The sequence below is a fragment of the Gymnogyps californianus genome, chromosome 1 (genome assembly GCF_018139145.2).
Source record: "Gymnogyps californianus isolate 813 chromosome 1, ASM1813914v2, whole genome shotgun sequence".
NCBI lineage: Eukaryota > Metazoa > Chordata > Aves > Accipitriformes > Cathartidae > Gymnogyps > Gymnogyps californianus.
In genome coordinates this window covers 134868038-134940126 of record NC_059471.1, presented here as the reverse complement: position 1 = coordinate 134940126, position 72089 = coordinate 134868038, and the positions used below count along the sequence as shown (strand labels likewise).

The 72089-nt window shown below is 42.8% G+C and overlaps 2 protein-coding genes across 2 annotated transcripts in view; one reads left to right on the top strand and one right to left on the bottom strand.

Moving 5' to 3' along the window:
* Positions 1-1340, bottom strand: part of LOC127016252 (uncharacterized) — a 2053-nt gene extending 713 nt beyond the window's left edge. Inside the window, 1 exon segment of the mRNA XM_050896672.1 lies at positions 1259-1340. Coding sequence (XP_050752629.1) covers positions 1259-1340 — 82 coding nt within the window.
* A 25500-nt stretch (positions 1341-26840) lies between these two features.
* Positions 26841-58592, top strand: LOC127024655 (ovostatin-like). Its single transcript, XM_050909255.1, has 36 exons — positions 26841-26859; positions 26982-27054; positions 28673-28856; positions 29553-29709; positions 30580-30632; positions 31706-31726; positions 32487-32655; positions 33893-33977; positions 34672-34789; positions 35478-35598; positions 35827-35936; positions 36970-37128; positions 37924-38151; positions 38367-38424; positions 39477-39622; positions 40019-40168; positions 40809-40979; positions 41569-41701; positions 43068-43155; positions 43878-44106; positions 44700-44826; positions 46077-46198; positions 46866-46917; positions 47218-47301; positions 48288-48464; positions 48778-48859; positions 49753-49909; positions 50382-50456; positions 51759-51924; positions 52545-52765; positions 53211-53426; positions 53567-53691; positions 53883-53973; positions 56075-56146; positions 57444-57546; positions 58540-58592. The coding sequence occupies exons 1-36, from the start codon at positions 26841-26843 to the stop codon at positions 58590-58592; spliced, it is 4395 nt and encodes a 1464-aa protein (XP_050765212.1).
* The last annotated feature ends 13497 nt before the right edge of the window (positions 58593-72089 follow it).

The window sequence follows — 72089 nt, the reverse complement described above, 5'->3', positions numbered from 1 at the left end:
CCGCGGAAGAAGGGCTCAGGCTCAGGCCCTCTCCTTTGCAGGCTCCGGCCCTTTGCTCACCTGGGCAGAGGGAGCAAGGGCTCTCCCTGGGTGGCGGGGACCAATAGGAAAGGACTTCCTCTGTGACCTCACCTCTCTGCTTGTGACATCATCCCCGCTGGCTCCGCCCTTTGTGGCTGAGCTCAGGGGGCAGCTCTGCTCCCCAGCTCTGCTCCCGCTTTCCATGGCAGAGGCTTTCCCAGCACTTGGCACAGGGGGAGCTGCTACAAGGCCGAGCGCTCTCCTCTCCTCTGTGCTCTCCTCCCTGGCCCTGCCCTACGACAGCTCTCCCTTCAGCCCTTGCCTCTCCCTTCCGACCCAAACCCACATTGCCACTCTTGGGGAGAGGACCTCCTTCCCCATGTCACGAGATCCCAGAGCCACAGGCTGCCCAGACATGGGTCCCGTTGGGTCCTGCCTGTCAAGGCCTATCACCCCAGAAGGGTTGTTAGTAGAGACGTATTAAGCAGCGACAGAACTTGGAGTTTGAACGTTTCGGTGCCAGCATCCATTCTCCCCTCCTCCATTCCAGTCTTGCCCCTTAGCAGGGAAAAATACCCAGTATTTGTGCCCGGTGTGTGAGAGAGAAATGCAGGGACTCCCCATGTGAGTTAAGTTTCAGCAAGTCTTTGACATTGTGTCTGAGAAGTTACACTTATGTGATACAAATTTTCAAAGCTCTGTGATGAAGGATGTTTAAAACCAGACCTTTAGGTAAAGGGAACACTACCTTTTCCTCTCAGAAGATTTCAGCCTTCGTTTTGTTCTTATTTCCTTTGATTTCCATGTGAGCTTCCTCATTTTTGTCTTTGTATGTAGACCTTCATGTCACAAGGTTATTAGGTACATGGCTTAAACTCCTCTGGAGTCCTAGTTGGGCAGCAAGTAAGAAGGTACCGTGATTTATTATTACTATTTTTACTCTTAGAGTTATTCCCATGTGAAAGACTCTCTCAAAGTGTGAAATATTTTCAGTCCTTGTAGCATTTCAAGGTATAATGGTGTATTTGGGAAAAGATTAGCTTTTCTAATGGATTAAGCTGTGATACTATTATTTCATTCCTTTGTCTTATGATCATTCTTTCCAGCAGAACTTTTTTGCAGAAATGAGAAAAGGATATCAAGCCCTCACAACAGAATTAGTCCTGCTCAAATGTTCCAGTTTTCTGGATGCGCAGCTTGTGCTCTTCCTAGTGTTTTCCATCGTATATCTGCTTACACTTGCCAGAAACGTCACCATTATGGTAATAATAAGGATTGACTGTACTCTTCCATTTATTTCTTTCCTTCTGTTCCTTCATTGTCATAGATCTGTTATTAATTAGTCATTGTCCCTAGTGTGTTGGCAAATTTCTTAAAAGAAATCAAGAGCATTTCATTTATTGCTTGTCTTATGCAGGTGTTTTTCTTCATTGGTTCTTCATGCTCAGTTTGTTTCCTTCTAGTAGCAATGGGTTATGATTGCTGCTTTGCAATATATAAGCCTTCAAACTCATTCTCATGAACCCCAAAGCCTGTACTCAATTCCCTCTACTGAAGGGAAGAACAAGTTTTTCCTAAGTGCTTTTCTCATCTTGTTGTTGTTGCTGTGCATTTTGAATATGTCTCCATGATATATTTGAGGCCCAAATCCAGATCTATCTTGGATGAAGACAGTTTTCTTTCTGTTACTTACACTGTAATGACTCCCTTGTTAAACTCCGTAGATTATGATCTGAACAAACAAGAACATGCAGCTGGCCCTTAGGAAGACCCTTGGCAGAAAATAGCTTACTGAAAGCACATTCAGGGCGCAGTTGGAAAGCTAGTTTAACCCCTTAAGAACTCCTGACCCAATCCAGCAGCTGACAGCATCATGGAAAGAAAAGGCTGTGATATCAACTGCATCATGGGACAATCTTGCCTATTTATTTAGTGTGTTCTGCGAATTAAGTGCTCCTCAGGAATCGTTCTCATGCAAGGAAACCTTCAGTGAACAGAGGCTGGTAGAAACATGACTTCAGAAACACATGCAGCATAGCAGCATTTGCAACTCTGCTTCCTAGGCATCTGCTTGAACACACTCTTAGTTTTCTTTCCACCGGGCCATTTTTGTCCCATCTAGAATGTAGTGTTTCTAGGATGTCCACCTCCTTGTGGTTGTTTTTAGGAAGTAATTAGGAGGATGCCAATATCATCAGGCCTGCAACAGGCATCAGTATGGTGATACCAGTATGCTTGATCTGTCTGTCTCAGATGTTCTCCTGCTAACCACTGAAAGCATCCTGCTCTCTCCAAATCTTCCTGACTAAAGGAAGACCTCCTTCCCCATGTCACGGGATCCCAGAGCCACAGGCTGCCCAGACATGGGTCCCATCGGGTTTCAAATAGCTCCATGGGTGGAGACTCCACAACCTCTCTGGGCAACTCCCCTGAGCCTTTTCTTCTCTGAGCTAAACAGCCCCAGCTCTCTCAGCAATTCGTTCCAATGAAAGCCTACATTTTCCCAAGCCTTCCTCTTCCAATGCCTCCTTCCCTTCCCCTTCCCCTTCCCTCTCCTCCCCTGTTGGGCAGGGGACGGTGGAGAGCAACCCAGGCAGAAGGAATCCCAAACCATCCCCGACGCCTGCTGTGGTTAACAAAAACTCAGGTACCTGAGCTGTGACTGCCTGGGGCAGGTGTGTCTGGGCAAGGCTGCAGAGGGGAAATGCCTTGAGAACATCTCAAGGACTGCAGAATATTCCTGTCTGCAGTACTGTGTCTCCTGTACATCACCCCAGAGGCAATGCAGGCAACGTGCTTTGCCTGGATTTGTATCCTGGGGTCTCTTCAAATGCCTTCCATCAAGATAAATGTTTTAGAGACATTTACTTTTGATTTCTGCACATTTGGCCTTCTGGGCTTTTTGTAGGAATATGGGTAGTTTTTCAGATGGCACAGAGGAGTCATTTCTTTCTTTTTCTACTATTTTTTTACTAAAAATTCGTTCCAACGTATCATTTAGGTACTGTGGAAGTCCACTACCTCCTCACATTGCCCAAAGTGGGTTTCACACTTTCAACTCAAATAGTAAAGCCAGGTCTTCCCCTTGGCCCCATCTTCCATGTCTTTTCAAATTTTCCACTGTTTGATCTTTCTTACACTCCCTGATTCAGGGACACCTTTGTAAGTGTACGCGGCAGCCTGATGAGATGCAGAGGCTGTGCCTGTCAAAGAGTGGCAGCTGGACTTGCTTTCCTTTTTTCCAGGTTAGCTCTAGCAGAGGTACAGAGGAGATATAGATCGTGCTGCTTCATATAAGAGCAATATCTCCTGGACCCAAAGCTATGCCTTTCCTAGTGTTCTGGGAATAGTTGTGGAGTTTTGGAACCAGTCTCTGGGATGATGGAAAGATGAATATCCTCCGTGCATGAGGTCATTTCAGAAATACAGTGTTTTCAAATGCCTGTACCACTACCAGGAATGCACTCAATTTTATATTTGGCTTCTGGTATTAATAGTAAATTCTTCTTGCTTTCCAATTTCCCCAGAGTTCTTACCATTGATATAATCTGATTTTTAATGCCTCAGTCTGTGTAAGCAGTCACAGATCCAAATTAATATCTATGAACCCTGCTACTGTTGTGGCATTGTTCCTTACATGTACTCCGCGAATCGAGGCTCCTGATATTCATGGTCTTCTCTCAAACAGCAGGAAAGGAAAAGAATAAATACTTGGGTGTCAGTATTTTACAAATCCATTGGATTCAGTTTTCCTTGCTTTCTTTAGCATACAGGAAACTAGAAATCTACCTTTAAAGTTAATAGCCAATATTCCCAATGTCATATGATTCAAACAGCTTGGGTAAATACTAAATACTGTAGGAGACTTCATATGCAAATACTTTTATGAAGCCACAACAGAAATTAAAATTCTGTTCTTGAGTAGTTCTGCTCATAAAGGTCACCTGTCTATTAAAGGTATCACTAATTTCTAGTTGTTGGGAAGATAAGGGTCTGCAACTTAGCTTTTGCCCCATCTCTCATGGAACTGAGTCCATTTGTTCATCAAAAGGTAGCTTCTTCAGAGTAAGTAGAAAGCACAATAGGGAGACAGTGCTACTTCTCTGTATAAGGAAGCTGGGACCCAACCACCCAGTCTGGGAGAGTGAAATCCCTTCAAATCTGGGGCACAGGGCTGAAGATTTCCCATTTTGCTAATCATTCTGAAAAAAACCCATGCCTTAAAAATCTGCTTGCAGAGACCTCATGGGGAGAGAGCATTAAGGGTGTTCTGAAATAATAACGGGACAACGGCGCCCACAGGCGATAATTTTGAGGAACAAACCTTGTCACAGTTCATGCTTGCAAAGCACCCTTACCTGTTTGTGGCACGACGACAGGACAAAACAGCCTCAAGTTGCGCCAGGGGAGGTTTAGATCGGATATTAGGAAAAATTTCTTCACTGAAAGGGTTGTCAAGCATTGGAACAGGCTGCCCAAGGAAGTGGTTGAGTCACCATCCCTGGATGTATTTAAAAGAGATGTAGATGTGGTGCTTAGGGACGTGGTTTAGTGGTGGACTTGGCAGTGTTAGGTTTACAGTTGGACTCGATCTTAAAGGTCTTTTCCAACCTAAATGGATTCTATGACTCTATGATTCTATGACCAGAAAGTGGCAGCAGGTCAGCACTGAGACTCTCCAGGGTCCCTTCTTTTCCCTTGAGATTCCCAGTTGTTTCGCTGTCCTACAAAGGTAAACTTTACAGATGTCTGTGCTACAGGCAGTTATAAGCAGGACACAGGGAAAAAGAAAATGCTTACCTTAAAAGTTCAATTCCTATTTCATCTTTCATACGCTCTTGGTGTTATCTAAATAAGAATTTTGCACTGATTAGCTATGGAGTAATGTACATTGGTTTAGAAGGCAGCACATGAGATTTCATACTGCATTCAGTTTCTGTTTAATAACATTCTAGTAACAAACTTTAGTATCCTAAACTTACCATATTATTATACTATATTATAGTGTAATTTTAGAATAATTAAGAAATGCTAAATATAGGATGCATTTTTAAGTATAAAATCCTGCTGGTTTAATTGCTATGTCACAAGAAGTGTATTTTCTAGTAAACACTACTTTTCAAGTATGTTGCACATTTGCTCAGAGGTCCTCTATATAAGAGCTTTCTATAGTTGGCATCCAAAGCAATGAAAAGCTATCCATGTGTGCCCTATATATTTTTCTGAGGCAAATACTGCATTAAACTACAGATCATTGTAACAGAAATCTTGAGTTCAGAATGAATGGCATCTGAATGAAAATATGTATGAAGATGCGTCTGAATAAAGAACAGAACAAGAGATAAAGACATGGCATGCCTTAATTGGTGCAGAAGGTTGTCATTCAAATAACCAGAGATCAAGGACTGCAGCAATTTAAAGCCATAAAGATAAGGTGACAAAGAGTTGAAAAACAGGATTGCAGCCATAAAGTATTCAAGTAGGAAAATAAAGAACACTGATACTCAGCAATTTTTCCTCAGACTTGCAAGGGGCAAGAGAGGATAGTCAGACAAAAGATCTCAGTAAATCTCTACTCATGGAAGATGCAAAAGGTACAACCAAAGTTCAGTTAATAATAATTAATGATGATTGCCCGTCAAGAAGAACCTCTAGAGACATGATGAGCACTCAGCAGCTGCTGACAGCTCTCCTCTGTGGCACTATTATTCCTTCCCAGATTACTTGGACAAACATGTCTTGGCACTTGTGAATATGAGAGAATGATTAAGTGAAATCCACGGCAGAAGGAGCATGACTGAAATCAGTTTTGCTTAAAATAAAAATCACCTTCCCTTTCCAGAATGATTCACATTAAACCTTCCTACAAAAACCATCGTAGAGAACATGACATTTTTTTTCACATCTAGGAAACTAGGCACAAAGCATAAAAATTTAAAGCACAACTCCTATCCCATAAGTTTCTCCTGTTTTCTTTGATTTTTCCATTTTATCCTACACCACTACAAGGACTTCCATTTTAAAAAGCTACTTGCCAATATGCACATTTATAAATTAAAATGGATTTTCTCTGGAAGAGAACGGAGGATAACCTAGTACTTCCATCTTTACTCTCTTCATTTTACCCATTTTCTCCTTCATGTCTCTGTGCCTCAGTGCCCAAAATTCCATGCACCAGCAAGCTTCAGAAAGATATGAAGTCAAGGAAAACCAAATGTAAATAACAGGAAAAATCTCCTAGAAGCAAAGGTTTACTTGACTATGCAATTGTCTTCTGTATGGAAATAGTGCAAGACCCAGCCTTAAAGGCACTGCAAAGTATTGAAAACTGTAGGAGAATAAATTCCCTCATCTATTCCAGCTGTGGGGGAAGAAAGGGAAGGACACCAGATAATATTGTGCATTTCGTTGTTACTTTCTATAATTTCTTCTGTCTGAGAAAAAACATGGCCTCAGACTGTGTGTTGCCTTCCTCCTACATAGAGCTATGCAGATGATGTGTCTAATAGTTCAGGGGACAAAATGTAGATCCTGCAATGGGATCATGATACCGTCCCACCAAAATATCAAGTCACCTGGAATCAGTAGTTACATTTAACAGACTTCTTCTTCAAAACAGGTGCTCTTAAGTCACCTGTGTTGGAAAAAACTCCCCACTGCATAACTCAAGAGTCAAGAGTTGGAAAGTGGACACACATATAAAAAGGTGCTTAATCTCAACAATCAAATTTCCACTGGGGACTCACACCTGAAGGCTGCCGTTCCGTGACCAGTTTATGCCAATAAAAGCAGTTGCCACTGCCCCTTTTGTGCCACCGCAAACATTTACAAAGCTACAAAACGAACTGGGTTCTCTACTGGTGAACTGATCCAACCTAGAACTAGCCTACAAGACTTCATTCTACCTCAGATATTACTCCATCTGGCTAACTGCAGGGCTTATGCAAATACACATGATGGCACAGGAGGAGGACATGGGGTCAGTTCTGGCCACAGTGTTCACAGAAATTCTGTGTAACTTGCTACCGTAGGTTTCATTTCACTAGAAATGCTTTGATTCTTGAGGGCTACAATAATGTGATAGAAGAGTAAAATTTATGTCTGGGGCACAGCAGACATTCAGCTATGCAGACACAGCTGAAACAAGCGGCCACAAAAGAACAATGTACTATTATAAAGCAAACCACTGAACAAAGATGGATGCATATTTGGAAGTATAAATTCAGACTTTCAAGAAAAATAGTCAGAATACTCAAGGAACAACAAAGCATCATTTCCTTTGGGCTAATATCTTTTCTCTCCCTTCCAGAGCTACCTGCTCTCTATAAGTCTGGCTTCTGTTTCAGTACTGAGCACACCTGTGCCTGGTGTATATGCAGAATGGTCTTACAGCAAAGTTCTGAATTGTAAACGGCACAATCCTATTGCAGATCCCAGAAAGCACACAGTATTTGGGGACAGAAATAAGAAAGTTCATTAATCTTTTGGAGGCTTTCACTGTCTCCCTGAAAACTGAAAGTTCATTGGAGAGCACATGCCTATGTGCTATGTGCTGTGCCTATGCGCACAGAAACACACTGACTTGAACACTTGCAGCAGAAAGGGAATTTTGCATCAAGTCCAAATGAGCTTTTTCCACCCCTGAAAACAAGGTTAAAAACTGTTAGCATTTGACCTCTACTGTTTTTTATTTTGTTTTGTTTAAAACCATGATTCCAGCTAATTCTAGTTGGTATAAAACATACACTATCAGGTACATATATGCACATGTCGCTTTTTTTCAGCTGAAAATGAAAAGAGCAGCATCAAAGCCCAGAATCAGCCTCTAAAATTCAGAGGCAATGTGACTTGGTCACCTTTCCAAATTACTCAACCCACAGTAATACTGCAAGACAGGCCCATTTGATTTCTGCGGCACCCAAGTGCCTCTGATACTCCTTCCAGTTCAGCTCAGACTGCAAACCTAGCCTACATCATTGGCAGCACTCAGTGTTTGACTGCCAAGAAAGGCCTGGAGCAATCCAGGACAGGACAAGCCCAGCCCTGCCTCAACATTTCCTGACAACAGCTGCTTCAGATGGGTGCAGTACATGCATGTGCCCTGCCAAGATTTTCACAAGTACATTCAGAAAGCTAGACACCAAGGACAGCAGTTTCTGGAATACTGAAATGACTCAGAAACCCAACTCCAATTGCAAAGAAATCCATGTCACTTACTTACAAATTTCCTTGCTAAAAGTCTGCCAGAATCTTAAAACTGAGGCAGTTGCTAGATAATTATCGTATATGCTTACTCACCTCTTTAAATGAACGGTCTGATTTTCAAATAAGAAGAATACTCAGAGCTTGGGAATTTGGAAAATAATGTTTTCCTTTTGTCTTAGGGGCAGGGGAGGAAGGGAGAAGGTCAATAATGGTAGACAAAAGTCAATATTAATGAACTTTTCCATCCACTTAGCACCAAGACAACAACTCCAGTTAGTCTGATCTCAAAAAGTGCCTGGCACATGCTGCTCCTGCAAGTTGCATTATTGTTCTTACAGTGGCTTGGCCCTAGGATAAAAACAAGCAGTCTCTGTCTTCAGAATAATCTTTTCATCCTGAAAGATGAGCAAAGGAAAAAGAGGTTTCTTAGGTGATGTTTCTAGTTCTAACAGACAAATAGTACCTCATCTCTTCAACCTTGTTATGCCCTTCCTCCTCCAGTCAGATTTTGCCATTGTTTCAGAAACTGATGACAATTTGTGCTGTTGGCCAAGAGGACATCTGAAATTCCTTACACTGAAATTTTGTAAAAAACCCTGGTCTTCTAATTAATCTCATGTGGTACAGAGTAGCTCCAAGGAAATAGAAAGGTTTTGAGCCTCTATTTCTGCTCCCTCCTTCACTTCCACGCATGGATAGATGATTTTACTTCAAACTAGCTATTTTCAGAATGGTGTTTGAATGCACAAAAAGTTAGGATGTGCTGGATAAGTGTTGCTAATGAGCATGCCTTACAGAGATACCAGCCTGCATCTAACACTTTGATTCCTGCCTGAACAAGACTAGTTTGACTCCAGAATGCCTTCAGAAGAGCAGCCTATAATCATCAGGCTTGAGAAACTAAAAGCCAACTAAAACGCAAATTTTTCTTAAATCTTAGCTCCCAACTTCAAATCATGTTGTGACTCAGTTCCATCAGTCACTCAGGGAGGAGACTATATCTCTAGGATCAAAATATACTAGCACAAGAGGTATCACATATACGAGCCTGGTACAGAAACCCTGTTATTCCATTTCCTGGATCTCAGCAATTACTCAAACCCAAAGAGTGGATGACCTTTGGAGGTCCCTTCCAGCCCAAACTATTCTATGATTCCATGATTCTGTCAATGTCCCCCAACAGTCAAATCCCAGTTCCAATGGGTCAGGAGCAATTTACAGCAGGAAAACTGCTCCTACACCAAGAAAGAAGTTAAGATGAGGATGTGCAGCTGCTGGCCTGCTGCAGGTTGTTTACCTACAGCACTACAGTTTCCACAAACTTATGGGAAAGGTGGGACTCAGTTGCCAATACTACCTCCCTCTTTTAAAGAAAAAAGGAGATTGCCACTTTCAAAATCTAATTTAATACAGTGCATGTTTTGAGAAGGAGTAAAAGCACATGAAATGACAAAACTACTGGACCCACGTCTTACCCTCTGCAGGTCATGCTCATTCAGAGCCAGCAGCTGAATACTGGAGCACCTATCTGTACTGGAGAATCACATATTCCCAACTACACTTCTCCTGCCATGTAAACACAAGTGCAGCTCAGACTACAAGCTCTGGACAGTAAGCATCGTTCAAGCTTCAATTTGGATCCTCCTAAAGGGCAAGCAGCAGAACAGTGGAACAGCCTTCTTTGTCAGATGCTAGTGCTTTGCGACAGTGACAAAGGCAACTCAGACGATTACTGTTGCACATTTCAAAGCAGACAATCAAGTACGCCAAATGCAGAAAAAACCAAACCCACCAGTGCCACAGGTGTTGAAAAGTATAAAGCAGATCTACAATCAGCAGAAATAGACAGCATACAGAGCAGATCTCTTTCACTTATTTATAAAACACTAACAGTTTTATATAACTGGCTATTTTAATTAAAATTTAAAACAGGAGAGAGATTTGCAAACCCAACACCAGATCAATGAGCTGGGTGTTTGAAAAGTGTACTTCCTTTCCACCAGTATCACAGCGCTCAGCATGTGGCCTATACCCCTGCTGCAGTTACTCTGTAGTTCACAGATCCTTATGTATCTGCATAAACACAAAACACAAAAAAAAGTTGCTTGCTTTTTCATCCAACTCTTTATGCAAGAGAATACTTTAACAATATGTCCAGCAGACCACGAAGTCCTACAGCATAAGAAAATAACAAGTAGAAACATGGTTAAATGAAATGGTGGCAGAAGGAAAATAAAATGTGATGTTGAAGAGTCCTCATCACGCACCAGAGCTCTGCATGGAAAAAAAGAGCACAGTGCATCCCAGTGAACTTTACCACTCAAGCATCACTATTAGATAAAAAGAGTGATTTTCAGTCTGTAAGGTTTTAATGCTGAGGATTGGTCGTCTTTTCTGCTCAGGGAAACACCTACCAGGCAACTCCCCAACCTACTAAGAAGCATTGGGCTCAGAACTGGGCCACCCCTGTGCGACTTGGAGATTGCCTTGCTGACGTTTGCCTTTCGCTCTCAGAGGACAATGCTACAGTCTGGCAATAATGCAGTGCATTAAGAACTGTCTGATACAGCTTATTTTCTGAATACAAACTCAGCAGAAACAATTTCCCATGTTTCTCCTACCTTTCAATTCCATTTTAGAGAGACACCGGCTGAAAAGCAAAAAACTTTTTTGTGGTTCTATTCCAAGCCTAGCTTGTCTAAAGCTGCAAGTGAAGAGCTCAACCAGTGCCACATGTGTTGAAAAGAGATACAGTGACTTGGTGTATAAACATCAGAGCTCAGCTAACCAAGATGCAAGTTCTCCTTCTCCAGCAGGATGAAGAGATCAAACTCCAGAACAGAACTCAGTATCATTAAGTCCCTTGGAAACCATCTTTGCAGCATCTTTTTGCTGCATGTGAAACAGATTACAGATGCAGCTTTTACCCAAAACACACTTTGAATCAGCCTTAAGAAATCACATCAGAATCCAAGCTGGCTGAAATGCAGAAGTCAAGAGCATGTTTTAGCAACTGCAGAGAGCTGGTGAGTTGGAAGGAGAATTTTCCATCTTCCCTCAAAATGCTGCAAGTAAGAAAGGCTGTGCTGTAAATCTTTAGAGAAACTAATTGGCCTGGTTATTACATTTGCCCTTTCATGGGACCAAAAGCATATTATGAAGGCACATAGTGATATAGTTTACTTCACTGCTCACTCCTCCTGAGGAGAAGTGCATCCCACAGCAATTCAGCAGTACAGAGGAACACCACAGAGTAGCTCATGACAAGCTGCAAGTTCAACATTCAACTGAAATTTCAAAGCAGACTGAGCAAAGGCTGCTGCATTATTCCATCTCCTCTGAGACACACCACTGTCTGAACTCCTAACTCAGCAAGAGAAGAGGGACACCACCTGCAAGAGACAAAAACTAACATTCAAGGACCGTGCAAGAAGGTTTAATAAAAAAGCACCACAACAAAACACATCATGTAAATTCCAAGTAAACATCAGCCTGAAAAAACTCATTTGCTGGGAGAAATCTCCACCTGTGAAAAGTGAAACCAGAGGAACTGTCCTCCTCCAGAAAGGACCAAACGTCCTTTTAAGCAGGCCCAACAGTACAGAGCAAAGCTTCAGGAAGAAACGTACACATGGAAATATTAATTGCCTGATTCCACTAAAGTTTATTAATTTCAGTAGCCTGCAGTAGAAACAAGTTTACACATCAATTTTGTTTTTTCTAATAATGACATGCTTTTAACCTGCCAGCAGAGTTTAGTGCAGGACTATGAATTAATGATCGGCTGCATTTGCCTGAGAGTAGCTGACATCTGCGATGTCTTGTGAGAGCCTGAATATGCTGCCAGAGATATTTAAGAGAAAGTGCATCAAATAATGAGAAAAATGTGTAAATTATCTGAGGGGTGACACTTCCTACCCCACTCACATCTTTAGAAATTTTGGTCTGCTTAGTTCTCAAACCTGGCCTTTATCGCTGAAATGCTCCCTAGCTCCCTCCCTAGCGTAGATTAAACCAAATTTTACTTAATCCTTGCTTCAGTGCCTTGTATCATAAGTTTACAGAGCGTTTTCATGTTGGGCATGACACTCTGCTTGCCCACTGATGCTGGAAAGGTGCATAGTAACTTTGCTAGCAGCACCTCTGGCTTTTCATGCTGGCTTGGCTAGCGGAGGCACAAGAGCTATTTTAGATCTCCTCACAGCAGGGAAATGCATTTGAAGTCACAGTGTGATGCTTCCACTCCACCGGCTGGTGCCCACCCTGCAAGCCCCCTTCTTGGCTCTCTTCAGCAACCCAGCCACCCCCGGTCACCTTGCAAAATCCGGTGTCCTCAAATTTTCAGTGGTCCCACTGAAGAGTCTCCTGCAGAGGCCGACAACACAGCACAGTCAGTGCAAGGAGAAGAAGAAGGAAAGCCAACAAGGAGATGCTCGGCAGCATGAGACACGCGGTCGTCATCGCCAAAGCCCAGCAAGGGGACTAGGCTTGCCTCGTTGCACTGCTGCGCTGACCGCAGAGCTTTCCAGGTGTGCTTTTGCTAGGATCCTCAGGACACTGGTGCCCCACCATGAGAGCTGCTTCCCCCTCCTGCATGAGCCTCACCTCATCATGCCAGGGCCTGGTGGTGCAGGGGGAAGGTGGCAGGGCACAGCTCAGGGACATGCCAGCTCCAGAAGGTCTCATCCCCTCAGCCATGCCGAGGACCAGGGCACATGGGGCACAGACCACCCCCCAGCAGCACTGCCCCCCTGGCCTGGCCCCACCGTGTCCCTGCCCACCAGCCCAGTCCTGGGTGCTTCCCCACAGCAGCAGTCATGGCAGCTGCCTAGGGGCCCCTGGGGAGTCTGCCTGGCCGCTCACCCAGGCCCTCCATCGGCCTCTGTCCCCTCAGCTCTCCTCAGTCGGCAAGGGCCAGACAGGGAGGACCAGCGTGTCAAGTCTGGTGGCTCCCTGCAGCCCAACAGCTCCCTTTGGGGGCAATAAGTAACAGAGACGTAGATAAATTACAGAGACTACTGACTCCATGTACTGCTACGGTAAAACACACGCTTCTCCCCTCTTCTGTCCAAAGAGCTTTGCCTGCTGCCTGGAAAGCCAGAGACTCCCAGGAACAGGGTAGGGAGGTTGCAGGTGTCATGGTCTTGCTGAGGAGGTCCTCAGGTGGCTCCTGGTCTCCCTGAGACACCAGTTGCCCAATGCCCGCTCCAGCCTGCCTACAGGAGATGTGGGTCATCCCCACTAACGTGCTGCCAGTCCCTCTCCTCTGTCTCCTCAGCACACTTCCCTGTCTCTCTCCTTATCAGCTGTTGTCTGCATTTGTCAGTATTTGCCCTGCTCTATTTGACGCAGGAACATCTATCTAGTGACAGCTTTGCATTTAGTTTCCCTTTGCTTCCTGATTGCTGGTCCATGTGCCTCGCACCACACCCATACCTGCCACTCCCAATTCTTGGCAGTCCCAGGACGGCCAGGGACGTCATTTGAAGAGCTGTGCATGGTTGCTCCTTAATTACTGGTAATCATCCCCAGATTATGAAAACTGTAATCATTGTTTATAATGATACAATTCCTGCACATCTTGTAAGGGTGGTTTGGCACTGTTGTCCAAGAGACCCGGGGGAAGATACTACGGCTGCAGAATCATCTCCATGCCAGCTCTGCTTTAGACAGTGATTGGAGGGCCTCATTCCCCTCTATGCAGGAGAGTCCTGAGCTATGTGGCAGGACTCGTTCTTGTGTTCCCTCAGGAACCAATGTTTTTATTTCCTCCTATGCAGCCTGAACAAGGGTCAGAAAGGCTGCCACACAACCGTGTAATCCAGGATTATAATGAATATACATCTGGTGTGCACAGTAGCATGGAGAAAGCATGTAGTGGCCGGTGTCACTGCGGTGATAAGGGTTTATTCCTTCAGTTTCAGGATGTCCTTTTACTATCGGACTCTTGCCAGAGGGGCTCTGAATTCAATAGTCTCCTTTTCCACGTCAGCACCAGTCCCCAGGCAGACTGGTTGTAGACTGGAAGGTGACATAGCCCAGTTCTAGGGATCTTCAGGTTTTCTTTCAGCTGTCGGTGGCCCAAAGTGTTTGCTTTCAGCACTGATCAAACTGTACTCACTGCTTCGAGAGAGAGATGATTTGTTCCTATCGGATTCAGGCACACTGAAAATTAGAGCAGTTACTAATCTAACAAAGTGAAGGGTTTCGGTCTTGTTTATACAATTAAAAGCACTTCTACTAAAAATAAAGACGCATTCAATGAAATGCAGGCTTGGGCCACACCTAGACTTATTCTCTTATTCTAGCTGTTGCTGCAAATGTCTTTCTGAGGTGTTTCTCGGCTACAAAAAGGTAAAGCTCCTACCTAGTGGTACGCTGCCTCTAGAGAGGTGGCTTTCAGCATAAGGCCTCCCCATGTTTAGTTATGCAGTTACATGTGAGGTTCTCTAGGAACACGGAATACAAAATATATTTCAAAGCATTTCTTTGCTAATTTAAGCAACCTTTTTTTGCATTGTGGCCTTATTTTTAGCAACTCCGCAGCTAGGAGTGCTAATAAATTCCTAAGATTTACACTGGTGAATAGAGAGAGCCTGGGACACTGGAGCTTCTGCTCATCTTTTTTTCCTCTTAGGAAAGGACCTGAATTACGAGTTTACACAGAAGTGGTTTTCAAATACTGTAACATGCTTTTAAGTTCTGTTCATGTCTTTGGCATCCTGTCTACTGAAATGTCTTGCCTAATCAGGCAGTAGACAGAACCCTCGGCTTGTGCTTGAATCTTTAAATGTACCTTACAATGGACACATTGCAGAAGATTCCTAGGGAGGGCAGAATTTGGCAGCCCAACAGAGGTGAAATTGCTGCAGCTCCTTGCCCCCAGGTGCCACCGGTAGCGAGGCTGAGCATGTTATTCCCAGTGGGCACACGCACACAAAGGCACATATACACCACAGATACACATACATACGTGGCTGCCACGCAGATCTACACAGTCACACAGAGCACTCCCATGAACACAAACGAACGGCATCAACAGCCCCCCTCCTTTCTTCCTCCCTGGCTGAGCAGGATAGAGGTCCATTAATGTCAAATGTATATGCGTATGTATATGTACAATGTGGATCCCATCAGCAGCTGGGCTCTTGCAAACCAAAATATTATCAGGTCAGGTAAAACAGATAGATGATCCTCTCCATGGCTTGAATGTGCTATATAAAGACAGATAAAATTCCAAAATTAACTTTGGGACTTAAAATTCACTTCTGATCCAGTTCTGGCCTTTGGTTCCAGATCTCACCAGCAGAAAGTAGCTTCTTGTTCTTGGAAGAGTGAAAACATCCAGCTTCCAGCATCAGATGAGTTTCAGTGTTGGGCTGCTGTTGTTACCTGGTGAAGGGAGCTACTCATCAAGTTCTTGCTGCTGTCGTGAATCAGCTGTGGTGCAGCCCAGTGCTCCTCTAACATCAGGTCCCAACTACAGGCTGACTGAGAAAGAACATTCTGGTAATTAAAGCATGGAAATGGGAATCTGCTTTACACTTTATATTTGACCCACTTTGATCAAGGTCCAGACTCTTGACTGCACCGTGTTTCACCTTCCCCGTCTATAGGCTGAATTTTTCCTTTTAGACCACAAACTTAGGATGACCTATATTACACTTCAGAGCTTGCATGTCTTATCTAAGCATTTCCCACTGAGGTCATTGGTTAGTTGCTGTTGGTCACTACGCCACAAGCAGACCCGCAGAGTTGAAATTACTCCGTATGAACTGCAGGTTTTCGGGTTAGCAACAGGAAAGAGTGACTCCACTGAGGGACGTAAATAGATTTCCCCCCACTGCTGCAGAGAAAACTAACCTTCCTGAATATCACACATCGTGCTCCCATATTTCCTGCTGTAGCCAAAGGGCATTCGGAAGGAGACAACAGAGACAGTATCTCTGTTGCTAAACGCGTCCTCTTTAGGGAGGGATCTCTGATCAGACCACGTGATGCTAAATGTCCTGTGCCTACCAACTTAGGGCTCTAGAACAGATTGGAGCAGCTGAACTGCACAGTATTAGGCCCAGGTCTTCTCTGTCAATGCAGAGGTAACATGAGGGCTTTGCTGCAGTCCACAAGGTTAAGCGTCACATGTCCTGAGATGCACAATGGAGGCATGTGGGGGTGACTGCAAGTGCAAAGCCTGCCGACAAAGCCAAAAGGGGACCTACCATACTCTGGTCCGACCCGTCACGACTATCAGTAGTGCTCCTTGCCATGAATTATCTCCAGAACTGTACCTAGGTTTCTTCCTGGAAGGAACTGGTTGGTTCATTCCAAAATAGTTCCCTGTGGTGAATTGACATCCATGCAGAGTGGGAAAACTAGGAAGCAGGACCTGAGAGCCAAGTGATCTGATAGTGCAGACGATACACCCGGAAGATGAGGTGTTAGCTAAAGGGGCAAGTGATGACCATGTGAGCTGTCCCGGTGGCAGTGGTGTTGTGTGAAGGTACACGGGGGTGGACAGGTTGTAAAACCCTCTCAGGGCTTCGTAGCATCTAAAGTCTTTCTCCTGGAAAATGCAAGTTCTTCAAGGGGATGACCTGCAGGGTGATCTTATTGGTTGGAAAAAGTGAGGTGGACACACAAAGTGATTTGAGCTGCGGAGTCTTCGGTCCCTGGTCCCCGCAAGAGTGACTGGCTCTTCCGGCAGAATGAGGAGGGATGCAAAAGCCTTGTTTTTGCTGCCTGAAGAGTCACTCTTGAAGGCTTCTCCAGCATCCTGTTGCTTACAGAGTAGCTCATTGAGTGCTGCCCCATGCAAAATTACAGTGGGTAGCACAGCAGCTGCATGGGGCAGTTGTTTCATACCACCAGAAAGAAGTTTTCAGAAGCCCGTAAGCCTTTGTTAGATGAAATAACACACCCAAAAAATGTCTTGCACTAAACGGAAGTCTTGGAGTTGCGAGGCATGTGTTGGAGCCATTACTCACACCGTGTTGCTCAAAAGACTGGGAAAATCATGTCTTAAAATACAAAGAGGCATGACATCACTTTATACAATATCACGTATGTCTTTGAACTACTGATTCTCCTGAACCACTGGCAGCCCATAAGACCATATTAACTAGTTCTCAGCTTATCCATGAGATCATCTAGTCTTTGTAGTGTTTTCAACTAGAAGGTTCATGATTGAGATGCCTGGTTACCTGCACGTGGTAGTCCACTTGTCTTTATGATTGTTTGGTGGTGGTTCATTGGACCATGCAGCTGGGGAACTGTTCCTCTTAGGCACTTGTTCAGGCTTGATTCTAGCTGATGCTGTAGAGTGAGCAGTGGGAGTCTGTCCTGGCTCATGGACCGACTACAACTTCAACCGGAGCATACCTTGTGAAATGTCTATTGGCAAGGATCATCCCGATCATCCCAGAGAAGGAAAAGCAGCAATGTGTTTAGGTCTCAAGCCTGGCTTTCCTGTGATTGCAAAATATTCATTTGACTTACAGAGTTTGGAGGTTTCCAAGAGGGTGAAGCAAGGGGATTCCATGAAATGAGAGGTTGTTGAGTGGACTAGTCTGGGGGCTGGTGTATTGTTCTCTTTTTAAAAAAGAAACTAGATATGAAACCCAAATGAACTTCTTTAACCATAGGGACTAGGAGGTTATTTAGAATCTGAATCTGGAGGAAATTGATTCTGATTCATATTCTTTGTAACAGAATCCAAAATTTGAGATGCTGACATTTCAGAAAGGAAGCTCTCAAATATGTTTCTTTACTTTAACTCAATTAACGTTTGCCTTTTTTAAAGCCCCATGCGTCAGTCTGCCTATCTCCACCTAAAGCAGCAGAACAATATGAATAAGGGAACAAGGAAAATAGTGAAGACAGGAAAACTTTTCTACTGAAGGAAAAATTATTTTTACCCTTTAAAAGGCTCCCTGACACACGTTTTTGTCCTTAGTGATCAAGCGAAATACGTGTTCATGGTCCCTTATGGCAAAGGTTTGTAATAACCAAATCTTAAGTTAAATTGATATGTCATTGGTTCAAGATTTTGTGCTAATTCAGAAAGGCAGGAATATAATTACTGCATCAGAATTACATTGTCCATAGATCGTTGGGTATTTTATTTTTTGAGAAATGAAATTTTGATATCAAATGGTTCATTTAAATACAGTAATATTTAATACTTATTAGATTAACTAAAACAATAGGGAATCATAGCTATTGTTTGCACTGCTCCTGCACTCTTCTTGACCTCATCTTCTATACTTCTCATTACATGTCCCTGCGGATTCTCTGGCAGGGTTCCTATTCCTGTTGTTTCTGAAGAAAGATTGATTATTAGTTTTGATTGTCTTTGCTAGTCTTTTTTAAACTCTTTTTTTGGCCTGCCTTGCTATGTTTATGTCCTCTTATTTTCATCATTTAGATACAGCAGGGGTTTTTCAAGGATGTCTGTATACATTACACTTTATAGATCAAGAAAAATGGACGGTATTTCAAGTGTTTCATGCCATATGTGGTTGTAATACTTTACTTTTCATAGGCGGGGCTAAAATATGTTCCAGAAAGACGATGCTGACAGCTTACTAGTGAATTTGCTGTCAGTCTATCTGTAACAAAGATCTTGCAGGGACCGAACAGTGTGCTGTTTACTCTTCTCAATATAACAGTGTTACAATGCTTAATATTACCTGATCTTTATTATTACAGAAAATCAGCAACATCAGAAAAATGTTCCATCCATTCAAGATGAAATGATACAGCATAGTCTACCAACCGCACTACGAGCTACCTGTTGCCAGCAAACATTCTGAGAAATACCATCAGTTGCAAACCTAAAAGCTTGCAGATGGGGATATGCCTTGGAAGAGTGGAAGGCTGTGTAGGCAAATTCATCCAAAGTATCCAAACTCTGAGACGTATACAATACTATTCAGAGATATGTTGGCTTTTTAAAACAAAATGCTTTGTCAGAGTGGGTTTGATAAATGTGTTGTGGGCAACCATTTCTTAGATTACAATAGAATTTCCTGAGATCACAGGCTAGCAAATAGCCTGGGACCGTTGATGAGGGTATTTGCGTAAGTGAAATGGAAGCTGGGACTCTAGCCCCACATCTACCAGCATCATCTCCATACCAGCTCTGCTTTGGACACTGGTTGGAGGGCCTCATTCCCCTCTATGCAGGAGAGTCCTGAGCTATGTGGCAGGACTCGTTCTTGTGTTCCCTCAGGAACCAATGTTTTTATTTCCTCCTATGCAGCCTGAACAAGGGTCAGAAAGGCTGCCACACAACCGTGTAATCCAGGATTATAATGAATATACATCTGGTGTGCACAGTAGCATGGAGAAAGCACGTAGTGGCCGGTGTCACTGCGGTGATAAGGGTTTATTCCTTCAGTTTCAGGATGTCCTTTTACTATCGGACTCTTGCCAGAGGGGCTCTGAATTCAATAGTCTCCTTTTCCACGTCAGCACCAGTCCCCAGGCAGACTGGTTGTGGACTGGAAGGTGACATAGCCCAGTTCTAGGGATCTTCAGGTTTTCTTTCAGCTGTCGGTGGCCCAAAGTGTTTGCTTTCAGCACTGATCAAACTGTACTCACTGCTTCGAGAGAGAGATGATTTGTTCCTATCGGATTCAGGCACACTGAAAATTAGAGCAGTTACTAATCTAACAAAGTGAAGGGTTTCGGTCTTGTTTATACAATTAAAAGCACTTCTACTAAAAATAAAGACGCATTCAATGAAATGCAGGCTTGGGCCACACCTAGACTTATTCTCTTATTCTAGCTGTTGCTGCAAATGTCTTTCTGAGGTGTTTCTCGGCTACAAAAAGGTAAAGCTCCTACCTAGTGGTACGCTGCCTCTAGAGAGGTGGCTTTCAGCATAAGGCCTCCCCATGTTTAGTTATGCAGTTACATGTGAGGTTCCCTAGGAACACGGAATACAAAATATATTTCAAAGCATTTCTTTGCTAATTTAAGCAACCTTTTTTTGCATTGTGGCCTTATTTTTAGCAACTCCGCAGCTAGGAGTGCTAATAAATTCCTAAGATTTACACTGGTGAATAGAGAGAGCCTGGGACACTGGAGCTTCTGCTCATCTTTTTTTCCTCTTAGGAAAGGACCTGAATTACGAGTTTACACAGAAGTGGTTTTCAAATACTGTAACATGCTTTTAAGTTCTGTTCATGTCTTTGGCATCCTGTCTACTGAAATGTCTTGCCTAATCAGGCAGTAGACAGAACCCTCGGCTTGTGCTTGAATCTTTAAATGTACCTTACAATGGACACATTGCAGAAGATTCCTAGGGAGGGCAGAATTTGGCAGCCCAACAGAGGTGAAATTGCTGCAGCTCCTTGCCCCCAGGTGCCACCGGTAGCGAGGCTGAGCATGTTATTCCCAGTGGGCACACGCACACAAAGGCACATATACACCACAGATACACATACATACGTGGCTGCCACGCAGATCTACACAGTCACACAGAGCACTCCCATGAACACAAACGAACGGCATCAACAGCCCCCTCCTTTCTTCCTCCCTGGCTGAGCAGGATAGAGGTCCATTAATGTCAAATGTATATGCGTATGTATATGTACAATGTGGATCCCATCAGCAGCTGGGCTCTTGCAAACCAAAATATTATCAGGTCAGGTAAAACAGATAGATGATCCTCTCCATGGCTTGAATGTGCTATATAAAGACAGATAAAATTCCAAAATTAACTTTGGGACTTAAAATTCACTTCTGATCCAGTTCTGGCCTTTGGTTCCAGATCTCACCAGCAGAAAGTAGCTTCTTGTTCTTGGAAGAGTGAAAACATCCAGCTTCCAGCATCAGATGAGTTTCAGTGTTGGGCTGCTGTTGTTACCTGGTGAAGGGAGCTACTCATCAAGTTCTTGCTGCTGTCGTGAATCAGCTGTGGTGCAGCCCAGTGCTCCTCTAACATCAGGTCCCAACTACAGGCTGACTGAGAAAGAACATTCTGGTAATTAAAGCATGGAAATGGGAATCTGCTTTACACTTTATATTTGACCCACTTTGATCAAGGTCCAGACTCTTGACTGCACCGTGTTTCACCTTCCCCGTCTATAGGCTGAATTTTTCCTTTTAGACCACAAACTTAGGATGACCTATATTACACTTCAGAGCTTGCATGTCTTATCTAAGCATTTCCCACTGAGGTCATTGGTTAGTTGCTGTTGGTCACTACGCCACAAGCAGACCCGCAGAGTTGAAATTACTCCGTATGAACTGCAGGTTTTCGGGTTAGCAACAGGAAAGAGTGACTCCACTGAGGGACGTAAATAGATTTCCCCCACTGCTGCAGAGAAAACTAACCTTCCTGAATATCACACATCGTGCTCCCATATTTCCTGCTGTAGCCAAAGGGCATTCGGAAGGAGACAACAGAGACAGTATCTCTGTTGCTAAACGCGTCCTCTTTAGGGAGGGATCTCTGATCAGACCACGTGATGCTAAATGTCCTGTGCCTACCAACTTAGGGCTCTAGAACAGATTGGAGCAGCTGAACTGCACAGTATTAGGCCCAGGTCTTCTCTGTCAATGCAGAGGTAACATGAGGGCTTTGCTGCAGTCCACAAGGTTAAGCGTCACATGTCCTGAGATGCACAATGGAGGCATGTGGGGGTGACTGCAAGTGCAAAGCCTGCCGACAAAGCCAAAAGGGGACCTACCATACTCTGGTCCGACCCGTCACGACTATCAGTAGTGCTCCTTGCCATGAATTATCTCCAGAACTGTACCTAGGTTTCTTCCTGGAAGGAACTGGTTGGTTCATTCCAAAATAGTTCCCTGTGGTGAATTGACATCCATGCAGAGTGGGAAAACTAGGAAGCAGGACCTGAGAGCCAAGTGATCTGATAGTGCAGACGATACACCCGGAAGATGAGGTGTTAGCTAAAGGGGCAAGTGATGACCATGTGAGCTGTCCCGGTGGCAGTGGTGTTGTGTGAAGGTACACGGGGGTGGACAGGTTGTAAAACCCTCTCAGGGCTTCGTAGCATCTAAAGTCTTTCTCCTGGAAAATGCAAGTTCTTCAAGGGGATGACCTGCAGGGTGATCTTATTGGTTGGAAAAAGTGAGGTGGACACACAAAGTGATTTGAGCTGCGGAGTCTTCGGTCCCTGGTCCCCGCAAGAGTGACTGGCTCTTCCGGCAGAATGAGGAGGGATGCAAAAGCCTTGTTTTTGCTGCCTGAAGAGTCACTCTTGAAGGCTTCTCCAGCATCCTGTTGCTTACAGAGTAGCTCATTGAGTGCTGCCCCATGCAAAATTACAGTGGGTAGCACAGCAGCTGCATGGGGCAGTTGTTTCATACCACCAGAAAGAAGTTTTCAGAAGCCCGTAAGCCTTTGTTAGATGAAATAACACACCCAAAAAATGTCTTGCACTAAACGGAAGTCTTGGAGTTGCGAGGCATGTGTTGGAGCCATTACTCACACCGCGTTGCTCAAAAGACTGGGAAAATCATGTCTTAAAATACAAAGAGGCATGACATCACTTTATACGAGATCATAAAAATGTTCCATCCATTCAAGATGAAATGATACAGCATAGTCTACCAACCGCACTACGAGCTACCTGTTGCCAGCAAACATTCTGAGAAATACCATCAGTTGCAAACCTAAAAGCTTGCAGATGGGGATATGCCTTGGAAGAGTGGAAGGCTGTGTAGGCAAATTCATCCAAAGTATCCAAACTCTGAGACGTATACAATACTATTCAGAGATATGTTGGCTTTTTAAAACAAAATGCTTTGTCAGAGTGGGTTTGATAAATGTGTTGTGGGCAACCATTTCTTAGATTACAATAGAATTTCCTGAGATCACAGGCTAGCAAATAGCCTGGGACCGTTGATGAGGGTATTTGCGTAAGTGAAATGGAAGCTGGGACTCTAGCCCCACATCTACCTGTTTTAGAGAAAGAAACCAGGCAATAAAACAGGTATTGTACTGTGGGGTGGATTGTTTGTACTTCATCTGAGGTGAAGTCATGACTTAGAAAGTACTCTCAGTCCTTAAGTGTTATGCAAATATAAAGTGGAGCCCTAGAAGAGAAACAAGTAATTATATATTACTCATTCTTCTGGAAAATCCAAGGCTTCACTGCTGAAAGCTGCTCACTGAACTTCCTGCTATTTCTCTGACACAAAGGAAAACAGGCATGACATAGATCTGTATTGACCGAGAATTTGAATGTCTCAACTCCACTTTCAGACTTTGCTGTGTTCTGCATGGCAAATGGACATTCTTTGATGTGTTTATTTTTTAATTTGTGAGTACATCTAGTGTATAGATTCTGCACATACAGTTGTACTGGGCAGTTTGGGACAGCATAGGGACATCTGAGATGCTCTACGCAAGCTAGCTGGGGTATCGGAGGTGGGCTAGTCACAACCTCATAGAATTCTCTGTTGTGAGTGCAGTGTACATGCAAAACACTGAATTTAACTGCTCCCAGAAAGTGAGTGGGATCAGCGTTAGCTGGGAAACTTTACGTGGCCCTGCTGTGTATGTGTGCCCAGTGTAAAAGAGAAGAAGAGGACAGGTGCATTTGATGTGATAAAATGGATTGGCAAATTCAGCTTTATTTGCAAGAAAACTAACTTGTGAAAAACAGACGTTTCCAGTGCAACTGCAACAATCATCCCTCTGAGTCATCTAGAGAAAGGATGGAGAAAAAAATACATGTATATATAAAATGTCTTCATAAGAGAGAGCAAATGCAGTAACTTTCTGAAGTCTGGACTGAATGAGTTGAAGACATCTTGATTCTCTGCCATCCAAAGAGCACGCAACATAACTCTACTTTGAAAACCAAGTATATATGTGATACTTAAGTCTGTATTTGCGTTGGTTTGGTCTTGAAGTGCATTTGGCACTGTTCCTCATTTCATAAATTTTCTAGCCAAACTATGATCTCCAATTACGTCTTTCCTTATGCCAATACAAAGCAGGGCCAGTCTAAGGTCAACAGATGGGCTTATATGACATCCAGTATCAAGGTACCTTCTGTGTGTCTGTCTTGTAACAGCTGCTTAGTGTGAGGTTCATTATCTCCCCCATGTTAAATCCTGATCTTCGTCCTTCCAGATGATTAATCCCCTCCTGCTCCTAGCTTCTTAATCATACAATACAAAACTTCCTCTTTTTCCCTCCTACCAAAGACAACTGGAATGATTTCCTCATTGTACTGTGGTCTTCTTAAGAATTATCCCTGACATGGTAGTGATGTGCATAAAGATCTGAGCTTACTTTTTTTATCACAACATTGCTACAATACAAAGAGGTCCTCTGGGATCAGTAATTTCACTAAGGTAATGAATTCAATAGCTTGTTTCCACAGAAACATGTGCTCTTGAATTGATCTGAACATAATGTCTTCTAAGATTTCAGTTTTTCAAATGCTTTATCTTTTTCTTTTCCATGTCTGCGTATCAACAAGAAAGCCCTGCCCTCTTACATTCATGATAAAAGCATGCTGCACCTAAAGGATGAGCTTCTGGAGCAATTTGCACCAGGGCCCTGGAATTGATTGCTATTTCCTTTTCCCTCCTTAATTCTTTTTTGCCTATTACTTAGTACCTGTTTAAAGTAAGACATAGGGTCTGAGGCATTTCAAAGCTGCAAATACAAACATGTCTGCAACATATTCTTAGCTGTCTTCTGCCCGCATTACAACTAATGCAGCAGCTTTCTTCATCATGTGACTGCCCTGTTGGCACACTACGCACCTGCCACGCAGCATTGTCACTTTAATGTCAGGTCATTCTGGGAAGCTTTGTGCAATATTTCTCACTAGTAACTCAGTGGGAACAGACAGTAGCTCCAGCAGCACCTGGGGCAGTTTTCTTTGTGTCCTAACTTGGTCATCAGAAAGCTTCTGGGAAAGATGAGTAGGTAAGCTGGTTACGCATGGGTAGTTTAGGGTATCACCTATGCTGATGGAAATAATAATAATCCCTGTACGGCTAAATCATTAGCAAGAATGTATTACATCATGAGAAGTGAAATTGATAGAATCTGGCTTTCAACAGTCCCACATCCATTTGTACCACATCACTGTAATAGTCCTCATTTCCTTCTCATACTCTTTACCACTGAAATAACGTCAGGCCCACTCTGCATTGCCTAACACCTTTTTCAGTGCCCCAAGCTTCCTTTCATGTCCCTAATTACTCCTACAGTATACTCAGCTTCCTCTTCCCATTCAACATCTGTTTGGCTGAGGAAGAGGAAGAGGAAGGGAAATCGCCTGTTACTTCCCCTAGGTTGCAGTTACAGACATGTTGATTGGCTACCTTATTTTGTTTTGTTTTGTTTTATTTTGTTTTTCTTTTCCTATATAAGAGTGTGAATGCACTCCCCCACTACTACAGATTATTTAGTTTCCTGTATTCAGGCTGTATTACCAAGAGTGTATCCAACACATCAAGGAAATTGATTCTTCCCTTCTATTCAGCAGTTGTGAGACCACAGATGAAGTTCTGTGTCCAGATTTGGCTCCCCAGTACAAGAAAGGCCTTGACAGACTGGAGGGAGTCCAGTGGAAGGTCACTGGGATGGTCAGTGGCTGTAACAAACCTACAGAAAGAAACTGAGACAGTCTCATTTATTCAGCCTGGAGAAGCAAAGGCTAAGAGGGGACATAATTGCAGTCTTCCACTGCGTAAAGTGGGATTATAGAGAAGGCAGAGACAGATTCTTCTCAGGGGTGCAAAGTGAAAGGACAAGAAGCAATGGACACAAGTTACAGTACGGGAAATTCTAATTTAAGGAAAAAAATCTTCACAACATGGATGGTTAAGCATGGGAGCAGATGTCCAGAGATGATGTGGACTCTCCATCCTTGGAGATATTCAAAACGTGACTGGACAAGCTTTGAAGCTAGCCCTGCTTAAAAGGAGAGATTGGACCACATAATATCAGGAGGTCCCTTCCTATCTAAATTATTTTATGATTTTATATCTTGATTATTCTGAAACTTCTCCTCAGTTAGATTTACTAAAAATTCACTAAGAGTCTTACAAGTTGTTTCATGGGGGGAGCAGGAATAGGGGGAAAAAGCAGACTGACAGACAGATGAGTGAACAAATAAGGTAATGCTATCAGATTCCTTTCCCTAGAGATATGCTTGTCCTGACCACTGGCAAAAATGGTAGACAACTAGCCAACACCATTCCTTGCTGAATGTTACTGTGTGCAGTAAGAAATCCAGATTACGATTAGGAGTTTCCTGTTGTGCCATACTGAATGCAGCTATAGTCTGATGCTGTATTATTACTGCCCAGGCCCCTGTGCAGGTATACAATAGCACTGTGTTATGATTACTTCTGTTTTGTGAGATGTATTTACAGGAGATCTTCACAGAACAAGGAAATACTTAAGCAGTGGCAAATACTAACAGGTTGAAACATTAAGGAACCTTCAGCCAATGACAAGATAATCAGAGAGGCAGGCTTCAATAAAACATTCAGATGGGCAGGAACCGGTTTGTCTTGCAATACCTCATAAAGCTATGTGAAATATGACAGCTTTCCTAAGCTGTTGTTTGAGAGTTCACGGAGTGTGAGAACAGACAGCAGAGAGGAAGATGAATCCATGCAAATTTTATGTAGATACCTTTTGTTAGAATATGATTGAAGCTGTGGAGGAGGAGCACCATCTCAGGGCAGTTTAAAAGCCAGAAGACAGGCTGTCCACTTGACATCAATCTCTCCTCTTTCTTCTTCACGGACAGAGATGTGGTCAAGGATTCTTCTGAGTATTCTGTCCTTGAACTGGATTGCCACAGTGTCTTCTGAACCGTAAGAGATCATGCATTCTGTGTTTTTATGATAACATATTTTATTATATTCCCCACCAGTTTATTTCATCTGGGACACTGCTATATAATAAACTGGCTGTTTGAGACCTAGGTTCTGAAATGTGTCTGAAATGGAAGTAGATGCCATTGAAGGATGATTTGGAATGATGCTTTCCATCACAAAACTGCTATGAAATCTGATTTGAATGACAGAAACCTAGAACTGGAGTAGATGAATTCTGAAGTGCATGGGTAAAGTGGGGAGGAGATTCAAGACTAGACTAGCAAGTAATACTAATGATCAGGATTGATATGCATCAACAGTACAGAGAGAGCATGGTATATGAGGAGGTGCTACAGGCCAGATAATGGCTAGTACTAGGGACTATGCTGAATGGCAATCCTAGTATCAGTAGGAGTACAAGAATGAATATTAGTATTATACCTGCTGTGCTGTCATAGCTTACACAGCACTGTCAATGTCCATGGCTTTATACAAACAGAAGATTTCAGCGACAACTTTAAAAAATACACCAACATTAGAGCTTAAATCTCCTTCTCAAAAGTTCTAAAGGAAAACACTGTGAAAGTCAGAGGGTTTAGCTTTCTCAGATACACTGTTGGTTTTAATCATTCTACTTTTGGTCTTTGAATATTGTGCAGTCTGAACTGGGCAAGTGAAAATAACAATAAAGGCAACATGAGCAAGAAAAACTGTGGGAGGAAAAAAGGGAAAGGATCAGATTACCAAGAAAAGATGGTACGATTCATGTTGTGCTGCAGAACCAATTCATCAATTCTGTCATACATTATTTGGAAAGACCAGTTTAGGCAGCAGAGAACCGGCAGCCAGCAACAGAACCTTAGCCAAATATAGCAAATCTGAAGGAATGTTTTTCAGAGGAAGAATTTGGGGAAGGAAGGCTGCCCTAATATAGAGAGCACTATAACTAAAAAAGCCCAATGGAAGAAAGAAGCAAAGGAAGCAACACGGGGAGAGGCATGCAAACAGAATAGAGCCTGCAGGTTAGATTGAGCATTCCCCGGAATATTCTGCAAAATGGAAAAGCAGGATAATTTCTTGTGCATTATGCTGATAGACTTATGATATGTCAGTTCTTATCTGGAGGGAGAGGTATCCAGAGAAAAAGAAATAAAAAATTTGTTGCAACCATTAACTAGTATTTTTGTCATTGATCTCAAAAAGAAGCTAAATATCACCCCTTCTTATGGGAGGTTCCAGAGGTTTAAGTATACATATAGGTCATGGGAGGATAAATGCAGCTATGCATGTCAGGGGTTTAGACATTTTAGTAATTGGAGCTGTGTAAATACCTGGAATGGTGAGATGCAGTACCAAGCAGGGTAAGAGGCTGCGTAGAATGATGCTAGTCATTCAGCTTATAAAGAACTGTGAGAGACAAAAAATTGTCATCTGTACTTTCTTAGCATATTATTCAAAATTCATTGAAAGAAATGGAAATCCTTCCGCTGGTTTGAGCAAACTTTTGACCATGCCTTCCTTCACATGTACGGCATTTCTGTGATATTTTCCTCTCCTGTTTGCTCTGACTTTCCTCCATGACTGAATTCTCTGATCGGATCTTGCCTTCTTATAGTCAGTATGTGCTGCTGGTCCCAACAGTAGTGCGGAGTGACTCTCCACAGACCGCTTGTGTGCAGTTCCACAGCCTCAGTGAGCCTCTGTCCCTGAGCATCATCCTGGAATATGGCAGCATCCGGAAGACTGTCTTTGAGGAATCTGTGACAAAGAATGATTTCTTCAAGTGCCGCGAGTTCAAGGTATTTTCTCTTTTGAGACTACTGAAGAGGGTGTAGAAGCTGCAAATACTTCTTAGTGCAACTCTCCTTGTCAGTGAGGGCAAGAAGATGAAGAGTGCAGGCAGGGAACAGGATGAAAAAAGATAAACTACTGGAAAGGCTGACAATATAGACAGGAAAAAGAAAGACATATGGATTGTAGGGGGAAGCTGGAGAAAGACTTTCCATCTCCATTCACAGAGTGAATAGAAAAAAGCTTTTGATTGCCATCATATGTGCATGTGCCCTATGGACTGTCATAATTGTCAAGCTGGAGAACCCAGCTGGGACATGCTCATTCCCTTTCCTGTGACTCTGCAAGATCTGGACAGATATGACAAACAAGCCCCAAGTCTTCTAGAATGCAGCAGGAGAAAACACTTCAGAATTGAGCTATATGGCTGGGGCAACCTGTATATAAGCAGGTAGCTACATGAGATGAGGAAATGCATGGGACAGGGCATAGCTTAAAACCTTAGTACCTGGTGACAGATTATGGGACTTCCACAGCAGAAATTCCCAGAGACTATCTCACTGGCAAAGATGGGGCTTCTCATGACTTTGCACAAGCTATTTATTACTCACTTGACAGTCAGTATCTTACTCAAGAACCCTGGGCATCAGGGGACCTCAACATATCTCATTTACCACTTTTCCTCTGGGGTTGTTTCTCTACAGGTTCCTCCTGCTACTTCTGACCCCCTGGCATTCATTTCCTTCTCTGCCAAAGGCGCCACAGTCAACTTCGCTGAGAGAAGATCAGTGGCGATTCAGAATGTGGATTATACTGTCTTCATCCAGACGGACAAACCCATCTACAAACCAGGGCAAAAAGGTGGCTGAAGAGTTTGAGTCAGCTAGTGAACTAGGAAACTGAGTGCAAGGGTGGGTCTAGAATGACAAGGACTTCGTCTTGTGCAATAAAAGACCATGGACTGCGACAGCCATGAGCAATCCTTCAGATAGTGTATAATTGTCATCTGAGGTTGGGCTCATCAAAAGTCAGTGAAAAATAGAACTGATTCACAAAATTGCAACAAATGAATAGAGTTCATGTGTTTTTACTGAGTTAATTGCATTTACAGGACCTTGAGTTCTGCCAGGTTTACTGAGGTCAGTCACATAAAAAGTGTCCTTAAAAATACAGAAAATAGGTTAAGCTTGGAATTAATAAAATTCATAGAAAAATAAAGTAAGCATGTCATTTCCTGTCAACAGCTCTTTCTACTTAACTGCTAATCTAATTCACAGCGCTGATTCCATCACGATATTTAAATGACAGTATTAGCTGTGGTATAGTTAGCTATCTCTTTAGTATAATTATACTTCAGTGCTGCACAGGGTTTACACTTAAAATAAAGACAAATTCTTCCTTCTCTTCAATTTTTTCATTGAATTGGTTTGTATAAACAGTTTTTTTAGGAAATGCTCCAAAGAACTGAGTCCTTCAAGAAGAATTGAAGGCAGTACAGAGTACTTGTATTTACTATAGAGGTTACTTTAGTCCCAGTAGGTCAGAATTGAAGATATTTCAGCTGACAAGTTTATTTTGGTTCTCTTTTTCACTGGCTAAGATAATCAAATTCTTTCTAGTTGTCTGGGGACTCTTTAGTTCTCCCTAAAAGCCTGGGCAAACTTTGTTTCAGTTGTATGTTGAAAGTGACCTACCACTACTAAATCCTTTTTTGTCCTATGTCTTTTTCAGTGATGTTTCGTGTGGTCACTTTGGACACTCAGTTCAGACCTGTTCAGGAGACAGTAAGTATGAGTGATAGTCAAGATTTTTCAAGCACCCTGTTGAGGTACCTGTTCACTGAGACTCTCTCACTTAGAAATTGAATAAAAAGGGCCTGGGATAGGCCTCCTGATGTTTTTGGAGAACTGCTGTAACTCCATAGCTTCACACTCCATCCTTTCCCTGCCTTTACAGAGGGCAAAGGGTGTGAAAGCACTCCTGGAAATCTCTCACAGTGCTCAGATTTTGTAGTCACTTCACCTGCCCCAGATATGTAGAAAGAGACTGGATGTTTTTGTAGAAGAGATAAATTCAGAAACAGGTTATCCTCTTAAAATTATCTCTTTAATTACAGACACAAATTTCAAATTGTTTCCTCGTCCCAGTCTTCTGTATCCAGAGAAAGCTGTTCACAGCCTTCTTTATGTTCTAGTATTTTTCAAGCTCTTGTCGTGGTTTAACCCCAGCCGGCAACTAAGCACCACGCAGCCACTCGCTTACTCCCCCCCCACCCAGTGGGATGGGGAAGAGAATCAGAAAAAAAAAAACCTCGTGGGTTGAGATAAAGACAGTTTAATAGGACAGAAAGGAATGAAAAACAATGATAATGATAATAATAATATGACAATAGTAATATTAAAAGAATTAGACTATACAAAACAAGTGGTGCGCAATGCAATTGCTCACCACTCGTTGACCGATGCCCAGTTAGTTCCTGAGCCGCGATCTGCCCCTCCCAGCCAACTCCCCCAGTTTATATACTGGGCATGATGTCATATGGTATGGAATAGCTCTTTGGCCAGTTTGGGTCGGCTGTCCTGGCTGTGTCCCCTCCCAACTTCTTGTGCCCCTCCAGCCTTCTTGCTGGCTGGGCATGAGAAGCTGAAAAATCCTTGACTTAGTATAAACACGTCTTTAGCAATAACTAAAAACATCAGTGTGTTATCAACATTATTTTCCTACTAAATCCAAAACACAGCACTATACCAGCTACTAGGAAGAAAATTAACTCTGTCCTAGCCGAAACCAGGACACTCCACAGTTAATTTCTTGATGTTTTGATAATTTTTTTTTTTCTCTTTTTTTCCTCCTCCAGTATCCCCGAATCACCATTGAGGTAAGAGATGCAACATGTAATTAAAGCACAAGTTGCTTTGGAAATACTATGCTTCATCATTCTCCATAGTGTCAATACCTGAGGGAGACTCATCCAGAATACACCGTCTAAAGCCAATGGACTTGAGGTTGAACAGGGGCAGTACCCATTATCAAACACTAGAGGAGAAGAAATCAGCAGCACTGGAGATGTTAGTCAGAGATGGCATGGGGTTGTTGCTGGGTCTTTCGTTAGGATTCAAACAAGAGTGTTCAGTGTAGTCTTACTTTGGTAGGACTACAGTAAATGGGCTGGTGAAATAGCCTTATTCTCATACAGGCATAAAAATAGTAACTTTCTGAAATGTCATGTTCTGCTGGGGGACAGGCTAACAATGAATCAGTCTTCTACCACGGTTCACATCACTAGATCTCAAAGCACTTTCTAAAGGAGGCCAGCATAATATTCCCATTTTACAGGAGTTGCGTCAGAAAGACTTATGCTAGAAGAGCTACAGATAAGCAACCTGAGTTCCAATCAGGTACTATGAGATCATGTGGCAATGTAGCTAATTTCCAGCTAAATATAAATTTAGGCTTGTTTAATCCACAAACAGATCTGGAAAATTAATGGGAAGTCAGAGCACATGTCATCAGCCCAAACTCACGTTCACCCTGTAATGCACTTAGCCAATATGCCAGGATACAAAACTTGAAAGAAGGCAAGAAGGCAAGAAACAGGATGATAAAGGTTTGGTATATCTTTTTCTCCCACTCTCCAGGATCCAGAGCAAAACAAGATCTTCCAGTGGTTGGAGGTAGCGTCTAAACATGGAATTGTCCAGCTCTCCTTTCCACTAATCCCGGAGCCTATTCTGGGGTCCTACCACATCACTGTGGAGAAGTCGTCAGGTGAAAAAGAGTACCAGTTCTTCACAGTGGAGGAATATGGTAAGCAAAGGCTGTGAACTCCCCTGCACCAGCTATGAGGCTGGCTCTGCCTAAGTCAGACAGGAGCTGCTAATGCACGGTTTAAGTGCTTTGAATTCTCCACTTCATGCCTAAGAAAGAAAGACATGGAGAGAGTTGGGTAGAGAAAGTGAAGGCAAGAAGGGAAAAAAGAAATGCTGAGAAAGGCAGCATTCTTCAGGAATTAAATTAAGAGTCTAATGCTTTTCTGGGCTTGGCACAAAGTCACTGTGTGACTTTGGTATCCACATCCTGTCACTCAGGCCTTACACTCCCCATCTGTTCAGAGGCAAAACGAATGAGTCAGGCCTGTCCTGTTTTGTGGAGGTCATCACCATATGAAGAGCGCCAGGCTAAAATATGCAGTAGAAATCTGAAGATATTATCTATCAAACAGATTAAATAATGGGTACCGGATTGTTACTGGGGGAGGCTGGATAGCCAGTGGAAATGCAAGATGGAAAACAGTGGGTAGTGGAGGTGCCAAAGCCCTCATAGTGATCTGCTTACTCTCTGGAATAGACCATGTCAAGGGAGTTGCTAAATTCATTTTGATTTTACAAGTTTTCTCATCTTATAGTGGCAGGTTTTCCTTAGTAGTCCCCAGAGAAGGCTTGGACAACTCCCAGTTGTTTGGTTTTTTGTAAGGGCAGTAAAGCACCTTTCCTGCTTACCCTCCAGAGCTCTTTCATACCTTCCAGTCTCCTGTGTATAGGTGCGCAACAGAAAGGACTTTTCCAGCTATGTTGTCATTATTGCTGGTGACCTGGGACAAAAGATAAGCTGAAAAGAGAGAGTGACCTGTTTGATTTTAGTATTTCACTTAATCTGTTGCCTGTCTCCTTCAATGGGGCTGGATTGCATAATAACTTCTGTTCTCCAGGGCTTAGCTAGTACGGGACATTGGCATTACTCCCACTGTTCTCTTGAAGAAAATGTACAGCCAATTGAAGTGATTTATCACAGTTCTTACTGTGGCTGTTATCATTATTAGTATGATTATTATTGCATTTTAAAGAAGTTATTCATCTTACCACTAAAGGTTATTTTTTCTCTGATAATATCCTACAGCCAGCTCCTAGGTAGACTTTTCTTTGAGCCATTTCCTCTCCCTTGTTGGCAAAAATGCCTTTGCCAACTGTTTTTTTACTGTCTACCACACACACACCTGCCTATGGCATGCAACTGCTAATCAGTCATATTCACATTGCATTCCCAGTGCTACCGAAATTTGAAGTGACAACCAGTGTGCCAAAGAGGATTTCTTTCTTTGATGAAGAAGTCAGGGTGAACGTTTGTGCTTCGTAAGTATCAGAGCTGAGAACAGCACATTTGTGCACAAGAAACATGGGATAGAGGATGGTGTGCTGTGCTGGGAAGCAGGGACCCTACTGCTGATTCAGAGTATGGGTTAGAGCAATTCCTTTAGCTATGACTTCCATGACGCGAAATATGATAACTCTCCTCCCGCTACATGGCAGAATTAGAACTGGGAGAGTCTGTGTGTGTCCAACAGTTTGAAGATCTCAAGCAGTACATACTCTCTAGCTGTTGCTTTTTATTATTACAGAAAAGGAGAGAAATAGTACAGAAGAGGAGCCTATCATTAAGATTGCTGGCTGTGACACTGCCAAAAGGCAGGGTGGCATGGGCTAAAGGGGTGCGTGGGGATCTTTCTGCAATACATCCTGCTTTGCAGGATGAGAAAAAGCAAGCAGCAGGGATTGATATCCCAACCCTGAGTTCAGCACCACTTTCCAGCTTCAGACCTTGAAGAATGACTACACCAAGACAATGGTAAAGCAGGCTTTTTTAACAAGATGCCAGAAACAGCCTAAAAATAGTTGAAGGGAATTCTGCTAAGGCTTACTGGTCCTAATTCCCAGCTGATCTTCTGTCTGTGCTCCTGAGGGGTTTAGAGTCTGCATTGCTCTGCAGTCTTTGGAGGTTTCATGCTAAGTCCACATGATTGGATTCTTGTGTCTCTCCCTCTCCTAGGTACACTTATGGCCAACCGGTGCAAGGGAATGCCCGAATCAATGTGTGTCAGCTGCGCTTTTATAGGCCACAATGTGAGCAAAACTGGAACAAAACCTGTGAAGCTGTCACTGGACTGGTATGATACAGGGCAAGGCCTTTCTTCCCAGTTAGCTTTACTACCCAACGTGTAGCACAGTGTTTGGTGGCCTCATTCATTTCCTGGGGAACACCAGAGAGACAATCTCAGAGGCATGTTTTTTCTCACTATCTCACAGGCAACGCTGAAGGACCATAAAGGTAGTTTTTACCAATGGCCTCATTAGGAGATTTTTATTTTTCCCTCAGAAAGAGTCAGTAGGAGAGAGGGAAGCTTATGAAACTATACATTTGTAATCATTCCTAAAACACTGGAGCTGTGTTCTTACCAAATCTTATCATCAGCAGACCTCTACTGGGAGTCTTTGAGGACACTTAATGTTAAACTAATGATTAATTTCTCTACTAGATAAGACTTAAAGTGCTCTGGTTATAGAGCTCAGGCATCATGCAAGATGGGTTTAAGAAGGAGCATGAGCATAGAAAAGACTAGGGGGAATGAGGAGAGAGGTTTCCAGGTGCAAGGCTAAACGGTATTGAAACAATGAGCTGGGAAGGGAGCGAGGGAGTGAGAAGTGTAAGGTAGGAGGGGAGCAAGTAGAAAGGAAGAGCTGAAGAAGATGTGAGCAGAGGCAATGAAGCTCTTCAGAGACCCACTAATATAGATTCAGGAGCAATTTTCCAGACTTTGAGAAAAATGGGCTTTCCCCTTTGTGCTCCTTTTTCAGCTGGGGAAGGATGGCTGCCTCAACACTGTCATCTCCATCAAAACATTGCAGCTCTACCGCAGCTATGCCAGGATGTATACCAGCCTCAACGTAGAAAGCATTGTCACTGAAAATGGGACAGGTAACACCAAGTAGAGGTTGGGAGTAGCTGATTAAAGCTAATAGGTGATACTTTCTGAGAGGAATCTCCTGGATCCCAATCTGTGCTGCAAACAACCAACAATCACCATTTTCTTTGTGTAGCTCTCCCTCCAGAGCATCACCGCTCCATATAGCTTTTCAAAAGAAACAGTTTTCTGCCCATGTCTGATTTCTGTTTCCTCCCCTTTATACTGGGTGTGTCTCACAGGTATCCAGATGAAAGGCTATGACTATGTTGCAGTCAACCAAGAAAATGACAGAGTGATGTTCATGAATATGGATCTCTATTACAAGAGGGGAATTCCTTACCATGGTGAGGTGGGTACCTAAGAGGATACATTTAGATCAAAACTCCCTGAGGTCCAGCATGATGATCTCTGTGTTGCGCCATTTATGGCTGTCCCCTAACTCTGTGCTGCCAACTTCCCATGATAATGCTGCATAAAAGTGACTGCTGCATAGTTCTTTCGTTACGTTAGATGCTCCTAGAGAAAATAAGAAACTTATATCATACCTGGAGTGTTAGGGTCTCTCTTGTGCCATAGTTAGAGAATGCCTAAAAGGTGGGTAAGTGAAAGGTCATAAGAGTGGGGAAGAGTCTGCAAGAAACTACTTCAGCAACAGCTGTGCCTCAACTGAAGGTAGAATTTACCCTGTGTTGCATTACACAGTCCCGGGGATGTTTACTTAAAGCAGTATAGCTGTTGGAGCACTTTCCGACTTCTTAGCAACCTGCACATGCAGGATAAACCCAGGCACAGAAAGGAGGATGAGCTGTACAGCATCTTCCTGATATGCAATGGGGACAGAGGATATGTATAGATGCCTAGGAGCTGGGAGGTGCTACTGAGCTCCACAGGTGGCCATGAAGTCATCTGGTTGCTTTAGGTTTGTTAATCAGTGCTCTCCAAAGAGTATGTGCTCTGGAGTCCCTCTTTTTCTATTTATTTGCTCAGGAAGGGAGAGCACGAGGTAAGAATTTAAACCATCATCTCTCACTCAGTATTCTTTAACTTATGTGATGGCCCACTGAACTAATGGTCACTGAAAAGAAACAGGACTTATCATTAATAGAATCTTTTATATGAGATCATGTATATAAACAATTCCTTCTCCCTCTGTGACATATAGTTTGTCCTTGCACTGATGGGAATTGCCTGCCTTTGCCTGTCACAGAACTCTTGCTCCTTCAAAATATTGAGGGGCATTTGCCTCTTAAATACATTTCACTCTTGATTTCTACTCCCTGCAATTGTCCTGAGTGCTTAAGTGAGCGTCCTCTGGTGAGCAGAGCATTTCCCATTCTTTTTGGTTTTTTTCTCTGAATCCCTTGGGTATTCTTTGTGTTCAGATCACTGTGAAAAATGTGGATGGCAAGCCCGTTGCCAATAGGACTGTCCTGCTGGAGCTCAATGAAGAATATCTGGCCAACTATACCACTGACAGGAACGGCACTGCTGCTTTTTCCATCGACACGTCCAACTTCTTTGATCCCAGTTTTAAGTTGAGAGTAAGTAAATACAGGCTTCAGTCTAATTCCTGAAAAAATACTTCATTGGAGAGAGGGATTAGAAGCGATCGGTGAGCGCTGGCAGGATTGTTTCAGATGAGGAAAGTAGACAGTCAGTCCACCAACACCTGCAACCTGTGTGAAACTAATATGAGAAAACACCAGTGCCTGAGAAGTGGCAGACTGCACCCCGGGAGTGTTTGGGCTGCAGTGATCTTCAGCACCTCCCTGCTTTTCCCTCCACTCAGAAGCCGTTTCTGCAGCCATCTTTCTCCTCTTTATTCTGTGCACTAGACAACCTTCCTCACAGACTGCCCTGCCTTCCCCACCCAGCCTGGATGCACACCAGCCTCTTTCCCTGCTGCTGCCTGCATTTCTGCTTGCAGAGACTCATGCCTGTTACCATCACAGGGTTTTCTCGTGTTGTCATGCCTTTTCTCTGGTGTGATGGGAAGAGCTGAGAAAAAGAAGGCTGTTTGAGAACAATGCCATTCTAACTCACAATAAGTCCTAGCAGTTGATACAACCTGTCCCAAGCCTGCAAGAATCTGAAATAACATCCCTACTGCAATGTGCCATAGGTGTCTGGATACATTAAGGTGTCCAGAAGGCCCCCCCACTCTGGACTGGTGAAGCACAAATTTTTCACACCAGCTCTTGCTCTTGGCTTAGCCCCACAAAATCAGCTTCTCAACAGAATATTTTAGTGGGAATATGCCTTTGCCTCTCACCTGCCTGCCATTTGTTTATTTTCCACTTTGTTGATTCCCCATGTATGGCTCCTCTGCTTCATAGGTCAGGCAGGCACCAGATGACTGTGCAGACTTCTTCATCTGGAGGAATGATAATGAGCCCCAAGCCTTATTCTTTGTCCGACGTTTCTACTCACGGACCAACAGCTTTGTGAAAATCGAGCCAGTGAAGGAGAAGCTCAGCTGTGGCCAGCAGCGAACGATCAGCGTTCACTATGTCCTGAACAGTGAGGGCTACATGAATGCCCAGCACGTGAACTTCTACTATGTGGTAAGTGCTACCTTGACTCCCAAAACATCTCTTTTCTTTCACCTTCTTTTGAACACCATATAAGGCAGAGATCTCCAGACCAGACAGTGGTTACAGATCATAGCTCAACTTGATGGCCTTTGAAGCCTCTCAGAACACTACTCAAAATCAATGACTTCATGGGGGAAGGGAGGAGGTGCTTTTGATCCTGTCTCATGTGTTTTTTCTATGCCCAGGTGATGACAAAAGGAAAAATTGTTCTCAGTGGCCAAAAGCAAGTCGACATCTCTGGTGGTAAGTTCTAGACCATATTACTACTGATACTTCAGAGCATCGTTCTGAGCACTAGAGCATTAGTAAGTTTTGTAAGAAGGGATGAAAGCAGAGAACTGCGGCTAAATCAGGTACTAGTTCTTAAACCCCATGACCTGTCAACACTCACAGTATCATTCACTTTTGTTGCAGCAGCTAGCCAGTCGTCCATATCATAATCAAATTTATCTTGTTAGTTGAAAGATGAAAACTTTGTTGTGACTGAAAACAAGGAATGTAACCTTCTTCTGTTTTATTTCTTGCCAAGGAGTATTTACAGTTTCACAGTTATTCGGTGACATCCTAGTCTTCACCAATTAGAAGACTAAAACTTTTTAAAATTTGAAATAATAGGTGTCCCATTTGACAGGGATATTTAGCAGTTAACTCCTTGGAATTCATTGCACTTTCAGAAGTCTCCAAATACCCACAAATGACAATGATCCTACCAAACACAGCAAACTGAACTTCGTTCTTTCATTGTTAAAAATATCTTTTCTTGCAGAAGCTGGTCTATTTCCAGTCTTCAGTAGGTGGCTTAAGTAAGCCTCACTTCACATATAGGACTTGTTTAGTATTTGCCATCTTTGGCCTTAAGCTTAATTTCCTGTCCCTGCTCTAGTAGTTGTCATCCATGGAGATAAGAACTTCATATTTCCTAGTGTTAAGAGAGCTCTCCCTTAGCTCAGGAGATTGGCCTATCTCCTCTGGTGTCGGAGGTTCTAGGTTTGAGACCCAAAGATAATGTTGTGCTCTTCTTGTGGCAATCATGCACAAATTTCCCTGTCCAACTTCTGCTCAGCTCAGTTTGCCCTCTCTCCAAAGCACCCTGCTCTCAGCATCCTCCAGTTTGTATCTGTTATCTTGCTGATGGGAGCTGTTCCTCAGCTGCTGAGAGATGAATCTTCCAATATCCAACTTCCCTGTTTTTTGAAGGTACTGGTAGGAGAAATATGTGGCCCTTCCACCAAAGCTGGGGTTTGTCTAATCTCTTTTGTTGGCTTCTTCTCCCCTGTTCCATGTTCCTTCCACAGCTCCCAGAGGTACATTTGCCATCACACTGACTGTCACTGAGAAGCTTGCCCCCAGTGCCAGACTGTTGCTCTACACGGTGCATCCTCATGGGGAGATGGTGGCTGACAGCTCTTGGATACGCAGTGATGTATGCTTCAAAAACAAGGTAAAAACCTTTGCTTTCTTATTGAGGGCTGTATCAGTTGGCTCTTTGCTGAGAGAACAGTTAGGGAATGACTTCATCAAGAGCCCTGCACTCAGGATGGCCTTTAGGAATGGAAAAGGTACCGATGTGCCTGGGAACTTGAGGAGCTGTCCCTGGAAGTGATACGTATGCTCAGACTTAGACTAGGTTCTCAATGGAGTGGGGAGAGGGAAGTGACTAGGGGAATACAGAGATGGTGAATTTTTACAGAACAGGGATTCAGAAGGGCCATCTAGTGGTAGGAGCTTTGCCCCACAGAGAATAGAGTGAGTGCTGGTGAAAGACGAGCTTTAGATCCATGTGCTAAGCTGATTCTCCTAATTTCTGTGTGGTTGTCTTGGATTTATTCATTTCCAGCTCCAGCTCGAGTTCTCTGAGAAGCAAGGTCTCCCGGGCTCTGAAGTCAGTCTCCACCTTGAAGCTGCTGCCAACTCCTACTGTGCCCTGCGAGCTGTAGATCAGAGCGTCCTTCTTCTTCGGCCTGAGCAAGAGTTATCTGCTGAGAGCGTAAACCACATCCCTAGTCCTGTGTTCTTTTGACCTAGGGACATCCAGAATGACATTCCAGTTCCCACCTGTGATCTCTCTGCTGCTGGCTGTATTTTTATTTTTCCCTTAGAAACAGACATCTCGGTGATTAAAGAAAGGTCTATGGCAGTTGTACACTTCAAAGACAGAAATTGATAGTGGAACATTTACTTTTGGAAAGCATGGCAGTGTAAGACATATCCCAAGAATGTGCCTAATGTAAATCCTTGAAAGCATAGTTCCTCTGTGGGGAGTGATTATGTCAAAATTGCATTTTATGACTCAAATAGGCCTTGCGCCTAGAACAAAAGCTGTAGATGTCAGCTAGTATCTTGTCGGACTCCAGTCTCCTCTTTGCATAACTCAGGAGTATATCTCCTTGCTTTTTTGCTCAAGTTCACCCCACAAAGCCATTGCAGCTCAGAAGGAGGAGGGTAGAGTCCAGTCCTTCTTGTATATCACTAGCCAAATTGCTTATTCATCTCTAGGTAGGCATCACTAGGGAAACCTACCGCAGTCTACAGGATTGCTCAGGGGTCGCCATAAGCTTTGAATATATGTGATTTTGCACCTGCCTGGGACCTTCCTTGTGTTTACCCTAGTCGTTCTTACCTCCCAGGTGTACTACCAACTTCATGTGAGCGATTTATACGGCTATTACTACAATGGGCTCAATCTGGAAGATGACAAGCCAGAGGGGTGTACCCCAGTCAAAACCACCTTTTTTGATGGCTTGTACTATGAACCTGTGAATGTCAGTCGTGATGGCGATGTCTACAGGATTTTCAGGGTATGTGCTCTGTGTGTTTCTTTAAGTGGGAGTTATTCCAGAAGAATTCATGCACATTAGCATTCAACTTTCTCAGGTGGTGGTTCTTACTGCTAAGAGAAGGCAGCTGATGCCTGGAACTGCCTAAAGTCTCCAATCACCCAGTTTCTGCCTTCTTATCCCCACCTCTTACTCAGGGAGACTGAAAATCACTACTATATTCGCTGGGATCCTGCCCATGCTTCAGTAGACATTTCCTAAGCAGGACATGGCCTTGGCTCATGACCTCAGGCATTCCTAGTAAAGATCTGAGTCTGTGATGCAGGCCACTTGGTTCCTGATACATTTGACTCCACTCCGCACTGGTCGTCCCATGGCCTAAGAGCTAACATAAGCCCCATCATTACTGCTCTTCACAGAACACCAGGTGTCACTGCTCCATAAGAAAGACATAGAGGTTGGAGAGGAAGAGTTGTGACATTCAGGGTTGAAAGGATGGGATGTGAGGAGGGAGGACAGAGATGAGGTATGATAACCCAGGTGGGAGAAGTGGCATACACTGGTAGCTAGTGCATGCCCTGAGTGACATGATTGATTCTTTCACATTCAGGATATGGGCCTGAAGGTTTTCACCAACTCTGCGCTACGGAAGCCAGTTCTGTGCAATGAAGACAAATCAGATATGGAAGATTATCCTGGCTATTTTGACTATGATTTCACCCATGTCAGTGGCCATGGCACAGGTAAAAGAAGGTTCATACTGTATCTCCAGTCCCAGTCTACCTGGTCTTCAAAACTGTTGCCTGTATAAAAGAACAGCCAGCACGTTGAGGTTTTTTTGGTGAATAGGTTTATGTGTCCCAGTTTGCCTCTAGTAATCTCTTTCTGACAGTCCTTGCAGTAGAGTCAATTCTCTCTCACTTAAGTACAGAGTGCATATAGAAAAGACAGGGAATACTGGGATGCTACTTCTTTCATAAACTGATACTAGTTTTTCAGGGTTTTTCAGGTCAGAACCTTTCATCAAATCACAATTCAATTAAATATTTAAAAGGAAATGCAAATGCAGAAAAATAATGGCAATTCCCAATGTCAAGAATTCACACAGCACTGTTAGCATACTTAGCACATAGTCTCCAAAGGTTTTATAGATCAGCAAGCATTATGATTATCTTTCTCCAAGTCAGATTGCTCAGCAAAAGAGCAAAACTAGCAGCCATAGGTTGCCACAAGGGAAATTGCTATTTAACACTAGGAAAAAGTTCTTCCCTATGGGAGTTGTGCTACACTAGAAGAGGTTCTCCAGGAGGTTTTGGAAACTCCATCACTGCAGGTTTTCAAAACTGAGCTGGACAATACTCTTGAGCAACATAATCTGACTTTGAAGTTAGTCCTACTTCAGGGAGATTGCACTAGAGAATTCCAGAGGTTCCTCCCAACGTAGATTTTTTCAATGATTCTGTGATTCTATGATTATAAGTTCAGCAAAATAAGAAAGTATTGTTATTTCCATGATACAGCTAGGAAATCTGACGTACCTCCATGCTAAATGAGTTATTGGACATCACAAGTGAGTCCATGGCAAAACTGGAAAGAGGACCTTGGTTCCTAATATCAGACCTGTAGTTTGACTATATGAACAGAAGTAGTTTTCCAATAGACTGGATATTCAGCTCCAGTTTTAACTACTGAACAGGGTAAAAATGATTGAGTTCTCAGGGAGGTTTGTAAAGCATTATAAGCTTTGGTGACAATACTGGCTACTGTTGCCCATTTGCAAATCAAAGAGAGCTACCGGTAGAGGATGGGGAACATGCCTTTCTAACTGGATGATGAGACCTTTCAATATGAAATGAAGTGAAATGTCTTGTGAAACAACTAAATTTTCTAGTATTTTCCCATGAGAAAAGAGAATAGATAGATAAGAAATTGTTTCTTCCCACGCCCTGTATCTGTTAGGATTTTCCTTTTTTATGGGAAAAAGAATGGAAAAATGCTCAAATGGAATACTTAGTGTTCATTTATGGTGTTGAACATGTCTGACGGCAGTTCAGATTCTTGTGGCCTGACCTCTCTAATGTTATAATTTAACCTTTCACAATCTTCTAGATGAGCTAAGGTTTCTTGCTGGGGGTGGTCTTAACACTGTTCGGAAATTCTTCCCTGAGACCTGGATTTGGGATCTGGTTCATACCAAGTGAGTATTTTTATTTTCACTTCTTACCTCCTATGTGGATTTTTGAGTTGATACATGTTGCCGAAATTAATTCTGAGAAGAAGCCATGGAACATATGTCTGCTCTGTAGATGCGGGTCTCCTTTTCCCATCTTGCTCAATGACCGTTGAGCTCCCAACCTCGTACACAGTGTCAAACCTACTTGACCTGTGAATGACAACTGTTCTGTGCTCTGCACCCCATCCTTCTGATGGGGAGAAAGAATAAGGTCTAAGAGTGAAATAAAAGCATTCGTTTAGGAGGGAACAGGAGCAAAACTTGTTATTTTTCATCAAATCTTTCATTCAGCAGCAGAAAATTCAGGTTATTTTGTTTTTCTTTCCAGACTATCACAGCATCTGCAATGAGACTATCTCCATCTTAACTATGCATCCAGGGACTGTTCTAGAACATTAATCCCAATTTATTGGTTCTAATCTGTATGTGTGGGCATTATGGTATTTAAACAAATGGTATTTCTAAATGAAAAAACTGAGTATTCTTCCAAGTGCTTTTTAACATGTAGTTCACCATCACCGTCATCTTTACTTCCAGATTTAGAATATTTTTTTAAAATATAGAGAGATATCTTGCAGAAAGTGGGATGAAAACAGAAGTACTAACTCAAGCAGGGAGCCTATTCTATAATTTGTCTTGAAAATGCCAAAGATTATTTCTCATTCTGTTTTTCTTATTTTCCTCAGTTCCAGGGGAGAGGTCAGTGTCTCTTACACCATTCCTGACACCATCACAGAATGGAAAGCCAGTGCTTTCTGTGTGCAGAATGATGCTGGGTTTGGCATCTCCTCACCTATTTCACTGACAGCATTCCAACCATTCTTTGTGGATCTCACTTTGCCATACTCTGTCATTCGAGGAGAAAAATTTAATTTAATAGCCAATGTCTTCAACTACCTCAACAAATGCATCCAGGTATATCAAGTTCCCTTTTACTTCCTATATGGCTTGTCTATTTCACAGAGATCCCAGCATTCTCCTGCATAATGGCCCAGAAATGCAGAAATAAGTGTTTAACTTACGCTTTAGCATGACACATTACTCTCTCACCCCGTCTCCCTGGACCTGTCCCTGTGTCATAACATTAGGAAAATGTGGCTGATGATCACTGTGGTTGGTCCACGGAAGATAAGAACTTGCTCCTTATCCCTACGTAATTTGGTTCTTCTTTTTGCTCCCGAAGGAGGAAATTGAGCAGAGGGTAGGGGTACTGTGCTGTGCAAAACAATACATACTGAGTATGTTGTATGTAGCAGTAACTCATAAGAAGACTTGACTAATGAGCACAGACACCTTGGTATACTTCTGTCAAAACCAGACACTAACAGTGAGCAGAAAAGAGGCAGGTTTGCCACTTCCTCAGAGAAATGCCCCATCCTTCTGTCCTAGTACCATCCCACAGATTCAGATGACAAATGGCTTCTCCAGCAAGTCTCCCTTGCTCTGCAGCCTAACTTTAGGGGCAGCCTACTTCATTTGTAATCTTGCTCCTTCTTTCTTTCTCTCAGATCAGTGCCATACTGGCAAAGTCGAGTGACTACGAGGCAGAAATCCTTTCACCGGAGGGCGACACAGCAAGGGTGTGTGCCAATGAAAGAAAAACCTATATTTGGGCTGTTAGCCCCCACAGTCTCGGTAAGTTTGTCTTTTCATCACCTTGATATATCCCTGTTTGATCTTTCTGCCTCTGTCACTCCCGCCCTTTAACGCAGCATCAATAATCCACAGGCAGGCATTTCTGGACAGCTCCATTAATTGCTCCACAAATTTAGTATTGGACCTCTGCTAAAGTTCCCTTAGACACACTGAATAAGCAGTGAATTGTTCTGGTGTTTTATCTCTTCTGATTTTTGGTAGTCCATTTCCTGTCCATTTTAGGAAGAACTCTTCACTTGCCACATTATGTATGAAAAACTGGCAGGATTTCATGTGCCTATGATCTTTCAGCTGATAGTTTTGCACCTAACCAACTGTATTCAGTAAGAATAAAATTTGCTAATAATTTTGGACTGGATTCTCAACGGGCAAAGAGGACATTGCTCCTTCCCAATTTTACAGCTGTGTTAATTCACACTGCCTTCAAGTCAACATGTTCTTTTAAAAAAAAGCAGTTACAATGGCTTGCATTTGTAAATGCCTCAAAAGTTGAAGTACAAAACCCCTTTAATTAGCAAAGATTCTTCTCAAAATGAACCACGGATGGACCTTTTCTTTAAAAGGTTGTTTCTAAAACCCTATAGTCAGTATGACTGATTTCCTTCAAACTCACTGGGAAAGATGCAAAGTTATAGGGAGATGAAAACTGGATATGCAGCGAAATAATACTGCAGAGCTGAAAAAAAGAAAGCTGCTGTCTCTCCCTGGTAACTCTGATAATAATGCATTTTGTTCCAAGTAAAAAACTCCTTTGGATTTCCAGTTTGCAATGATTGCAGGGGTGAAGTAAGCAACGCCTGCAAAGCTGCTCACTTTGGGGTTGCTCCTCAGTGCTGCAGCAGCACTGAGGCTGCTCCTCAGTGTTGTCCCTCAGTTAATAAATTCCATCTGAAGGAGAGAGGCAGCAGAGCTATAACCATTGCAACACTGCCATAGGCCAGAGAAAACTCAGCACAAGGCTAAGGAGAGATGGAGACTGGTAGTGAGTACTGTTAGTTTTTTGGCCAGGATCACCCCTATTTCATTGCTCATGCTAGGGCCCCAGGCAACCACTCCTTGCCACTAGCGGACAGATGTGGAGCCTTCATGAAATTTGTTTCTACTGAGCTGCCTTCAGAGAGAATACATTTCTCAGCAGTCCGTCAGCCTAGAAGAGGCAGTGAAAACCAGGGGTAACTGTAGACATTGAAGATAACTTTGTTTTCTTGGGCTGGTCGATGGCTTTCCAGGTGAGGTGAAATTCACGATTACTGCTGAGGCCAAACTGAATACCAGAGGTCCTGGTAACAGCACATCCCCAGCAGAGGAAACGATTCACAGGGACACCCTGATTCAAACCCTGCTTGTTGAGGTACGGTAGGAAATCTGCATGTGCTTTCTGCTTTGTGGAAACTGCAATTCCTATAGCTGTGGGTTAGAAGCAGTTAGCTAGTGTGAGGAGACAAGGCAGGTGACACAGATGGAGCTGTGTACGGTAGGCTTCTCCATGTGAAAATGAGACTGTAAATCACAATGATCAGTGGCATGCACTGTCCTTCTGCCACTGTCTCCTTCCTATGACCATGAGCATATATGTCCTGACACCCCACGGATGTCAGCAGAGATGTAGCCAGAAGGGAGGAGATTCCATACTTTACCTATAAGTGCCTTTAGCCTGTAACTCTAATACTGGGGAGGTCGGTGGAGGGCAGATATAAAAGGAAAAGGACTTATCTTGAGCATCATAAAGCAGCAGCTACATAGATTAGTTGGACTGAGTCCCTCTCAGAGGCTGGAAATACCTATTTTATAACTGCTTTCTAATAAGGAAGGTGCTCTGGACAGGTGTAGGGTAAAAGAGAGAGGGAGCCATGGACCAAGAGATATTCTAGTGGAGATATGGTAGGATTGGGTACAAGGGGTGCACCATCTGGATAGCCACATCCACATACTGTTTTACACCATTAAATTGTCACGGTTTCATGGTGATGTTCTACACTTTTCTTCCTCTTCCTCACCACTTCCTTGCAATCAAACAGCCTGAAGGTATTAAAAAGGAATTGACTCAGAGCTCCCTCGTCTGTACGAAAGGTAAGGCAAGTTCATTCATTCATTCATTCCAAGGAGTCAGTGGAACTGCTTCACTGTCTTGTAGGTTTTGTCCTACAAAACCAGAGAGCCTTCCAGGGGAGGAAAGAGGGTCTTAGGGTCAAGGTGCTGGGCTACAATTCAGGATTTTCAGACATACCTTTGACTCATTGGGCAAGCCTCTGCAGCATTTTCTTTACCCAGGCTGCAGATCGTAACAGTCACTGTAGTGATGCTTACAAAGTGAAGAGTTCTGGAAAAAAGATGATTTTAACAATTCTTGTTGTTACATTTTCTCATCAGGCATAATGAATTCTGAACCAGTGTCTCTCAGCCTGCCAAGAAACGTAGTGGAGGGATCAGCCAGAGCTTATTTTTCTGTCATTGGTAAGTTTAGTACTTAGACTAAAAACAAAAGTAAAAACAAAACATTTCTCTTGTGCTACACCAAGTGCCATCATGTATACATGTGCAAAACTAATGTAAAGTCGAGGAAATACTTAATCTTGATTTTAGAGGAAACATTTCCTACTTTGCAAAATGGCAGTGAAAGACAAAAGTCGCTTGGAATTCTCTCATAGGAAAAGAGGACAAAATTGTCAAATTATTTCAACTTATATTGTATTTCAGATTATACTGCATTAGCATATCCTGTTCTGTATAGTAAAACAGTTAATTCAGCTGAAAAGTAAGATAAGGCAGACTTTTTTGAAACAATTATTTTGATTTCTTAGAAAGAAGACTTCAGAACTTTGCTGACTGCATAATTTCAAATTTATGTTTTCATGTAATGAAAAACATTTGTCAGTTGATAAGTTCCCATAGCATAAGACTTTCAGGTCCCTATCAACTCTACTAATCTTAAAGTCATTATTAAGACTGACAGTTCTCTTCAGTGAAAATTTTTTGAGGTTCTGAACTCAGATTGCTTTCTAAACACAGTTGTTTTTGCATGCCTGGGTCAATGTGAGGTGTGCTGATACTGTGCAATACAGCCCCTGTAGCCCATCAGCATCATACCCCACACACCAATATCTCACATGTACACACAAAACGGGAAGCAGGTTGTAAAGGGCAGGGAAGTCTAACCCTTCTAAGGGTTCATAGCTGTTTTTCAGAACCCATGCCAGCCAATATTGGTGCTCAGTTTTTTCTCAAATTCTCAGTTTCTCCCAGGTGTCCAGCATCAAAATAAAAAATAAAAAATGGGGGCATTTCAGCCTTTCTTCTAAGCTGTGTCTTTGGTTACTGTGATTACTCTGTACTGGTCATTGCCCTTGGGTTCATAATAAGGTAATACAAAGCAATGTATAATGCTGTGTAGTAAAAACATGTTTGAACTGAACTGACTTCTTGTATCTTTCATTCTTCAGGAGACATTTTGGGTACAGCCCTGAGGAACATGGACAACCTCCTCCATATGCCTTATGGCTGTGGAGAACAGAACATGGCCTTGTTCACACCGAACATCTATGCCCTGGATTATCTGAATAAGACTGGGCAGCTGACTGAAGAGATTAGAGTCAAGGGTACTGGATATTTATCCACAGGTGAGAGGCTTTCAGATTCTTCCATCTAATATTGTGATTGTGTGCATTGAACTCTAAAGCTCTACATGGTGAACACTGATCTTTGAATTCTAGCACCACGTTTATTGCACAGGAGCAGGCAATGACAGCACCCCAAAGAAGCATGTCATACTTCCAGGAGCAAAAGCATCTAGAATTCATAGTGGCTGACATTATTCACCAGACATACATTACTTAATATTAAATCCAAAAGTCTTACTGCTTCAGTTGAATAAACAGCAGAACTAGTCTTTTTCTGTGATTAGAAAATATGTCGTCTTTATTGTGTTTTCAGGGTACCAAAAACAGCTATCATACAAACACCGGGATGGATCCTACAGCTCCTTTGGGACACATGATAGGGAAGGGAGTGTATGGTAAGTGATGACACTTTCTATTTCCCTAGCGCAGGATCTTTAGGCTTTGAAAAATGATCAAAGTATGAAGTGATTCTTATTTTTAATAGACTAAATGGACATAGCTCAATTAATTTGGATCCCCTAGTAAAGGAGAGATCAATAAACTGGAGAGAGTGCAACAAACGGATGATAAAATAATTGGGGGCTGCAGTACGTAATGTTCAAGGGGAGGCTGAAGGAACTGGGTTTGTTCAGCCTATAGAAGAGGAGGCTAATGGGGAATCTAGGTAAAGCTTTCCGCTACCTAGGTGGGGACTGTAGAAGAGAGAGTTAGACTCTTGTCAGGGGTGCACAGAGTAAGGACAAGGGTTTGTCCTTACTCAAGTTGCAACAGGGAAAACTCCAAGTGAGTAGAAGGAAAAAAAATCTTCCCCAGGAGAAGGCTGCAGCACTGAGACGAATGCCCAGAGAGGATGTGGATACCTCTATCCCTGGAGATTTTCACATGATTGGACAAGAGACTGAGCAACCTGACAGAGCTTTGAAGTTGGCCATAGTTTAAGCAGGTGGTTGGAGTGGAGACTTCCAGAGGTCCCTTCCCACCTAGTTTAATTCATAATTCTATTAATCAAGATAAGAACTTACTATCATCAATCATCAAGCTGTGTCTATACTTTACCCCTGCTCTGAAAGAATAGTTTCAGCACAGTAATGGAGAAACCTCAGGTCAGTTTTTAATATCAGGATTTTAACTATATCTTATTTATTTAAAACTTACAAAACACTTGTTTCTTTTACCTCAGACATTATGGAATTCATTTTATGTCATTTTCTATGCACATCCAGTTGCTGGTAAACCTTCTTGGTCTTGTTCACACCTTACCTGCTTTCTGTTTCTGGTTCACCTACAGGCTCACTGCCTTTGTGTACAAGTCATTTGCACAAGCCAGACGCTACATCTACATTGACGACAACGTCCAGTCTCAAAGTTTGATCTGGCTGGCAAGCAAGCAGAAGTCAGATGGCTGCTTTGAAAATGCTGAGTCACATTTCAACAATGCTTTGAAGGTAAATGAGACAAGTATAGTCCCAAGCTTCCAGTCCTGCCATTGGGATTGATTTGGATCATTTCTGCCAGACACAAGCTTATCACCACACCATTACTCTTCCTAGTACTGTTCTCCTGTGTCTCTCATGTACAAGCAGGGCATGATTATTATGTCTGCTATTGATGATGAGGTAGAAACAAGTAGAACTTTCTGAGTCAGAAGTCTCAGGTTTTATTTTCCACCACTGCATTATGTGTTCAGCCACAGGCTATAATGTGCTTTATTGCATATGTGCAAAAGGCAAGAAAATGCATGAAATAATTTTGGCTTTTTCCTGAGTGAACTTGATCTTTCTTGCTCCTGTGCACACAGGGAGACAGAAATTACTTCTGATCTCAAATCTAACTGATATCTGAACTATGAATTAATTCATATTTTGTTTCTTTCTAGGACATCTGTACTGACCTGTTCTTTCCTTGTTTTTTCTTCAGGATGGAGAGGAAGGTGAATACTCACTCACAGCCTATGTTGTGGCAGCGTTGCTGGAGGCTGGACACTCTGCTGCGGTAGGTATTTGATGCTGTTATGGTCTATTAGTCCGGTCAGCCATTTGTCAAACAGTGCACAAGTCATAGTCCTCACATCTGTATTCTTTAACAATGTGGTAAATACTGATTGTAGGACAGTAGGGTCAGCTGAGGAAACCTGTTTCCAGAACCCTGCAGTTGCTGTAAGTATTTGATGAGAGTTACAAATCAGTTATGTATCTAGTTCCTATGGATTAATTTGAAAAATCCCTGAGGAACCCAGTTGTGTTAAACAATGGTAGTCTATGTAGGTGCAAAATCCAGACTGAATTTGCCCATTCCACCCAGAGTCCAGTTTGGAAATTTCTCTGAATTTGCCCAGTCCAAAGTCCAAGCTATCCAAATCTTCAGTCCTACAAACTCTCTCTGTGCGTTTAGACCCAAGCTGTGTTTCCATTTCCCTATGTCATTGTTAATAACAGAAGGAAACAATGAGCTGCTGGTTGGAATACTAGGCACGGGGGAATGAGAGCTGAGTTCTGTTCTCTGTAATATACTTCCTGCATGTCCTTGAGACCCCGTTTTTTTGCTGACTTTGTTCTTTATAAAATGGGGAAGATGAGAATTTTTCCCAATCTGACAAATATGTTCTAGGCATGGTGAGTTTTGCAGGTCCCTCAGATACTGTGGTATGGGGCATCATTTAAGTATCTGAGACCAGCAGGATAAAAACATAGTGCAGAATCAAATAGTTCTTCAGCAACATTAAATTAGTTCCCAATATCTTCATAAGAAGCTCCAAAACCTGGTGACACATCTATAAGTGAAGCTGCACAGACAGGACATGGTTAGTAGTGTGCTGGTGATGTTTGAGCTGAAGTAGAGCTCACAGAGATAGTCTGTAAGGCTAAAAGGGCTGAAGAGTTATCTTGATAGCTATAGCTAGCAAATGAGTCATATATCCATCTGAGAGACCCTGCTTCATCATGAGGTCTCAATACACTTTACACAGTTCTGTAAAAATGATCCACATTTTAGAGCTAAAGCAACCAAGGGACAAAGGATTCACCTGCATAAGGTCATCTCGCAGGTCAGGAAAAGAACCAGTGCTCTGGTAGTCTGGGCATGCTGCCTCTAAATAAATGCAGAAAGAAGGCAGCAGCACTGGAAGGGCATTTTTTACAGGATGCACACTGTAGGCCCTTAAACATGCCATGGATCATATATATTTTTAGCATGAAAGGTCAGTGATGGCAACTTAAGCAGTGGTGGAAGTATTTAAAGAGAAGTTGAGACACAAATCCAAGTACCTGACAACCCTACTATGTTTTGCATTACTAGCATCCTGTCATTGAAAGTGGCATGAACTGTTTGGAGACTGCATTTGGCAATGGAGTCCACAACCTGTATAACCAGGCCCTCTTTGCCTATGCTTATGGCTTAGCTGGCAAAGAGAAAAGACGCCAATTCTTCCTTGAGAAGCTGGACAAGACAGCTACCAGAGATGGTAAGTGCAGTATGGCCATGATACAGGCAATACAGCTGATGGAATGACCTGTGGTATGATGTAAGCTATTCTGATGTACAGTTTTCTTATTCATGCTGCTCCCTTCCGATTTCATGCCTGCTATGCTACTGAATTTATCACTATGAACTTCTCTGTCTGTCTCTTTTGGCTTCACAAAAGATTGAGCTGTGGCCTGATTTTCTTAGAATTATGAAATAATGTAGGTGGGGAGAGACCCTTGGAAGTCTCAGTCCAAGGTAGTGGAAGATTGTACCTAGTTTCCCCATTAGCCTCCTCTTCTACACACTAAACAAACCCAGTTCCCTTGACTATGTATGTGCTCCAGTCCGCGACTGCCTTAGCATCCTTCTGCTGCACTGCCTTCACTTCAACCCCTCTTTGACTTATACAGCCCCCTTTTATTAATTCCCTTTCCATCCCTTCCTGTTTTCTTTTCCATCTTGGAACTAAAACTTATCCAGTTCAGGACACTGATGGCTGAAAGACTTTTGGGTAAAGGCAGAGAGGGAATTGTATGCCTGTCTCCCACATGATACTGTAGTGAATTAACCAGCAAGTAATTTTTCCATGCGTTTCACACCCCACTTCTCTGTTTTCAGGTGGTTCAGTTCATTGGCAGAGAGAAAATAAGCCACCAGCAGAACATGTCCCTGTCTTCTATTCCCGCGCCCCTTCTGCTGAGATTGAAATGACCAGCTATGTGCTCCTGGCTTTGCTCAACAAAGCCAAATTCACTCCAGAAGACTTATCTTACATGTCTCGCATTGTGTACTGGCTTGTCAAACAACAGAACCCATATGGCGGTTTCTCCTCCAGCCAGGTAACAACTGGGTGTGGTAAAAAGAAAGCTTCTGGGAGCAGTCCAGCCTGCAAGCTGGATCTTGATAGTATGACATATCCTCCTGACTGCATATTCATTTGAACAATATTTGATAAATGGTGCTCACGTAAGTCTCCTTGTCAGGGCACATCATACTCTTCATAGGCAGCTTCATAAATATTTTAGCTTCAGGAAGTGGGAATTTACCTGAGTTTCAACTTAGCAGTAGACAGCAGTCACTGTTGACATAGCATTATCCCAGGTTTTCTGGGATAATTCAAATCTATTGCCCCAGAACTCGTATCTTGTCTCCTTAGCTCTTTGCATAGTCCCCCTCCATTTATGAGCACTGACAAAGTGTCAGGGAAATAGGAGCTGTGCTAATCTCATGCACCATCTTACTGCTGGGTATCCATCTAATTAGGGATCATGTTGTTCTTTTCAGGACACTGTTGTTGCTCTCCAAGCTTTAGCCCAGTATGGATACCTCACCTTCTCTAAAAACAGTCTTAACACAGTCAAAGTCAACTTCATGGAGTCCCCCAGTAAGACTTTCCAGGTGAATGATAAGAACCGCTTCTTACTGCAGCAGGCTTCCTTACCCACTATTCCAGGGAATTACAGTGTGGAAGTGAATGGCACTGGCTGTGTCTATCTGCAGGTAAGCAAGCTGGAAACTCAGCACCACCCCTTTGAGAACTAAGCAGGGGGTCCTCCATACCTCATTCCTCTCCATACCTCATGCCAAAGCCACAAAAGCCTGTAAGTCTGTGACCATCTCACACTTCCCATCTCTTTTAGACCACCCTGAGATACAACGTTCACTTGCCAAAAAAAGTTGCAGGATTTTCTCTCTCTGTACGGCTGGCCAATGTATCCTGCACAGGCAACTTCCCACCAAAGTTCGATCTTGTCCTCTCCACCAGGTAACTTCCTCTTATTGACCTACCCCCTTGCATTCACAGTTTGGTAAAGCATCCAACGAAGGATTTAAGTACAGGTTAACTGCTACTGTGCAGCTGCAAGAAGACAAACAGGATCACTGGGAGCTGAAAATGCCATTCACTGGTCTCGTCTCTATTTGCAGACCAGACTAACAGAACTTTTCTCATTTTAGTTACACAGGAAACCGCAACGTTTCCAACATGGCCATTATTGACGTAAAGATGCTCTCAGGTTTTGTTCCTGTAAGATCTTCCCTGAAAAAGGTAAAGAATGGGAGCATAGGGAATGGTAAACTCTGAAAATATAGGAAGTTGATAAAAATAGTCTCTGATTAGCAAATTGGAGCGCCATGGGAATTCTGCAGAGTCCCTGGGCGTAGCCTTCTGTCACATACTCTGTGTCTCTAGACTTGTAGCTGTTCATTTGTTGAAGACAAATCTGTTAGGAGTTGCCAGATCCAGTAGCTCAACAGAGGTGAGACTGCTGCAGCTTCATATCCCCAGGTCCAGCCAACAGCAAGGCTGAGTGTGTATTCCCAATAGGCAGACATGCACACTATACATATATATACCTATATACCTATATACCTATATACCTATATACATATATACATGGCTGGCCACACAGATCAACAGAGACAGAAAAGACAGCACTTACACAAACACAGATAGCACAAATGGCCTTATCCTGTTCCCCTTTCTGGCTGATCAGACTGAAACCTCATTTGTGGAAAAGAGAAATAAATATATATATATATATGTATACACACACACATATATACATGCAAATACACAACGTGAATCCCTCTGACCTCAGACACTCAGTCTGCCCAGTAGCTGCCCCTGGATCCTTGATCTACCCGGTCGCTGGCACCTGGACATGTGCACCCTCGAGGCTGCAGCCCCACTCCAGTGGTTCCTGTGATCTGTAGTCCCCTCTTCAGTGGCTGGCGCTCCATACACACACATGCATACAGAACAGAGCACCCCTCACCCATGAAAATAATCAGGAAGAGTTTAATAAGAAGGCAGGAGAGACTGTAGTGACCAGGTCCAGGGCATGGCCAGACAAGTGTGCTGACCACCAACCTGTTTACGTGCAACTGGCCCTTTTTATCCCATTTTTCCACCCTTTTCCCTCCCAATCAGACTTTATCTCTCCCTTTGTTACTTCTGGCTCTTCCCCTAAACATCCTGTAATAACTCTTTCTTGAGTCCCAGCACCCCTTAATCAGCCCTGTGCCCCTGTAGGCAGCATTCCCCTTAAGTCTGTAAGGTGATTCAGGGATACTCTGCTGTTGACTCACCTGGTGGGTCTCACTCCCCCACAATGGGGCTGGTCACTGCCCTCTGGCAGCCCCGGGGGGGGGGAGCCAGGTCAGGGTGCTCCGGTGGCTCTGCTCAGGTTACTGGGGTTTCCCTGTGCTCCTTAGTGTTTGTGTGTATGAGTCTTTAATCACATAACCTAACAGAATCTACGTAAGAAATACTTCTGCCATAATTGCTCAAATGGGCATTTTGCAATGTTATCCCTTTGACATGGTTGTTCCTTCCTTTACAGCACAGTTTAACAAAGAAAAAGTGGGTATTGCTCTTCCTTTACTATCCAGGAATTTGGTCATGATGATGACAATGCTGGGGAGAGCACTGATAAGCACCTCGTTTCAGTTCCTAGTGCAATTTAGGTTCTGCAACAGATGTGTTAGCTTCAAGCCATGAGCCGTAATCTTCAAGTAGATAAAAAGAAGAATGCAATTCATTGTAGAGTCTGCTCATAGCTTGGTGCATTTATAATCATTCAGCATTCAGGTCTGAATTTCTTTTCTGGCTAGAACTGTATGAAATTCATAACTTTTCTTTGGAAGATTTTTCCATTGAGTTGTTACGCTCTTTGGCATCCTATTCCTCTTTATATGTACTTGGGAAAAAATAGCTGGTTTTTAACGTTTGGAATATTTTGGGTTAGTGTATTTTTATAGTAAAATAATCTTGCTAATAGGCATTTCTAAAATTTTTTTAAACTTTTGGCTTTTAAAATATACAATGGACTAGCAAGTGAGTCAGCTTAAGCTGCAGAAATGGTTGTGTAATTGTAAATTCTCATTTAAATGAGAGCACTCTTAAGTTAATGATAAAAGTCACACGCACCAAAGCTGACTAGTAAAAATATTTATCATTGTTAGTTGTTTGCACTCGTCATATGAAAATACTCAACTTGCATTTCTTATTTTGGCCACGAGATGGCGGGGTGGCACAAGAGGAGCATGGCAGCCACTTTAAACGTATTTTGCTATCGAATAGTTATTTCTAAGTCTCTTTGGCAAGTCTCCTATGTTAACATTGCTGTCGTTTGCCTTATTTAAAGCTTCAGTACCAGAATTCTGTTGTGGCTCGTGTAGACATCAAGAACAACCATATCTTCATCTACCTTCAGAAGGTAAGTTTGGGAAGGGTTTTTTTGGTTTTATTAAATTGGAAGTTTAAAACAGGCTCCCAGATAAAAGAAAAATCACATTAAAAGCAGATTAGCAATACACATGTCTTAAAGACGTAAAGGGACTTCACTTAGTCCAACATCAAATATATATACACAGTAGTTGTAGTCTACAGTGAAGAGATATGCATTTACTACTTTTTGTGAAGAATGCTGTATGATTAAATAGCATTTCACAAACATAGCTAAGTTGCATTCCATATTGCAAAAGTTCCCAGTCTACATAATATTCCTCAGCTTCTAAATGATGCTTCTCATCAGTTGATCTGAGAGTGTTTTACAGGGAGTCAGTATCATCCCCTCCCTTTTAGAGATATTTAGAATCATAGAATAGTTTGATTTCTGTATGAAAAGAATAGTCCTTCCACATCAATGACATTAATAAAGGGAATGAGAAAGGAGAAAGATGAAAATCAAAACACAAAGGATCTTAAAATACCGAGAAGGGAAGGAGAGAGGAAGCAAAAAGAAATAGTAATGGTATCTACCTCTCAAACAGTAATTTTTATTAGTTGGTCTCCAAGGATCTAATAAGGAAGATTGGAGTCAGTATTCTGAATTCACAGAGAAGCTGAGATGTTGAGATGTGAAAAGTTTACCCAGCAGGGCATCAGTGATGCAGAAAGTTCTCCAGAGCCCCTCTCCATGGCTCCATTCCTATAAAGAGGTCAGCAAGATATAAACAAGGACAAAGGGAGAAGAGAACAGGGGCACAGTCCCAGGCACACAAGAGAAAGCTTGAGAAGCTGAGGAAGATGAGTAAGGAGGAAAGTTTGGGACATTTGGCTGCAAGAGTGTGGAATGAGGAACAGAATGACAGGGGAGGATGGAGATCTTGAGTTCAAAGTGATTAAAAAGAAAAGTGGGGAGAAGATTCATAGGAGTGCTGAAGGTGATTTTAGCTGGGAAAAGGCAAGGAAAGAAACTAACAGCAACTTTCAATGACAGAATGAATGCTGAAGTGCTGAAAGCCGCGGTAACCACGGAATGGTTGGGGTAATTGGCAATGGAAATACAAAGAGGAAGAAAGAAAAGAGCACGCAATTTTAGCAACAAAACATATTTAGCAATAACTTTTAGACAATTATCTGATTTGACATCAGGTTTACAATCTGGAGAGAACTGTAGAATGGCACTTTGTCACCCAGTATGACCCAGAAATTCATCTGTTCAACCTCAGCCTCAGGGGTAGATATGAAAAGAAAAAGTCTGATGCATTTTCTTGTCTTGCCATTTCCAGGTCTCCCAGAAGGAAATCACCTTCTCCTTCAGTGTGGAGCAAAGCCTGCCTATCTCAGATATCAAACCAGTGCCAGTACATATATACGATTACTATGAAACAGGTAGGTGACCTCAATAGGCCTGAGCAAAACCTGTGAAATCAAAGTACTGATCTCAGCATTTACAAGGTGTGGACAGCGGATTTTCCCTTGCGCTTTCTGTGCAAGCTTCTCTTTTCCACATTTGCTGCCTTTGTTTCTCAGGAGAGACAAGTGGAGAGCAAGCTAGCAGTTCTGCTGCTTTTGATTACTAGACTGCAAAGGGTTTGCAGAGGATAGACAGTTTCTGCCTCCCTGTCTTTTCATTTCTTGCTTCATTCCAACATAAAGCAGATTAGAAAGCGATACATCAGGAGCTGCTTTCTTACAAACTACATACAGAAAGAAGTGTAGTTCCACTTTCCTTCCACAGTTTGAACCTGATGGTTAAAATCAATAACTCAAAGGCAGCAGTGTTCCTGACTTACCTGATCTGGATTATCTCATATTTTTGCTTTATATTGCCATAGTAGGCTGCAATCAAAGAACTCTTCCTTAGTGGAATTTAAATACTTTAATAAAGTAGGAATGACAGTCCCACTGAACTCAGGAGGAGTTTAGGCACCTGACTAGAAAATCAAGTTACTGACCACCTTTCTCCATCTGGCGTCAAGGAACTACAATTGCATCAGACATTACACAGTTGTGGAACTTATGTTATCAAAACTGTGGCTCAGACTTCCCCGTGCTTTTCTCAAGCTTGGCACAACCTTTGGGAACTGCATACTAGCAAATTAGCAGCAGTATCCAGATAATTGACCCTGGAGTGCATGTTCTGCCACCTGATCCACATCTTGCGTGGTCACAGCAATGATGTGTCCTGACAAACACGGCCAGGGAGTGCATTGGGCTCTGACTGTGCACCCCTGCAACTGGGTGCCTTGACAACTGGAAGACTACCACAACATCTATCAAATGTTTTCTAGTTCATAATATGTTAATCACAGGTGCACATGGACTGGGGTCAGAATGATTTTTCACTCTCATGCAAATGTCATCTTCCTTTCTTCTTTCCAGATGAATATGCCCTTGCAGAATACAAAACACCCTGCTCCCTGCCTTCCAGCTGAAATCAGGTATGTGCCAGGAGAAGTAATGGTTCAGAAGGTATCAGGCAAGCATTTGTAGAGGATAAGAGACTTGGTTGTTTCTGGGAGGGCAATGAAAGCACATAGTAGAATGAGGAATAAGCAAATCCCAAATTGCAGTAGATCAGAATGGCCCATTCTGGCCCACGCTTCAAAAGAGCTTGGGGTCAGTGTGGATCAGAAACTCCAGATAAAGTGCTTTTCCTAATAAGGGAGATGATACTATGCAATTGTTAACCCTGACCATTCATCTCTTTGGAAACTCATGACATATATTCCAGTGGAAGCTTTGTGTGAAGGTAAACTCCTGAAACATGCATTCTTGGCCACAGATTCCTCTTATGAAATCCGAGATCAAGAGAATAATCTGCTGCTGCTGCTGCTTCTGTAGATTTTATTTGTTTCGGTCTTTCCATTGACACTGAAGGAAGATTCTGAAGAAATTACTTTGATCCTCACCTTTTTCAGTGATTGAACTGAACCCTTTACGGATGTCAGAATTCTAGCCACAGGAAGACAACTTTTATGCAGTTTTTGCCTCTATTTGGAAAGAAAGTTTTTCTTCAGATTAACATCTCATATTTTGCTGCTCTTTGTAATAAAACCTTCTGATTGGCAATGCTATTTGTCCCAGTCTCCAATACTTGTTGCATCTAGAACTGGGTGCTGTAAGGTATTTCATAAGCTAAAAAATCATACCTTGGACAGGTGAAGCAATGACAATGACATCCTGACATCAGTGACATCTTGTGGCACAGACAGAATCGGGGCCCTGGCCTATGTGATGGAAGCTTTCTACCCAAAGCCTAACGGTGGGAGAAACTAGAGAGCTGTAACACAGAAACTGTTTGAAAAGGAGTTAGGGAGGCATGGTGAATCCAATAGAGCCCTTGGAGTGAGAAAAATGAGAAGATTTGGAGGGAGTGAAAAATAAAGAGAGCCACAAGGAGCTTATGATGGGGTGGCAAAGTACAAGAAATTTCCTGTCGTGCTTTCTGCATTTAGCGAATAGGTACAGCAGACAGCCACACACTGTGGCTACTGTCCCTCACAGCCTGCAGAGACCTGACATGACCTTCGTCCTGACCAGATCACACTGGTGGAAGGACACAGAAACCAACCACATATCCATAGCAATCTGAGCAGACATCTGCCAATTGAACCATATCACTGAGCTGCTGTTTCTTCAGTTGGGGTGTTAGATATAGTCCTAGTTACAGTCTTGGAAGAGACTAGCTTATCATGAAAATGGGCTTCTCAAAGCAGATTTTGATTCCTATAAACGCTTTAATCGACAGCAATATGCCTGCTGTGAGGCTGACCACACAAAAGCACAAGAGGTGGTAGGAGAGGAGCAGCCCTTTGCACATCCTGAGAGCACTGTTCAGTAGGGTGTCAGGCTTGCCCAGAGATGGCTCAAGTGAAACTAACGCTACTGCACTGAGTAGTGCAGGAACCTTTGTGCTAAGGGACAACAATGACAGAGACCCACAGGCTCAATGTAATCCCAGAAAGATGCAAAAGAAATTTGGAAGCTGTAGAAGGACATAAATGTTGGTTTGGAAGGGACCTGTGGAGGACATCAACTGAAACCTCCTGTTCTAAGCAGAACCATGCAGTAGAAACCTGCCACTCAAAGGAGACAGTTGCAAAGGAAGAATCTCCACTGCCTTCCCAGGACCTCAGCACTGGCCTGAGGGATGCAAGCTCTGTAAGATGAGGTCCAACTGTGAGCAGTGTATCAAGATGCATGACTCAGGCAACAGAAGACACCCAGACCTCCAGGCAGACCTGTCCATCAGGTCTGCACTGCACTTACTGCTGTAGTTCCAAACAATTCACTAAATGTTAGTTCTCCTTGCAGCCAAAAGCAGTCATGCATAGGTCCTTCATTGCACTGTAAAAGGCAGTCATCCAGGAGGTTCCCTAAGGAAAGACCCAAGGGGTGGGAAAGAAAGAAATGAAGTACATTTTACATGAAAGCTGTAAAAATATAACCTATCATCCCAAAATCAACTTCCTTTCTTCTTTATGTCTTTCACCAACTTTCACATACTTTTAAAAAAGAACTGTAAAGTGATTTAGCACCAGGTATTTGCAGAGATAAGAACCCAGAACCTAAAGCCTAAAGGTCAGCAAAGGCTTACTGACATCACCATTCTTGCTGCATCCAGGACAATAATGTGCCACTTGTCCCCGACCAACAAAAGCGCAATGCTAGGGACCATCTATGCTGAACTTCCAGCCACATTGTGTGAAGCAATATTGTTCTGCAGGGGTTTTTCTCCTCTGAGTCACACGTTAACATATGCATATGTACACATACCTACAGACAAGGAGCCTACTCATCAATCTGTTACTCCCAGTACAGGTATTTCTTGGCTTATTGCTCAGAGTTTTCTGCAAGTTCAGACGTGCAGTATGGTTCCTGTGCTCCAATATGAGCTGGGTTATTACAGCTGTCTTTGATTTAGTCAAACACAATACCCTTCATTACAATCCTTGCCACCTCTGTGAGTGAAGGGATTGTGGGGATGCAAAAACAGTCACTGATCTTGTCTTGGACAGTCCTTGTGAACCAAACTCTGCTCAGGCACCTTTATGGATAAAAGCCAAAGGCAGGAAGCTGCAACTTCATGGAGAAGAGAAGCTTTTTCTAGAGAAGCTACTGATGGAACCCCAGTTGTCTGGGACCCGAAATCACATTGCAGTTAAGCCAGCCTAACAGGTAGGTGTTGCTGAACAGCATAGTCTTGGTCCTGCTCACCTTTTTCTGCCTTTGCTCCCATCCATGCTCTCCTGACCCTTCGAGTGGTGCTCAACTTGACCCCACAAAGAGCAGGTCAGAGATAGGGACCCAACTCAAAACTGACAAGATTTAGGGGGAAAAGGTATGTTTCTTCCTTCTATCTGCTTGAACAGGCTTACTGTGGGGTCAGATAAGCAGTAGGAAGCAGGCAGGAAAAAATGCACTGTCCCTTTCAGCAAGGCATGGATGCAGCTCAGCTACATCAGAGAGCCGTGCTGCACATCTTGGGAGCTTTTGCAGAAAGCTGAGCAGGCAATGTTTCAGCACCCCTACTTACATTCTTCCAGCACAGCCCTGCCTCTGTGTGTGCTCAGTGGCTCCTGCTTAGGGTCACAACTGTGGTCTCCAGTTTGACTTCTTGTAACAAGTCTTCAGTCTCTCCCTCTCTCCATCCAAAACCCCAGCAACAGGGTCAGTTGTCCTTTCCATTGCTATAATTTGCCTGCTTGTGTTTACGGACCTAAAGACAATGTCCTGACCCAGCTTAACAAAGCCGGAGAGCTCTGGTCTCTGACTACTTAGATCACAAGGGTTGTAATGGGAGCATATGTCTTACCTAACCTGTGACAGCCTTGGTTCCCAAATACCAGGTACTATCTAGAATGAGAAATAGTCTGAACTGTGGCATTTCTAGTCATATGAAAGTCCCTCCTTTTCTTCTCCTTGGAAATCCATTTCTATTTTCTCACATGTCCCATGAAGTTGTAGTTGTATGCAATTTGAGCTGTGCTCTGAAGACAAGGCACATAAAAATAACCCAGTCTACCAAACAATTAAACATCTCTCCCCACAAGGTCCCAGTATCTGCTGGGTCTCAAATCTCAGCCATTTCCACAACCTTCTCTGTGAAGATGGTTTCATACACGGAGGCCAAAGAATAGCTGTGGACATGTCCTAGCTGTCTCTGCTTGGTCATGCATCAACAGATGCAGGCAAATCCAAATCCTTCTGCCCAAGTCTGGGCGGGGAAGACATGAACAAGCTGAAATCTGGAGGTTAACAGGCCTATTTAGACATGTCCATAGTCTGCTTCACCACCAGCTACTCTGACTCTTGCGTCAAGTCACCCACAGACTCGGGTCTTCTGTCCAAAAAGACAGGAGACTTCACAAATAATTTCTATCAATCACAGACAAACACCCTTACTACTGGATAGCTAGCCTGGTGGAGGCACAAGCACATATAACAACTCCCAGAAGTCTCTTCCTGGGTGCCTTTCATGTGCATTTGGAGAAGGCCTGAGATAGGGGAGAGTTTCTGCAGATCAGGAGGGTGTTCAGCTTGAGAGTGGCACTGGAGTCCAGGCAAAAAAGCAGACTTCAGCAATTCAGCAACACCAGGACCTAGGAAACCTTGGGAAGCAGCTGGACCCTTGCCCTAAACAGCTGAGGAATTGGGCATAGGACCCTAAGATTCTGTGAATTTAGATCCTGGCTGATGTGAGCTAAGTGCCTTAACACCCTCGAGAACCTGACCCCATACTCTGACATCTCTCTCAGCTTTCTAAATATGACAGCTGGCATTTGAAAGCATCAGGCACATAGCAGCTTTTCATATGGTAGCACTGTGCATGCAGGCGAGCCTGAAGGGGCACTCTGATGCATAAAATAACATTTATGAGTACATGTCATGCCATCAATATTTTTGGGTACTCAATATTTTGGGATGGACAGAAATATGGGAACGGAGCTCTCTGCTTTCTTTGGGTTGAATTTAAGCTTTGCTTTATTGAGGGACAGGAGTAGTTTCTTCCCTGACAATTCTGGTGGAATTTCATTCAGTGCGATTGATGAGAGTTTCTACCTTTTGAAAAAAAGAATGACATTTTGAGAAAAGGAAGTCGTGAGGTGAGTGGCTTTCACATCTTCCAATTCTGCTCAAAACTCAGAGGTCCTATCCCCAGCATTTCTGTTCCCATCAGAAACACCCCCTCAGCACAATGCTTGACCCAAAAAGTCACACTGAAGGCAATGTTTTCATGTTTGCATGAGACCTGTGGGTGACTTTTGCTACAGATGGACATGTGCTGAGGAATTAGCTATGATTCTGAAGACGTTAAGGTGCCAAGCTGCTTTTCAGTGACTCTAAAATCCCCCTTGCTCTCCTATCCCTGTCAGCAGAAAAGATTGTGTGAGCTTCAAGAGGGGTCAATCAGGCTAGTTCAATCCACCTTCTTCAGCTGTGTACACTCAGCCTGCTGCTAAACAAAAGCCTTTGTTTAATGCCATTCCAGTGAATGGCCAACTGCAAGCCTGGTCAGATGGAAACTGATATGAAATGCAGATTCTTTCAAAAGCACAGCATTTAAATTTTGCTACAAATTTCCAAAACACTAGGCTGAGAGGGAGTGGCTGGGACAATGCCAGTGGTATCTAGCAAAATCTGCATTTTATAGCCTTCTTTTACCTCTATAACTCTTTCACCTCCAGCACAACTAGTGACCCAAATTTTTTCTCATCGAGCTTGCATCATGTGAAGTTGCTGATACAGGAACTCAGGAGTTTGCTTAACCTCAGTGCAAGTCAGACAAGTTGAACTATGTCCCACACTCTCATTGCATTGAGATTTTAATTTTATTTGTTCGCCAGAGATAAAAAATAGAGCTTTGAGGCTGTTTGGCCTGGGTTCACTGTGATATATCTGCATACATTTCTCTAACTCTTCTAGTAAATTTGAGAAGTTTGGCTACTTCCATGTTACGCTGTTTCACTTTCTTCCTCCTTACATGTCGCTACCTAAGAAATTTTACTTAGAATTGATTTATGAGCTCCATAAGAAAGTCTTGGTTTTAAAACGATACAAAAAATCAGGTGTTGCACAGCAGACTACAGCAGAAACCTATCATATGCAGTAATGAGCATGACACCTTGCTATTGTTCAGTCAGTTGTACACTACAATTTCTTTCCTATGTGTTTCACCTCTTCTCCACATGGCTAAGCCACCCAACCCTTAGCATTGCCTTACCAAAGCGGAACTTGTTCCTGTGGAAAGAACTGATGAAAATCTTAATTGAAGTGGTGAAGTAAAGAATAGACAAAAGATGCAGAGCAGGCACAGAAGAAATCTCTAGAAAAGTCATATAAGCCTGAGAGATCAATTTGGGAATGCAGGAGGGTTCTCACTCTTGATGTTTCAGACAAGTCAGTAGAAGCCATGTTAATGTCATCTTCTGCCACAACCAGAGGATGCAGCTTTTGGGTCCTACCTCAGCCAGTTGATAAAAAGACTTGTTTCCATGTTCTTTGCAGTTTGTGTCCTGCAACTACACCTGTGAAGACCTTTTTTGCACCTAAAGCACTGGGAAGGTGCAATAATCATCCCTGCCCTTTGAGACTGCAATAAATAAATAAATGAAAACCTGAGCCAAAGGATTTTCTTGTCAAAATTGCAGATGAAAAGGTGTAACAATTGACAGGAACTTCAGATACTGAGTTTTTAGGATCACGTGAATCAATCAGACAAAATGGTAAGGGTCACCTCCCATGTCCAAAAATGCCAAGTATTTTCTTATTAGGTGCCAAATACAATAAGTTTACACTCAGTTCTTCAGTTTTAACACAGGCACTAGTCTTCTGTGTATGTATATTTTCCTATAAAAACAAGTCCTTGAAAAGGTCTGCCTGTTTAAAAGCCTAAATGATAGTCTGATCCTTTTAGCAGCAACATCTGGTTGCTAGGTAAGACTTCAAGAAATGCCTCCAACTTAGTGACCAGCAGCATGAAGCCTTCAGCACCTTGTGGAAGCTCTTGGTCAGTGCCGGAGGCTCTGCTGAACTCATGGACAATAGATTTGCCCTGCTCAATAGCCTGTCCCAGAGCAAACATATGCGGCGTTACTTGCTCTGTTTCACTCGTCTTGATTTTTGCAACTTGTCTCCAACAATTAAGTTGCAGTTTTTCTTTCCTTTAACCTTTATTGCTTGCTGTAGTCATCTATCATTACTTTTTTCATTGTTGTCTAATGATTTTTTTCATTCTTGTTGATATTTGGTTTGCTTGAATGTAAATGCTTCTAGGGGATTCAGTGACTTAGCGTTGTTTGAGTTACGCTCCTACTGTTTTTACCTCAAACAAACAGCAATGACATGGACTAGCACAATCTGAGACGTGATCCTGTAAACAGTGGGAATAGTGAAACCATACACGCCCCTAGCTTTCATAATTATGTAGCCCAGGAAGACTAGGTGAAACTTAGGAAGAAGACATAGAGCACTGAAACTAAATAAAATGATCTGGAGTAGATTCCTGCTTGTTTTTTGGATGTATGTGACTCTTACCTTTGATTATCAGAAGAGGCCAGCCCCTACATAAAGTGATGGAATGAATTGCCAAAGGTATTCAGCAAAATTTCAACCTTTTTAATCATTTCAGTAACAAGGTGGTCACTCTGTTCTGAAGTTAGGTGCATTTCTGAAAACACGCTTCATGATTTGTAGTCAGTCTTGGACACAAGTTATGACTAGCAGACTTGCTAAATAATTCTTTTCAAACTAATTCCAGACTTCTGCTGTGACGGGGTTACCCGGACCTTTTCTGTCTCTTCCAGGAACGTAAAGTCCTGCCAGTGCCAGTGGAGGGCTCACAAAATAGCTTAAAGAACTGTAAGCCTGTTGGTGTATACTGCAAGAAAAAGGAATGACTGAAAGCCAGAACAAAGGGGAGCCGGAATAATCAAGAAGCCAGCAATGTGCTCAAGAAGCCAGCAAAGTGTTATGTTGAGGCTGAGGCCTTGCATGCTAGAGGTTATAAAGAGAGCACATGTAGGGGATCCTACAGTGCCTAGTTGCTCCTGCATTTTATTTTTGTCAGATAAAGCAAGAAGATTCACTGTGACCTTACTTTTTCATCCTCACTGTATCTTTAATGAAGCAATGTTAGAGCATTCTGAACTCAGAGCAGTTCCTGGGGTAGAGCCGCCGATGCAACCAGAGCAACCAGAGTGCAAATCACACAGACTCTGTCTATGCAGCACAGCTCCAGGGAGCCGCCTCTCATGGGCTTCTCTGTTGTCATGTTTTCTTAGTCTGATTGCTATAGTTAGAAAGATTCTTGAGAAACTTAAAACTGCCATGAATCAATCTTCCCTTTAACTTTCAGTGTGAGAAAAGGTCGCCCATCTGCTTCTGCTTCTTCCAGCAGTTCCTATGGATCCATCAGCTGCAGTCCATGGGAACGTGACAGGAGAGACTCTGGAGGCTTTCCTCAGAGGTGTGAACAGCCAGGACTCTGCCACTGCTTCGCATAATAGCAAAGTGCTTGTACTCCCCTCGTGCTAAAAACTAGGGGGTGACATTAGACATGGATGTGATGCTCCAGTCACTCCCTCATCTCCACTCAGTGCTCTCCAGCAGACAGTTTTGCCTAGCACTGGTTGTTTATGAGGCAGTAGCCTTAAAAAACGCCTAGTTCTTTAAAAGGGAAAACTATGCAACGAGGACTTTCTCTGACTCCTTGTTTGCCTGAGGCTGGCTTGTTTGCCCTGAGTAAACTCGGAAGCCTCAACTGTTTAGAAAGATAATAGAAGATAATACAGAATGACAGCTCTTCATCAAGGGCACATCCTCCAGCTTGTTCTGTATAGTGCTCAGTAGTTCAATATACAGCTACAGAATATATTATCACTGGAGATGAAGCAGAAATAGCCTTTATGTCTGGGGAATTAATCCAAAAAACTTTTCAGGCATAAGGTCAGGGGTTGAAGGCACAAACAGGCTCTCCCTGGGGGGCATCCTTAAAGTAGCACAATTAATATACCGGGTAACACAGGAGTATTGTTGTGCTGCCAAGTAGATAATAGTAACAGATAAAGGGAGAGAAAGCTGCAGGCTCTGAATAGCATTTGCATGCCTCCCATAATGTGTCTGGAACAAGTTCAATTTCTGGTATGTCATGGTGGAAAGAAAAAGCCTTTGCAACAGCAAAAAAATTGATTTAGAAGCTAGATGTTGGTCAATGGCAAAAAGCTCAAAGTGATGCCCTCGTACTCACAAAGGGACTGTAGCCTCCAACATTTGGTGTTATCAACCAGTTGCAAGAGACTCCTAAGCCCATGCTCTTTTTCACATTCGAGCCCTAGCAATATCATGCCTACACAGAAGACAGACTTGAAAGAAATGAGAAGAGGTAGCACCTGCTCTTAAATATGTAAGTCTCATTTCTCGGATTCATCTTCTATGAACTCTTGGTTCTGAAAACATCATTTTACAACCTTGAAGTGACTACACCAAGATCCAAGCTTCCCTTCTCAGAGCAGCTGGAACAGCCATACAGCATTTCCCCCCAAAAAATGTCTGAGAAATTTCAGTTGGCCCAGGTCCATACCACAAAGCTACATTCATGTAACCACGTCCAAAGAAACATGTGAAGACATTACTCCTCCACAGTTCCCTTCTCACAGACAGCCCAACCTGCTGTTCAGCGACACGATTCAGATCTGTTATGTCAACAGTGGCTGCAACTCCACTAAAGGACTTTAGGGGTACAATTATGTCAGTAAAGCCCTTGTAGGCTCTGTAGTCTGATGGCTGAGATCCCAAGGGGAAGCAAAACTCCTAGATAATCCCTCTCAAATCACTCCAGAGAAGAAGGGCAATCAGCCAGGGAAGGCTACTCTACTGTAAACTAGTGGAGGGAAGGAGAGGAAAATAAGAGGGACTAACAGAATCTCGAACACTTATAAATCTGTTGTTACAATGTATTTGTGAGGCATTTCTGCAGAATGAAATTAAAAAGCAAGCTTTCCATAAAGCAGAGAAAAGCCATTGCAATATGAAAGCCTCAGACTTCTTCCTACATGTGACTGGCACAAGTTGTCACCCAAATTTAAAGCAAATGCTTCTACCTACGGAGTGCAGAAGCTATAGCCCAGAAGAGAGGAGAGTTGTGCATAGCTGTGAAATAGAAACAAAGGGTTAGGATTTTCCTCAGAGGCTGAAAGGTCGGAGAATGGGTTTGGCAGTCTTCAGCATGCTAGAGATGGCTGTTTTAGCCTCAGGTACCTTTCTGGTAGCTGGGAGAGCAAATACATGGCAACATCATGTGCAGCTTGCCAGCTTTTGGTAGACAAGATGATTTCTCAGTTCCAGCCACGAGCTGATTGCTAGCATGGGAGGTTTAGGGAGGCAGCATGCAGCCAGCCTAGTTGTCCCACCAGAGGAGAGGGCTTAACTAGCTATATTTTTGGAATGACATGTCAAATGTTCCCCTCTTGATACTTCTTCTTAAGTATTTTCTTTTCCCTCTCTAATAAAAACCCAATTTACATTTGCAAGTATGAAGAATGAACTTACTAAGTACCAGAGATTTTTTTATGGGGCTTATTCAGATATTTTATTAGTGACCTCTTTACATTTGAACCCAACCCTTGCTGCTGACCATGAAGGAAGGAGGGTTGAATAACCCTTGGTCCTGTCCATACAAGGACAGTAAAACTGCAAAGCACTCCCAAAAGACATGCCGACTAAATTGATAGCCTAACTGTACCACTGCATTTATAGCTAAGCGCAAGCTCTGCCAGGTAAGCTGTGTATAACTAGGAAAGATAATTTGATTAGTATAGTGGTATCCACTCCCAGACTTGTGCAGGTGCAGTGACAGTAGTCAGATTCCCACTTCACTCACTTTTGATTGGTACATTTGCCACCAAAACTGCACAGCAAAGACAGTCTTAATACTTCAGCTTACACAGACCTATTCCTGCTCAGACCTCAGCCTCTTCACATAGGAGGATAAAGGTCCCAGTTTTGAAAATAGGTTCTGGATGACCCATCCACACTCACACGAGTCACTGGCGTAACAGAATCCTTGCAACTGGCTGACCTTCACATACCTTCATCTTTTACACCACTGCCTTCTCCAGAAGTGAAAACATCATAGACCACTGCAATAAATTGCAGCCCTCCCCCCCCCATCCATTTTGTTGAAAGAAATTCCATCACTCATTAAAATCACTGCAAGTTGTGACTATTCCTCTAGGGATATACTTATTTTCTTTAATGAGCTTACCATCCTCTTAGCTTGCAGAGCTGCTAGAGAACTTTGCCAGGGCCCACATGTCTTAGAACAATGAAAGAAATCTTGCATGCTTGACTGGAGACCCTATTGACCAAGCCGGACTTTACCTGTAGTTACCATGTTTCAGCATTGTTCCCCAACCACCTGGGCCAAACCAAGCATTTCGACCTTTACTGTGCCTAAACAAATTGTTACAATCATCTAATCTGCTTAAAGAAGGTTTTATAGGAAGCAGTCATAGTCAAAGTCGCAGATTGCTTCAGTGCTTTTCAATTAATTTTCGTAGCTGTAATGACCAAGTTTCTCTGTGTTGATCCTCCTTTGAATGCAGCAATTAACCCATTTACAAGAAAGGTGTCAGTGTCTACACCACAAAGATATGGCTACAGGTCTTGCAGACATATCCAAGTTGGCTTCAGACTGCCAGCTGGGGTGCTGCTAGGAAGGCAATCATGGGACTCCTCAAATGGGCTTTGCCAGAGGTCATGCCACTACCCACTGCAGTGCTCAGCTAGCTAGTTCAAAGTTGTTCTGCTAGGTCGTGCAAACTCTCACAGAATTACCAGTCTCCTCTCCTCCACTGCTCCAGTCAAGCACAAAGAATGGTTGGGTGATGACAATAAACTGCAAGAGTAAGAAGGAGTACCATAATGAAATGAAATATGATCAGCTACAAATACTGCAAAAACAGGAGAAAACATGGAGCTCCAGAGACTACTGGAATTTTCCTAGAGCCATTTTATGACTCCCACAGGAAAGAAATAGGGCTGTTGTTTGCAATAATAGTGAGTGAAATTTGAGGTCAGGTCATTCCTTGATACAGAAATCACTGTGACCAGTTCTCTATGAAAAAAATTTTGCAGTTGAGTAGTATTACTATAGTCTATCATAATAAGACAGCTTTTATTCATAAAGATAAGCTTTTACTGATAGAACATATCTAGTGCCTCAAGTAAACCAAACCACAACCATAAAGGCATAATTTTTACAGTCTAACTATGCCTGCAGCAGGGCCGTTTAAATGGCAGAAAGCTATTTATACTCAGCTGGTGGGTCATTTTCTTAACAAAGTTAACTAAATCAATCAGCTTATTCTACTATTGCCAAGGCTCCCTGTCATTGCTTTCCATCTGCAAATGCACAGATCTAGCTGAGTGTGGTGCTACTACTGAACAAGACTAGCTGACTCTGAAGTCATGGCTTAGGTGACACCGAAAGTTAGGCTGGCAAACAACTCATTTTGAGTCAAGAATGCAAGATAATCCGTCCATATACAGATATTTCTCCAACATTACTTCACAGTTCCTCATATATGCCCAGAAAGATCAATGAGTTCTTCCAAAATCTCCTGGGAAGGAATCATGGTGTTGTTACAAAGCACAGCAGCCTTGAGACCTATCTCCAAGAAATCTCAATGACAGAGGACTGAGGAGAAAATCTTACATACCTTCTATGTGAGCATGCGTGGGAAGGAGGTTTAGGTTAACTTAGGTGCCAGTCATCTGAATTAATTCTTCTATGAGGAAAGAACAGAACCCCAAATACAGCCTCTTGACCTGGTGATGAAGTAGCACCTCTAATTTCCCTATTGAGCAAGCTCCACAAGCTTCTTGCACATATACAGATGAGTTAAACAAAACGGGTAGGATTTGAAGAGCAAGGAGATGAAGTCAGCAAAAAAAATCCCAGAAAAAACAAATGTCGATGGTTTTGTAAATATCTGTCCTGAAAACGACCCTTTTGTTGTATCAAGTGGAATGTTGTTTGATTTTCCTGTGAAAGACAAATGATTATATGTTATAGCCAAGAAGATGGGATGACCTTTCGTTTCCTTCATTGTGATAAGGTGTAGTGGCTTTTTTTCATCCATTGTATTTGTTTGATTGCAAGCATATTAGTCCAATAACTTCTCTATTCCAGATAATTGCATTTCTTATTTGCTTATTTCATTACTAGATGCACCTTCTCCATTCTGGTTAGTGGAGAGTTTAAACTAGTGCAGTGAGTTATTTGGATATAGGATGCATGGATCATTTTTGTCCTGCATTTGGTTACCATTCAGAAGGCATATATACACAGAAGACATCGTGACTAGTGCTAGTTCTTGGAGATATGAGCATGGACTTTCTAACCAAAGCCACAATCCAATCTATACTTGGGCCAAAAAACCTGCTCATTGTAAGTGTTATACACAGCTACCCTCCTCTATCTATAAAACCTTTGAATGTCACCTAACCCACTGATCTTTCGATTAAACTTTCAAAAGTAGCCTCAGAAAACTTCTTGCTGCATAAGGATGTGGACAGTGTCAATTATCAAACTGGCTTGTTTGGGATGAGTACTTCATTATGTTGCAATAAATTCATAACTACCTGAGAAAGCCAGGAAGAGCAAGAACATGAAATACTGATCATCTACTTTTTTTACAATGTCAACTCAAGTTCAAGCTTTCATCAGTGAATTTCTGTTCTTGACAGCTCCTGGTGTGGGTATCCCATTGTAGAGAAAATCAAGCCTGGTCCCTAGTGAAGCTCCTGAACTGTAGAAGCTGGTAGAGATCTTCTTTAATAGAAATGACAGGGAGCTGGGCTTTCAGAGCAGAACATCAGACTGTTGTCTGTGGTCTAAGCAACCACGGCATGCCACAGAGAGACCT

Excerpts from the sequence above, each read along its gene's own strand:
- LOC127024655 (XM_050909255.1), top strand. Across the intron at positions 48,465-48,777 it reads TACTGGATATTTATCCACAG|GGTACCAAAAACAGCTATCA; the intron begins GTGAGAGGCTTT and ends TTGTGTTTTCAG. Across the intron at positions 51,925-52,544 it reads CAAGACAGCTACCAGAGATG|GTGGTTCAGTTCATTGGCAG; the intron begins GTAAGTGCAGTA and ends CTCTGTTTTCAG.